At 44.5% G+C, this 72,089-nt stretch overlaps 1 protein-coding gene across 1 annotated transcript; it reads right to left on the bottom strand.

Moving 5' to 3' along the window:
• Window positions 1-21,768: 21,768 nt before the first annotated feature.
• Window positions 21,769-40,469, bottom strand: TNFSF15 (TNF superfamily member 15). Its single transcript, XM_069748547.1, has 4 exons — window positions 40,097-40,469; window positions 33,588-33,609; window positions 32,401-32,445; window positions 21,769-29,804 (listed from the first exon to the last, which is right to left on the bottom strand). Exons 1-4 carry the CDS (start codon window positions 40,286-40,288, stop codon window positions 29,395-29,397), a joined length of 669 nt encoding a protein of 222 aa, XP_069604648.1. The 5' UTR covers window positions 40,289-40,469; the 3' UTR covers window positions 21,769-29,394.
• Window positions 40,470-72,089: the final 31,620 nt, after the last annotated feature.

A 72,089-nucleotide genomic window follows, 5' to 3' on the forward strand; every position in this document is an offset into this window, starting at 1 on the left:
ACTAGAATTAGTATCTGCTGAGTGAAAAATAGTAAAAAGTCAAATAATGTCCATAAATAGTGTTATTACTCAAATAAAATTTACATCTCAGTCTGTCATTGTCTGTAATCTTTTTCTTGCCCATGGATCTTACATTTTTTCAAAACTATGGTTGGCTGGGAATCGTCAATTTGCGGAACACTATAATTCAGTATGAAAAGCTAACCTCATATCCTAATATGTGAATTCTGCAATCCTTTTAAGCAGAAAGTCCAGATCCATATCCAAATGAGCATCCTTTGGGAACCAAAAATCAATATGAAGAACGTGTATAGACACGTTACTCCTTGGTCTGCAGGACGTTTTCCTTTTTGTCTCATGTGCGGTAAGTGTTGTTGGTTTTTATGGTGAGTACATCTTCACTAAAATCCTTCATCTGTAGAACATATATTTGTTTTTCTCCTAGCACCTGTAATTGATACCTTACAGACTAATGTCCAAAACAATTTTCCAAGATATAAGGCCACTTTCACATGTCCAATGTCGAGTTTTCATTGGCGCCAGACAACTCTTTTAAGATAGAATTGTACATTAAGGTGGAACTGTAATTCGAGATGATTGATTCTTGAAATTCAAATTTGCCAGGTTTGTTGATTGTTTCTAAAAAAAGTTGATTTGTAGCAAATCAGTTGCCGCAAATCAAAATACAGAAAAGCCTACAACTGCCTTGAATAGATGTATATAACAGTCCTGGAACTTTATCCAACCCTTTTCAAGCTCTTTAACCCCATCTAAACAAATGATGAATTAGACCCCAACCCCGCATCTTTCCCAGCAGATGATGGCTGACTTAATCAGCCATCATGTGTCCTTACCAGCTGTGGGTGTAGTGGAGCTCTGCTGACGGCTATTGACATAATAAATGCTGCTGTCAATCTCTAACAGTGGCATGTAACATATGTTAGTAGGGGAGTTCATAATTCCACATGCCCTTCGGAGCACCTATGACATGATATCGGGGCGCCGATGGGTTGCCATGACTTCTGAAGACCTCCCCATGCTTGTCATGACGATTCTCTTGTGAAAGACAGCGTGTGGGCTCTCTCCCACTTGCGATTAAGTAGGATGAATGCAATCCAATTAAAAATCGGATTTAATTTAATAAGATGATGCACCATTAGGGTAAGATCACACTAGGCATTTTTATCAGAGGTTTTTTTCTTTTTGCAGCAAAACTTTATCTCTTGGCAGGAAGAAAGCTGCAGGAAAGTTTTCCTTGGTTTTTCCTGCATTTTTGATGGCGTTTTGATGCTCTAGATGATCTAGATTCGTCTCTTGTGCATGCTAATAAAGTTTAATGTTGAAAAGAAGTCCTATTCCATAGAATCATGTTTTGGCACAAAAAATGTTGGAAAACCTGATACCAGCGTTTTTGGTGCATTTTTTCTGTGTTTTTTTACCCACCCTTTTAAGTCAATGGGTGAAAAATGCTGAAAGAACATGCTCTATGTCCAAAAATCCAATGCGCGTGCATGAGATTTTCTGACAATTCATAGGCTTTGCTGGTACTGTAAAAAGCCGCTGAAAATTAGCATAAAAAAGCATAAAAATCAGCAATAATGCTTAGTGTAAACTTAGGCTTAAGGTACCTTCACACTCAGCAACTTTACAACGAGAACGACAACGATCCGTGATGTTGCAGCGTCCTGGATAGCGATCTCGTTGTGTTTGACACGCAGCAGCGATCTGGATCCCGCTGTGACATCGCTGGTCAGAGCTAGAAGTCCAGAACTTTATTTGGTCGTCAGGTCGGCGTGTATCGTCGTGTTTGACATCAAAAGCAACGATGCCAGCAATGTTTTACATGGAGCTAATAACCAGCTACAACGATAAGTGAGTCGCCATTACGTCACAGGATCGCTCCTGCATCATTCTGGAGATGCTGTGTTTGACGTCTCTACAGCGACCTAAACAGCGACGCTCCAGCGATCGGCTCGTTGTCTATATCGCTGCAGCGTCGCTGAGTGTGACGGTACCTTTAGACTTTCATGTTTGTTTCAATGAAAAAAACAGAACAAATGTACCACTTTTAGTCATTTGTAATCAGGTAGACCATTCCTTGCAGAACACTGACTCAGGCTGATGGTGTCACTGTTAGGCCGGCCTCACACTAGCGTGTTTTACAGACGTAAGAGAGGTGCTTAAAATACAGATTGCATACGGTACAATGCTTTTCTATGGCCCAGCTCCTATCAGCCGTATTTTACTGATCCGTGTTATACGGTCTTCTACGGCCATAGAAAAACGCAGCATGCTGCATTTGTCACAGTATTGCGCAAAAAATACGCCAATGAAAGTCTATGGGGGTCAGAAAAATACGGATTACACACGGACCAACAGTGTGACCTGTAGTTACCTTCAGTTGCGGTGATGCGCCCTCTGCTGGATGTCCTCATATGAACTCGAGCGTGGGAAAATATTCTGAAAAGTTCCCAGGCTCGAGTTCATATGAGGACATCCAGCAGAGGGCGCATCACCGCAACTGAAGGTAACTACAGGTCATTGACCTACATTCCATTCATTCCCCGGGGTTTTACAGGCAGGAGCACAGCTGCATTAGCAGGGCTTCTGCTTGTAAAATTAGTTAACCCCTTCAGATGGATTTACATCGTTGGACGAGACCGATCATCGGAAGGTATGGTATATTGTTGTTTTTTTATTTTACCTTTTTTACAGAATGAGGGTCTTCTGGATACTGGATTACCAGTATAATAAAATATTACAAAAACCTGTGTATTTATTTCATTAAAATACTTTTTAATAATGTGTGTGTGTGTTTTTTAACCATTTCATACTATTTGATTAATAATGGATAGGTGTCATAATTGACGCCTCTCCATTATTAATCTGGCTTAATGTCACCTTACAATAGCAAGGTGATATTAACCCTTCATTAACCCATATCCTACCACTACATGGGAATGGGAAGAGAGTGGCCAAGTGCCAGAATAGGCGCATCTTCCAGACTGGCTGGGGGCAGATGTTTTTAGCCGGGGGGGGGAGGGGGCAATAACCATGGACCCTCTCCAGGCTATTAATATCTGCCCTCAGTCACTGGCTTTACCATTCTGGAGGAGAAATTGCGCGGGAGCCCACGTCAATTTTTTCCGCGATTTAACCCTTTAATTTAATAGCTAGTGCACCCAAATTTTGCACATACACACTACTAACATTAGTAGTGTGGAATATGCAAAAAAAAAGGGATATGAGATGGTTTACTGTATGTAAACCATGTCTCATATCATGTCGGGTTTGCGAAGGAGAAAGGAAAAGCCGGCATTTGAATTACCGGCTTTTAAGCTATCTAGTGCTGTATGAAATATTAATATATATACATATGTGTCTCACTGACATATATATATATATATATATATATATATATATATATATATACAGTATATATGCTTTTACGATTTTTTAAGCCCATGGATCCATTGTGTGTCCGTATATCGGTTTTGCAAGCCTGCGAGAAAATCGCGCAGTACGGATTCCATACGGATTACACATGGAGGATGCCATGTGCAAAGTACGCTGACACACCCTGCCTACGGATGACATACGGATCACTATTTTGGAGACTTTTCTGCGTATTACGGCCGTATATAACGGACCGTATTTTTATACGCTGAGTGTGAGGCTGGCCTTAGAGGGAACATCAACCCTCTGTGAGACGATTAATTTCACTGTATTCAATATTGCCAATTTCTCTTTCACCACTAATTCGCTTGCTTGAGACAATGGAGGCCAATTCTGGCCTATATTTGATGGCACTATTGCTCAGACGGCTGTTGCCAGTTGTGGGGGTGGTGTGTTGCTTATGACTAAGGGGCATATTTGGCCCTGATATGTGTAAACCGGTGTATGGGCTATTTGTTCCATTTTTTCTATTGTCGGTTGTCAATGCTTTTATATGAAGATTTTTGAATAAAGCTTATTGGAGTGAAACCTCTTGGTGCTGGATTTTTTACTACTTGTTGGATTTTGCTGGACTGGCAGCCATGCACAGAGAGGACAGGTGAGCTGAAAAAGACTTTTTTATTTACTGCTTATGGCTCTTACTTAACAGTGATATATTTTTCTTTTACATTATCCCTTCAATTGCCATTGCCACTTTTTCTTTACAACACATTTGTACAATGCTATAGTATCTTTGACAATCTATTAAACCCTTGCCAAAAAAGAGGCAGCAAGAAATTCTAAGGGTACCGTTACACTATACGATTTACCAACGATCACGACCAGCGATACGACCTGGCCGTGATCGTTGGTAAATCGTTGTGTGGTCGCTGGAGAGCTGTCACACAGACAGCTCTCCAGCGACCAACGATGCCGAGGTCCCCGGGTAACCAGGGTAAACATCGGGTTACTAAGCGCAGGGCCGCGCTTAGTAACCCGATGTTTACCCTGGTTACCAGCGTAAAAAAAAAACCAAACACTACATACTTACATTCCGGTGTCCGTCAGGTCCCTTGCCGTCTGCTTCCCGCACTGACTGACTGCCGGCCGTAAAGTGAAAGCACAGCACAGCGCGCTGTGCTCTGCTTTCACTTTACGGCCGGCAGTCAGTCAGTGCGGGAAGCAGACGGCAAGGGACCTGACGGATACCGGAATGTACCGTAAGTATGTAGTGTTTGGTTTTTTTTACATTTACGATGGTAACCAGGATAAACATCGGGTTACTAAGCGCGGCCCTGCGCTTAGTAACCCGATGTTTACCCTGGTTACAAGCGAACGCATCGCTGGATCGGTGTCACACACACCGATCCAGCGATGACAGCGGGAGATCCAGAGACGAAAGAATGTTCCAAACGATCTGCTACGACGTACGATTCTCAGCAGGGTCCCTGATCGCTGCTGCGTGTCAGACACAGCGATATCGTATGGATATCGCTGGAACGTCACGAATCGTACCGTTGTAGTGATCAAAATGGCACTGTGTGATGGTACCCTAAGTAGATACGCATACAGAAAGTACAGTGTGGCAGCAGTCCACAGTATAGGTGTGATGTGTACGGTTGTCAAATTGGACTAGGTAAACAGACATGTAAGAACAGACAAGCACAGTTAAGTGTCTAAATGTTTTTTCAAAATTTTTTTTTACAAAATTCAACCCCCTTCCCAAAACTGATGTGATAAGAAATGCTAGGTAGGTACATGTTCAAAAACACAGCACTAGTAAAAGGGCCCTGTATCAGTGTGGTATGTCCAAATTTTAAATTTGACTAGAGACGAGCAATAAACATTTTTGATGCAGACACTTTGTGACGTAGTCAGTTGCAGTTAAATGTCTGGATTTTAGGGAATCTTCTTTTGCATTTAAAAAAAACAAAAAGAACTCTATACAGTCGCTTATGACATGCAAGCACACTGTCTCTGAATTACACTAATTTCAGATAATCTTTCTGTAAAAATATTGTGCTGCCTTGCTTTTGCTACCTATTGCATTATAAATTGAGAAGCAAAAATGTGTAATTGTAATTGAAAAGCAGCAGGAGAGATGCCAGACACAACATCACACTGATCAATCTCACGGAGTCTGGCACTGTGCTGGCACCTTCCCCAGTCCTCTCCCCTTATCAATTGAATCTGTTTTATTCCTAAAGGACTACACTCATCTTCTTTACTGATGCAGTGTGCAACAAAGTACTATTTAGACTATTTGTCAAATGCTTGTCATAGCCTGATCCATCTACTTTCATCCACAGGTACATCTGAACTGTCTCCTAATCTGTAATACCCACTGCGCCCCAAAATCTCATGTACTTCTCTCCCTCTTTTCTGACTGGTAGGCTGCTACTTTCTCCCTGACTTTAATTCCATGTATCATACTGCAAATGTACTGAATGCATATTGACATGTCTGTGCTTCTCACACCTAGACCCTTCTTTCGATCTTATCCTGCCTCTGTTTTCATCTTTGATGCTAGTCAAATGTTCTACTAACTGCAATCTGTTAATTTCTCCCTGCTGTGAACTGTCCTGCTCCCTCCTCCCCTCCCTCTCTCACCTGGCTTCATGTCATGGACACTTGAATGGTATAAGTTGAATGAGCTGGTCAGATATGACTTTAGTCAGATGTGACATCATTTAAAGTGACATCTTTTTAAGTGTAAGACTAATCACTGTCTTAAAATTTTACTTGCCTTTCTTTCTATCCCCTGCTCTTTAACCATGCTCACATTTGCCCTCACTGTTTTTGCTCCACTAATCCTCACTCTCCTTCGCTAATCCCTCACCCCTGCACCCTCAAACCAAATCAATATATCCCCCTCTCTCTTACCCCCTACCTCGCTTCATCTGCAGACCTGCTCTTTAACTTCAGACCTCACCTGCTAAAATATAATATAAGCCGATTGCTCTCCTTCACCCACCTGCTTTCCCTTTCTCTTCCCATTCTCACTGCTGGTGACATATCCCCCAATCCTGCCCCCTCCCGGACTCATCCCACTAATCCTCACGCCTATCCTCATGCCTATCCTCATACTGAGAGAAACTACCGCAACCTCTCACACTTAAAATCTATGCCACTGGCCCCCACCCTCCTGCTTCCTCTCTATGGGGCACTTTGGAATGCCGCTCCGTCTGCAAGATCCACATTATCCACAATCTCTTTACTTCCCTCAATCTTTCCTTCCTGGCTCTCACTGAGACCTGGCTGATGCCCCCTGACACGGCATCCCCTGCTACTGAGTTATGGTGGTCTCCACTTCCCTCGCTCTGGCAACAGACATGGCGGAGGAGTGGGTTTCCTTCTTTCTAAAAACTGGTACTTCAACCCTATCTAACCCCCAACCTCCCTTATCCTCCCTGCTTTTGAGGTTCACTCTGTCCATATCTACTCTCCCTCCAATCTCCGAATGGCTGTCATATACTGATCACCGGGCTCAGCCACTGCCTTCATTGACCAATTTTCCACCTTGCTTCTTCACTTTCTCTCTGCTGACATCTCCACCATCATAATTGGTGACTTTAATATCCCTACTGACACCCGCCAGCCAGCAGCCTCCAAGATCCCAGCCCTTACTTCATCCTTGAACTTACTCAGTGGTCCTCCACAGCCACCCACGCAGACATACACTAGACCTCATCACCTGCCTCTGTTCCTTATCTAATTTCACAACCTCTCCCTTCCCCCTATCTGACCATGATCTACTCACCTTCTCAGCCTTGTCCTCCTCACCCACCCCCCCTGTACAGCCACTACCACATCCTCGCAGAAACCTTGCACACCTAGACTTTCACAGACTCTCTGACTCTCTTCTACCCCTGTCCTCCATATCTTCACTCCACGACACAGACAGCATCACCGTTTTCTATAACTCCACCCTCAGATCAGCCATAGACTCAGTCACCACTCTCATGAATAGCAAAGTGCGACAAATCAATAGGCAAACCCTGGCATGACAATCTCACCAGAAAACTCAGACAAGTATCCAGGGTCACGAAGCAGCGTTAGAAAAAAACACAACTGCCAGATGACTTCACTGCTTTCAAACAAGCTACACTTGCCTTCAAACTAGCCCTCCCTTCTGCTAAACAGACCTATTTCACCAACCTTGTATCTTCACTATCCTACAACCCAAAATAACTGTTCAGCACATTTAACTCTCTCCCCCACCCACCACTGCCACCTCCAACTCCCCTCATCTCTTCGAAGGACTTTGCCACCTACTTCAAAAACAAGATCGACCAAACAAGGCAAACCTTTACTATTCCATCACCCCAACCACTCCATATACCAGACCTCTGCCCTTCCCTAATAACTTCCCTCTCCAACATCACTGAAGGAGAACTTAACTGCCTCCTTTCCAAATCACACCTCACCACCTGTGCACTTGACCCCCTCCCTTCCCACTAGCTCCCCAACCTCTCTAATATGCTCATTCCAGTCCTATCCCATCTCTTCAACCTATCGCTATCTTCTGGTACCTTCCCCTCTGTCTTCAAACATGCCACCATCACACCCATCCTCTAAAAACCTAACCTTGTCCCAACTGCTATGCCCAGCTATCGCCCCATATCACTGCTCCTGTTTGCTTCCAAACTCCTTGAGCAGCATGTCCATGCTCAACTTTCCTCCCACCTCTCATCTAACTCTGTAATTGACAACCTCCAATCTGGCTTCTGCCCTCACCACTCCACTGAAACTGCTCTGACCCCAATTACTAATGACTTACAGCCAAAACTAACAGACAGTTCTCCATCCTCCTCCTTCTCGACCCGTCCTCTGCTTTCGACACAGTCGACCACTGCCTACTGCTACAGATTCTCTCTTCCCTTGGCATTAAAGACCTTGCCCTGTCCTGGATTGCCTCATACCTTTCCGACTGCACATTAAGTGTTTCCCACTCCCACACTACCTCCTCATCCCACCCTCTCTCTGTTGGAATCCCTCAAGGCTCTGTTCTAGGGCCCCTACTTTTTTCCATCTATTTCTTTGGCCTAGGACAACTCATAAAGTCCCATGGCTTCCAGTGCCACCTGTATGCGGACGACACTCAGATCTACCTCTCTGGCCCAGATGTAACCTGTTATGAGAGGCAATTCAGTACCACAATGAACATAGCGGTCAGAGCACATACAGTGATCTGACAATAACCCAAAATCATAGAACGAGCTCTGAGACGTGGGAACTCTGCAGACCGCAATCCCTAATCCTCTCCAAACAACACTAGAGGCAGCCGTGGATTGCGCCTAACTCTGCCTATGCAACTCGGCACAGCCTGAGAAACTAACTAGCCTGAAGATAGAAAATAAGCCTACCTTGCCTCAGAGAAATACCCCAAAGGAAAAGGCAGCCCCCCACATATAATGACTGTGAGTTAAGATGAAAAGACAAACGTAGAGATGAAATAGATTCAGCAAAGTGAGGCCCGACTTTCTTAACAGAGCGAGGATAGGAAAGATAACTTTGCGGTCTACACAAAACCCTAAAGAAAACCACGCAAGGGGGGCAAAAAGACCCTCCGTACCGAACTAACGGCACGGAGGTACACCCTTTGCGTCCCAGAGCTTCCAGCAACAAATTAGACAAGCTGGACAAAAAAAATAGCAAACAAATAGCAAAGAAGAACTTAGCTATGCAGGTCAGCAGGCCACAGGAATGATCCAGGGAAAAACAAGTCCAACACTGGAACATTGACAGGAAGCCAGGATCAAAGCATTAGGTGGAGTTAAGTAGAGAAGCACCTAACGACCTCACCAGATCACCTGAGGGAGGAAACTCAGAAGCCGCAGTACCACTTTCCTCCACAAACGGAAGCTCCCAGAGAGAATCAGCCGAAGTACCACTTGTGACCACAGGAGGGAGCTCTGCCACAGAATTCACAACAGTACCCCCCCCTTGAGGAGGGGTCACCGAACCCTCACCAGAGCCCCCAGGCCGACCAGGATGAGCCACATGAAAGGCACGAACAAGATCGGGAGCATGGACATCAGAGGCAAAAACCCAGGAATTATCTTCCTGAGCATAACCCTTCCATTTAACCAGATACTGGAGTTTCCGTCTTGAAACACGAGAATCCAAAATCTTCTCCATAATATACTCCAATTCCCCCTCCACCAAAACCGGGGCAGGAGGGTCAACAGATGGGACCATAGGTGCCACGTATCTCCGCAACAATGACCTATGGAATACGTTATGTATGGAAAAAGAATCTGGGAGGGTCAGACGAAAAGACACAGGATTAAGAACCTCAGAAATCCTATACGGACCAATGAAACGAGGTTTAAACTTAGGAGAGTAAACCTTCATAGGAATATGATGAGAAGATAACCAAACCAGATCCCCAACACGAAGTCGGGGACCCACACGGCGTCTGCGATTAGCGAAACGTTGAGCCTTCTCCTGGGACAAGGTCAAATTGTCCACTACATGAGTCCAAATCTGCTGCAACCTGTCCACCACAGTATCCACACCAGGACAGTCCGAAGACTCAACCTGTCCTGAAGAGAAACGAGGATGGAACCCAGAATTGCAGAAAAATGGCGAAACCAAGGTAGCCGAGCTGGCCCGATTATTAAGGGCGAACTCAGCCAAAGGCAAAAAGGACACCCAGTCATCCTGATCGGCAGAAACAAAGCATCTCAGATATGTTTCCAAGGTCTGATTGGTTCGTTCGGTCTGGCCATTAGTCTGAGGATGGAAAGCCGAGGAAAAAGACAAGTCAATGCCCATCCTACCACAAAAGGCTCGCCAAAACCTCGAAACAAACTGGGAACCTCTGTCAGAAACGATATTCTCTGGAATGCCATGTAAACGAACCACATGCTGGAAGAACAATGGCACCAAATCAGAGGAGGAAGGCAATTTAGACAAGGGTACCAGATGGACCATCTTAGAAAAGCGATCACAGACCACCCAAATGACTGACATCTTTTGAGAAACGGGAAGATCTGAAATAAAATCCATAGAGATATGTGTCCAAGGCCTCTTCGGGACCGGCAAGGGCAAAAGCAACCCACTGGCACGAGAACAGCAGGGCTTGCCCCTAGCACAAGTCCCACAGGACTGCACAAAAGCACGCACATCCCGCGACAGAGACAGCCACCAAAAGGATCTAGCCACTAACTCTCTGGTACTAAAGATTCCAGGATGACCAGCCAACACCGAACAATGAACCTCAGAGATAACTTTATTGGTCCACCTATCAGGGACAAACAGTCTCTCCGCTGGACAACGATCAGATTTATTAGCCTGAAATTTTTGCAGCACCCGCCGCAAATCAGGGGAGATGGCAGACACAATTACTCCTTCATTGAGGATACCCGCCGGCTCAGACAAACCCGGAGAGTCGGGCACAAAACTCCTAGACAGAGCATCCGCCTTCACATTTTTAGAGCCCGGAAGGTACGAAACCACAAAGTCAAAACGGGCAAAAAACAGCGACCAACGAGCCTGTCTAGGATTCAACCGCTTAGCAGACTCGAGATAAGTCAAGTTCTTATGATCAGTCAATACCACCACGCGATGCTTAGCTCCTTCAAGCCAATGACGCCACTCCTCGAATGCCCACTTCATGGCCAGCAACTCTCAGTTGCCCACATCATAATTTCGCTCAGCAGGCGAAAACTTCCTGGAAAAAAAAGCGCATGGTTTCATCACTGAGCAATCAGAACCTCTCTGCGACAAAACAGCCCCTGCTCCAATCTCAGAAGCATCAACCTCGACCTGGAACGGAAGAGAAACATCTGGTTGACACAACACAGGGGCAGAAGAAAAACAACGCTTCAACTCTTGAAAAGTTTCCACAGCAGCAGAAGACCAATTGACCAAATCCGCACCCTTCTTGGTCAAATCGGTCAATGGTTTGGCAATACTAGAAAAATTGCAGATGAAGCGACGATAAAAATTAGCAAAGCCCAGGAACTTTTGCAGACTTTTCAGAGATGTCAGCTGAGTCCAATCATGGATGGCTTGGACCTTAACAGGATCCATCTCGATAGTAGAAGGGGAAAAGATGAACCCCAAAAATGAAACCTTCTGCACACCAAAGAGACACTTTGATCCCTTCACAAACAAAGAATTAGCACGCAGGACCTGAAAAACCGTTCTGACCTGCTTCACGTGAGACTCCCAATCATCCGAGAAGATCAAAATGTCATCCAAGTACACAATCAGGAATTTATCCAGGTACTCTCGGAAGATGTCATGCATAAAGGACTGAAACACTGATGGAGCATTGGCAAGTCCGAATGGCATCACAAGATATTCAAAATGACCCACGGGCGTATTAAATGCAGTTTTCCATTCATCGCCTCGCCTGATTCACACCAGATTATACGCACCACGAAGATCTATCTTGGTGAACCAACTAGCCCCCTTAATCCAAGCAAACAAATCAGATAACAATGGCAAGGGGTACTGAAATTTAACCGTGATCTTATTTAGAAGGCGGTAATCGATACAAGGTCTCAGCGAACCATCCTTCTTGGCTACAAAAAAGAACCCTGCTCCTAATGGTGACGATGACGGGCGAATATGCCCCTTCTCCAGGGATTCCTTCACATAACTGCGCACCTGGAATTTACTACCAGGAATCAAATTGATAGCACAATCACAATCCCTATGCGGAGGTAGGGTATCGGACTTGGGCTCATCAAATACATCCCGGTAATCAGACAAGAACTCTGGAACCTCAGAAGGGGTGGATGACGAAATTGACAGAAATGGAACATCACCATGTACCCCCTGACAACCCCAGCTGGACACTGACATGGATTTCCAATCTAATACTGGATTATGGGCTTGTAGCCATGGCAACCCCAACACGACCACATCATGCAGATTATGCAACACCAGAAAGCGAATAACCTCCTGATGTGCAGGAGCCATGCACATGGTCAGCTGGGTCCAGTACTGAGGCATATTCTTGGCCAAAGGCGTGGCATCAATTCCTCTCAATGGAATAGGACACTGGAAGGGCTCCAAGAGAAACCCACAATGCTTAGCATACTCCAAGTCCATCAAATTCAGGGCAGCGCCTGAATCCACAAATGCCATGACAGAATACGATGACAAAGAGCAGATCAAGGTAATGGACAGAAGAAATTTTGACTGTGCCGTACCAATGGTGGCAGACCTAGCGAACCGCTTAGTGCGCTTAGGACAATCAGAGATAGCATGAGTGGAATCACCACAGTAGAAACACAGCCCATTCAGACGTCTGTGTTCTTGCCGTTTAACTCTGGTCAAAGTCCTATCGCACTGCATAGGCTCAGGTTTAAGCTCAGGTAATACCGCCAAATGGTGCACAGATTTACGCTCACGCAAGCGTCGACCGATCTGAATGGCCAAAGACATAGACTCATTCAAACCAGCAGGCATAGGAAATCCCAACATGACATCCTTAAAGGGCTTCAGAGAGACCCTTTCTGAACATAGCTGCCAGCGCAGATTCATTCCATTGAGTGAGTACGGACCACTTTCTAAATTTCTGACAATATACCTCTATCTCATCCTGACCCTGACAAAGAGCCAGCAAATTCTTTTCTGCCTGATCCACTAAATTAGGCTCATCGTACAGCAATCCGAGCGCCAGGAAAAACGCATCGATATTACTTAATGCAGGATCTCCTGGCGCAAGAGAAAATGCCCAGTCCTGAGGGTCGCCGCGCAAAAAAGAAATAATAATCAAAACCAGTTGAACTGGATCACTAGAGGAGCGAGGTTTCAAGGCCAGAAATAGCTTACAATTATTTTTGAAACTCAGAAACTTAGTTCTATCTCCAAAAAACAAATCAGGAATAGGAATTCTTGGTTCTAACATAGATTTCTGATCAATAGTGTCTTGAATCTTTTGTACTCTTGCCGAGAGCTGATCCACAAATGAAGACAGACTTCTAATGTCCATCGCTACACCTGTGTACTGAACCACCCTAATGTCTAGGGGAAAAAAAAGGCAAAACACAGTGCAAAGAAAAAAAAATGGTCTCAGAACTTCTTTTTTCCCTCTATTGAGAATCATTAGTACTTTTGGCTTCCTGTACTGTTATGAGAGGCAATTCAGTACCACAATGAACATAGCGGTCAGAGCACATACAGTGATCTGACAATAACCCAAAATCATAGAACGAGCTCTGAGACGTGGGAACTCTGCAGACCGCAATCCCTAATCCTCTCCAAACAACACTAGAGGCAGCCGTGGATTGCGCCTAACTCTGCCTATGCAATTCGGCACAGCCTGAGAAACTAACTAGCCTGAAGATAGAAAATAAGCCTACCTTGCCTCAGAGAAATACCCCAAAGGAAAAGGCAGCCCCCCACATATAATGACTGTGAGTTAAGATGAAAAGACAAACGTAGAGATGAAATAGATTCAGCAAAGTGAGGCCCGACTTTCTTAACAGAGCGAGGATAGGAAAGATAACTTTGCGGTCTACACAAAACCCTAAAGAAAACCACGCAAGGGGGCAAAAAGACCCTCCGTACCGAACTAACGGCACGGAGGTACACCCTTTGCGTCCCAGAGCTTCCAGCAACAAATTAGACAAGCTGGACAGAAAAAATAGCAAACAAATAGCAAAGAAGAACTTAGCTATGCAGAGCAGCAGGCCACAGGAATGATCCAGGGAAAAACAAGTCCAACACTGGAACATTGACAGGAAGCCAGGATCAAAGCATTAGGTGGAGTTAAGTAGAGAAGCACCTAACGACCTCACCAGATCACCTGAGGGAGGAAACTCAGAAGCCGCAGTACCACTTTCCTCCACAAACGGAAGCTCCCAGAGAGAATCAGCCGAAGTACCACTTGTGACCACAGGAGGGAGCTCTGCCACAGAATTCACAACAGTAACCTCTCTGCTGTCCATAATCCCAGAGTGTCTATCAGCCATATCCTCCTTCTTCAACTCTTGCTTCCTAAAACTCAATGTGGACAAAACCAAACTCATCATCTATCCCCAATCTCACATATCCCCCCTACCTGATTTATATATTATGGTAAATGGCATCACGCTTTCTCCCGCAGCTGAAAAGCCTTGGGGTAACTCTCGACTCTGCCCTGTCCTTCAAACCGCACATCCCGACTCTTGCCACCTTCTGTCACCTCCAACTCAAAAATATTTCCAGAATCCGTCCGCTCCTCAGCTCACAAACTACTAAAACTCTTGTGCATGCCCTCATCATCTCCCGCCTCAACTACTGCAACACCCTCCTTTGTGGCCTCCCCGCTAACGCTCTTGTACCCCTACAGTCTGTCCTAAACTCTGCTGCCCGGCAAATCCACCTCTCTCCTAGCTACTCCCCTGTTTCACCCCTCTGCAAATCCCTCCACTGGCTCCCAATTCCCCAACGAATCCATGATGTACAAAGCAATCCACAACCTGTCCCCTCCCTATACTGTATCTCTGAACTAATCTCCCACTATCTCATCTCATGTAATCTTCGATCCTCCCAAGACCTCCTACTCTCCTCTACACTCTTTCCTTCCTCCCACAACCTCCTCCAAGATTTCTCCTGAATATCCCCCATCCTCTGAAATTCCACACCTCAACACGTCTGATTAATCACCACACTTGGATCCTTCAGATGGAACCTGAAAACCCATCTCTTCAGGAAAGCCTAGAGCCTGCAATAACCATTCTGCGCCTCACCACCGCCAGAGCTGCCATCCCACCACTGCCAAAGCGGCCACTCCCCCGACCTTCTGTCTCTTCCCCATTATGCTGTAGAATGTAAGTCCGCAAGGACAGGGTCCTCTCCCCTCTGTACCAGTCTGTCACTGTAAATTTGTTTACTGTAAATAATATCTATAACCCTGTATGTAACCCCTTTTCTCATGTATAGCACCATGGAATTAATGGTGCTATATAAATAAAAAATAATAGTAATAATAATAAATGCTTTAGGTTTCTTTGTCTATGTTGATTGCTGAAGTGTAAGCTCTGATGTCCTTTCACTATTCTAAAGGTACCTTCACACTAAACAACTTCACAACGATATCGCTAGCGATCCGTGACGTTGCAGCGTCCTGGCTAGCGATATCGTTGTGTTTGACACGCAGCATCGATCAGGATCCTGCTGGGAGATCGTTGGTCGCTGCAGAAAGTCCAGAACTTTATTTCGTCGCTGGACTCCCTGCAGACATCGCTGAATCGGCGTGTGTGACGCCGATTCAGTGATGTCTTCACTGGTAACCAGGGTAAACATCGGGTTACTAAGCGCAGGGCCGCGCTTAGTAACCCGATGTTTAGCCTGGTTACCAGCGTAAAAGTAAAAAAAACAAACACTACATACTTACCTTCAGCTGTCTGTCCCCGGCGCTCTGCTTCTCTGCACTCCTCCTGCATCCTGTGTCAGCGTCGGCCAGGCGGAAAGCAGAGCGGTGACGTCACCGCTCTGCTTTCCGGCCGCTGTGCTCACAGTCAGTGCAGGAAAGCAGAGCGCCAGGGACAGACAGCTGAAGGTAAGAATGTAGTGTTTTTTTTTTTTACTTTTACGCTGGTAACCATGGTAAACATCTGGTTACTAAGCGCGACCCTGCGCTTAGTAACCCGATGTTTACCCTGGTTACCGGCATCGTTGGTCGCTGGAGAGCTGTCTGTGTGACAGCTCTCCAGCGACCAAACAGCGACGCTGCAGCGATCGACATCGTTTTCGGTATCGCTGCAGCGTCGCTTAGCGTGAAGGTACCTTAACTCTAAAATGACTGCTGCATTCCCTGACTAAGCTTTTGCATAGTTTCTGGTAATCCCTCCTGATTGGCTTCACTAAACCATATGATGCAAAAGCTGCAAGAAATTATGGGAAAGTCTGTGCCTGTGTCTCTGTACCTGAGGTCATTTGATCCTTCTCTGGCTGATTCAATCTCCTGCTTTGTATAAAATTGTGGCTGCAATGTTTGGAACGTACCAAGCAAGTCAAATCGCAAATTGGTCAATTTTGTCGTTACAAGCAGATTTCATATCCTTCATATTGAACAGAATTGCTCTTCTTTAATCAAATCTGGAGGATAATTGTAAATCCTTCAGTCAATGTTACTTTTACCTTTGCTGGATTACAAAATGAGACTTTGATCCATTAAATGCATTGTGTGTTAGTCTGAAGCTAATGACTTCTGGCAAGAAGAAAAACAGGAAATATCAGTTCCTCATGAGGCCTGTGTTGTAAAGTGCTTTAATAATTCATTATGATGATTATTATTAGGCAGGACTGGTCTAGACATAAGGAAAGGTGTTCTCTCTCCCACCACTTCTAAAGGTACTAACTTAGCGCTACCTTCATCACAATCAGGACCTGTTCTCAAGTACAATAAATGCAGTACTTTGAGAGCCATCACAGCTTGGCCCAAGTTTTACGTGCATTAATTCGTCTGCAACAAGGTTGCAATATGCACAGTCAACTTTGTAAAAACTAAGTCATATTTCTTAACAGTGAATCTTATTCACCAAGAGGTTGTACCCAATCTCCAACTTTTTCAGAACAGATATGTCACGGTTCCACCCCTCAGGGTGTCTGGGATGCAGTTACTGACAGCTCGGCTGTGCAATCTGGCACAGGGGTGTGCTGAATCTGTCAGTACTTTGCTTGAGAGCATAACCACCCAGTCTGGTTCAGGGGCATGCATAGTTGTCAGTGTGTTGATTGACAGCTCGACTATCCAATCTGAGAGGCTCCCTGTGCCTTGAGTTCTATTTATTTGATCTGTTGCCTGACCTTGGACTTCGTTCTGACCATTCGCCTGTTTAACCCCTTCAGTTCTGATCCGTTATCCTCCCGGGACTCTGACCTCAGAACATTACCTGACTACGCTTTTGTCTCTTCCTTCTGTTTATGACGTACCCTCCTGGCATCTGACTTTGGACTCCATGACCACTTTGACTCACGGCCTTGCCGTGAGAAGTGACTAGCATCACAAGATATATGTCTTTCCATAATAGCCACTATTGTGACGTGGGAAATTACTACAATGGCCAAGTGATAGTTAAGACTGTTCTAATGAATGTAGTAAATATTAGCACGGTTTATTAGAGATCAACGAATCAAAGTCGCTATGATTTTTTTTGTAATTTGTTCTATTTGAATAAAGCAAATTGGCAACAACTTTTCACAACTATTTTGGGAAGGGTTGCGACGCAAGTCAAAGACCTTATTAACATGCATGCAGCCTACTCAGTGTGAGAACTGCTGGAGACCTAAGCATTAGTGCCAGAAGACCAGAGGAGGAACTGCTGGCAAGCTGTGGCAGCAGTACAGGCAAGAGATAGGGTGAGTATGATATTTTATGATTATTTTAGTCTCTTCCCTCCAGTACAACCTCAGAGCATAGTAAATGTCTATAAATGGCCATCAGGGCTCTTTTGATTCTCATCAAATAAACTTGCTGCAAATTCAATTTCTTATTTGAATTCAAGCAAATTTTCAGAATTCAAATTTTGTGAGATGTCTGCATGTATACTGTATGCACAGATAGCGAAATCACTTCCCAGAGGTTGCCCACATGCTTTATTAAAGGAAACCACTAATGGTTTTAATGTGCAGGACAATAGCATTGTAGTGATGTATGTTCACCTCACAAAAAGTGAAAAATGACCTTTATTCTTCCCGTGAGCCGCTGGCTTTCAGTTGTAGAGGTGTGCCTGGAGTGGCTACAGCCATCACTAACAGCTGTAATCATGCCCTTACACTTCAGTAAACAGCTCGCTTTACACAGATACGCTGCAGAGCAAGCTGTCAATCAAAGAAATGGGGCGTATTTACGAGCGCAGCTCACTGTGTACTGAGAAATGACTGATCTCTCCAGGCACGCCTCTATGACTAAAAGCGGGCTTCTTGCAGGGAGAAATAAAGTAGTCGCACTCTGGGTAGATTCACCCAATTAATTGACCCACATACATGAAACATGGACCGATAATTCTGACCAGACTTTGATCAGAATTTGATTAGAATTACATCCATTTTTCTCATAAGTGAAAAAAATCTTCTCCAGCTCCTACTTTCTATCAGTCTGTGAAAATTGAACCGCACTTGAATGTCATGCAAGTGCAGTCAGATGTTTTCACGGACCATTAGACTTGTATGGCCAATTTTGATTTGAACCTCCGGTTCAAAATCAAATGTGTATCCAATTTTGAAACACTCGGTATGCAGAAAATATTGGACAGGTGTACTGCCTCATAGAATATCATAGGTACAAGTGCTATCTCTGAAAATCACGGATTGTACTTGTATGAGAAATTCAGTTGTGTGCTCTTTTAGTAAGGCAGCATTGTAACGCTGTTACTCTCCAGTTTAACCCTATATTTGCAGGTTAATAGCATTTGGGAATATAACGGGTTCCCCTTAAGAAGCTGGGAGTCAGAGATATGAAGAATATGAAGATATAAATATAATTACTTTTTTTCTTCTTACGTCCACACCCGTACTTAAAGGGGTTGTCCGGGTCAAATTGATAAGTCTGCAGCCATTCTGTGTCACTGCTGACTTTTGAACCTCCCAGCGCACAGACTGGGATCTGAGAGGATTTGTCAGTTTCTGAGCCAGGACCGGATGGTATTTATATGTTATACATACCTCCGGCCAGAACCCATCCAATGGCCACAGCCTTGCTTCATAGACTTTCATGGAGCAAGGCCATGCCCTCTTGTCAGACACGCCCACTGGATAGCCTCTTTAGTCGGGGTGCGGCCTCGCTCCATACAAGTGTATGGAGAGAGGCCACGTTCACTAGTTGGGTTCTGGCCAGGAGTATGTGGAACTTTTCAACCTCTTCCCATATATCATGCTCCAAACATAAAGATACCAAGTGAAAATTGTTGGTGAAGAATCAACAACAAGTGGAACACAGTTGTGAAGTTGAATTAAATTTATTGGTTATTTTAAATTTTTGTGGAAATTCAAAAACAGAAAAGTGGGGCGTGCAATATTATTCATCCCCTTTAACTTAACACTTTGTTGCACGACCTTTTGCTGCGATTACATCTGCAAGTCGCTTGGGTATCAGTTTTGTACATCGAGAGACTGAAATTCTTGCCCATTCTTCCTTGGCAAACAGCGCGAGCTCAGTGAGGTTTGATGGAGATCGTTTGTGAACAGTAGCTTTCAGCTCTTTCCACAAATTCTCGACTGGATTGAGGCCTGGACTTTGACTTGGCCATTCAAACACCTGGATACGTGTCACGGAGCTTCCACGACAGAGAGGTTCCAGAGAACTGCAGCGCTCTGGGCCTCGTTCACACACGATGAACAGAAGCTCTTCTCCTGAATTCAGACTTGGCTGTCTTGTGCCAGCAGGGCAGGAGTTAAACCTTGTTACTGAAGTTACTGAGAGCTTGGTCTCTCAGCTGATTTGGTTTTTGTAATCTCCACTCCTATATAGACTCAGCTTTGACTACAACTGTTGTCAGTGATCAGTTCTGCTGCCTGGCTTGAAGTGGGAAGGAGCATGGTATTAGGATCTTGGAGGTTTATTTACAGAGATTGATGTCTGCTGTTTTGGTTGCATGTTAAACCTGTTTTCCTTCCTAGTTTTTTAATTCTTTTCCCTTCTCTGTGTTTTTTCTGTGGTTGTGTGAGCATTTGGTGAGTTTGAGATTTTAGTTAGCTTGTCTGCATTCCCTGTTTAATTGTCGTATTCATACACTGGTCTAGTCCACCTCCCTTGGGGGGAGAGGGGGCCACGGATAGGGCCTGCACAGGAGCCAGGGATTTGCTGGCGGCTCAGGCGTCCTAACCATTATAGGTACCCCTGAGATAAGGGAAAGCCAGGGCCCCATTATAGTGGCAGGGACAGGGGCGGGTCCCAGTACGTCGTCCTGTCCCTTTATCACCGTTAACGGCGTGACAATACGTTTATTTGAGAACCATTCCATTATAGATTTTGCTTTATGTTTGGGATCATTGTCTTGTTGGAAGACAAATCTCCGTTACAGTCTCAGGTTTTTTGCAGACTCCAACAAGTTTTCTTCAAGAATGGTCTTGTATTTTGCTCCATCCATCTTTCCATCAATTTTAATCATCTTCCCTGTCCCTGCTGAAAAGCAGGCCCAAACCATGATGCTGCCACCACCATGTTTGACAGTGGGGATGGTGTGTTTGGGGTGATGAGCTGTGTTGCCTTTAAGCCAAACATATCGTTTGGCATTTTTGCCAAAAAGTTAGATTTTGGTTTCATCTGACCAGAACACCTTCTTCCACATTTTTGTTGTGTCTCCCAGGTGGCTTGTTGCAAACTTTAAACAACACTTTTTATGGATATCTTTGAGAAATGGCTTTCTTCTTGCCACTCTTCTATAAAGGCCAGATTTGTGCAGTGTATGGCTGATTGTTGTCCTATGGACAGACTGTCCCACCTCAGCTGTAGATCTCTGCAGTTCATCCAGTGATCATGGTCCTCTTGGCTGCATCTCTGATCAGTCTTCTCCTTGTTTGAGATGAAAGTTTAGAGGGACGGCCGGGTCTTGGTAGATTTGCAGTGGTAGGATACTCCTTCCATTTCAATATGAATGCTTGCACAGTGCTCCTTGGGATGTTTAAAGTTTTGGAAATCATTTTGTATCCAATCCGGCTTTAATCTTCTCCACAACAGTATCACGGACCTGCCTGTTATCTTCCTTGGTTTTCATGATGCTCTCTGTGCTTCAAACAGAACCCTGAGACTATCACAGAGCAGGTGCATTTATATGGAGACTTGATTACACACCGATGGATTATATTTATCATCATCAGGCATTTAGGACAACATTGGATCATTCAGAGACTATTCTGGAGTTAGTTTGCTGCACTGAAAGGAAATGGGCCGAATAATATTGCACGCCCCACTTTTCAGTTTTTGAATTTCCACAAAAATTTTAAATAACCAATAAACTTCGTTCAACTTCATAATTGTGTTCCACTTGTTGCTGATTCTTCACCAAAGATTTATATTTGGTATCTTTATGTTTGAAGCATGATATGTGGGAAAAGGTTGAAAAGTTCCAGGGGGCCGAATACTCTCGCAAGGCACTTTATCAATTTGGGCTGGACAATCCCTTTAAAAGGGTGGCTATTTTTTTTTCTTTATTTTAACAAAATGTTGTTGAAGGCATGATTTTGTAAAAAAGGTGGCACACTAAAACAAAGTGTATCTACACCCGCCGCGTATCTTGAAGTTTATGCTCTGTAATATAAACATACATCATAGTAGGGAACCTGTTTTTCCAGTTCAGTCCTTAGTAAACTTTAGATCAGATTTCACCGCAGTGATGTATTTATGACTTATGGTGTAAAAGAAAAGTACAAACACACAAACAATTGATATATTATTCTTTATTGCTGGGAATAATCCATTCTAAATACATAATTTGCTCTTTTTGGTGATACATCCAATTTAGTGCTTGGAAGTACTGTAAGTACAATAGGTATACACGTTTTAACATAAAACAGATTTACTTTTTTACAGGGAATATCATCATTACATTACTTTTTATAATATACTGTATATATTTTTTCTTTCTTAATCTTTACTGTTTTGTCTGTAAAAAGTGTACGGCAGGTTATGTGCGCTGAAGGCAGCAGCAATTAATGCATATCAGCTGACAGAGAGACGTCATAGATTATTACATTCTCCAAGAAGTAGTAAGGTACAGTCCCAGCTCCTGCGTATATATTCTTATCTGTACATATCCTGAATATTTAGACCTCCTGCATTATTATAAGAGCTGTCATTAATTACCTGCCTTCTAATGTTAATGAGATGACTCTGTTGATTTTGTCTCAGCTTATACAGCAAAGCTGGCAAGTCAACTGGGCAAAACAGGAAATGACTACTCATCTTGACAGCTCCAGTGGCCAGTGTGACAGATGCAGTATTATTACATTATATATTATTTGATATATAATTGCAGATTTTCTATGTACACCAATAATTTTTAAAATAAGATTCTTGAACAAAATTCTCATTTAAATAATATATCCTCCTTACGCAATCAGACTTCACCCTATATAAAGTGATTGATGGGGTGACGTACACAACAATCTATTCACAGAGGTTACCGTAATTAAATGTTATCTTAGCAGGGAAATTCCTTTTAGTTACATAATCATTTAATTATTTTTCTTTAAGCTCACACGTTTGTCAAACCAAACTTGTTAGAGCAGACGATCAAATACTTAAATATTTTCCAGCACCCACATATATGAAGATGTAGATCAGATTAGGCTTAAAAAACCATTCTACCATTTGGGGGCTCATCATGGGGTCTCGGGCATGTTAGGCTTGCTGTAAAAAAAAAATAGCAGATCCCAAATGGACCCATTATAGTTCAACTTTTATGGAATCTATTCGGAAACTTCAGAAAACGACTATGTCACATCAGTCATGGTTTCTTTGTAGACGGGAGCCGTGACACTACTATAGAGAGAGTCCTTCTTGGGTTCTTTGGGAATGAATGAGTAAAAGTTATTTAAAAATGCACAAAAAGTTCTAAAGGTGACCACCAAGGTTTGCTCTTGAGGAACTATAAAAAACATTGGATGTAAATTGTGTTGAAGACAAGAATGTGTGTTAGCAACTAGAGATGGTGAGAATTGATTCGTAAGACCCGGTCTATTGGCCATGAAGGTAGTTTATGGTCATCGGACGATAAGTCTATGAAACCGGCCCCCAAGAGCAAGTATCGGCAGTTCTGTGAATTAACTAGCCACATGTCACATGAGCATCAAGACACAATCAAAAGTGGAGCCGCGATGCTGTCGCGTAAAAACTCCTCCCATCTGATACTGACATAATGGTTGAACCGGGTCCACTTTGCACCATTTCTAGCACCAATTAATATATAGTTGAAGGTTATTTTTTCTACAAATGGTGGTTGATCTATGTGCATGTGAGATCTGTCCATCAGCCTACTCCAGTAGAAAACCACACCACATAATAAAGCTGCCGTCCAATAGGTGGAGGCAGTGAAGAACTAGACACTTGTTGTTTAAAATACATATCAATACAATTTATTGGTAAGTATATTCCCACAGAAATTGCATAACATTTCGTTGATTTTCATCAGATATACAAATGTTTAAGTAGAAAATTGGAATCCTAGATAGACAGGTAAGTGCTATTTGGGTACGCTATCAACTGAGCATTTACCAGTCTGTCTTGGATTTCCAGATAGATGATGAAAGTCAATGTGACCGAAACGTTCTACATTTTCTATAGGAATACGCTTGTCAAGATTCCACTGCTCAGTGTGTCTTGGATGCAATGACTGACAGCTCAGTTGTCCAATCTAATGCAGGGGTGTGTTGAGCTGTTAGCATTTTGAGTGACAGCTCGGTCATCCAATCTTGGACTGCCAGGTCTTGAGCTTCCTTCTGGTGTTCCATGTTCCAAGTAATTACTCAGCTACTTAACTAAGCTATCTCTCCAAGATAACTGCCACTCATAGCTTTCATCTCCCTGTGGCTCGTCCTCTGCTTAGAGCTCTGAATTAAGACATAGGGATCTTCTGTTGCTGGACCATGGATTTGCCTATTGGCTAGCCATTTATATTACCCCTTTTGCCTTGATGTACTCTGACGTTGGAGTTCTGACTCTGGACTGTGACCTGACTACACATTACCCCTTTGAATATGATGAGCCCTCTTGGTTTTTTTTCGCTGGACCTCTTGACTACCCGTCCGTGAGTAGTGGCTAGCATCACAATACTTACAAATAAGTCATTCTGATATGTATTTTTCACTATTCATGCTAAGCTCTTCATTACGTGCTATATAAGGGGTGGGACACTACTTGTGACCCAACAGTATAGGAATGCCTTGTCCTTTTTTTTTCCAATGGGAGGAGGCTGATAGTCAGGCCTTGTCACATGACCTTCCATCTACTGTCATTTTGAGAACAAGATAGCTGTGCCAGGAAAATCATGTCTCCAACAGATGTGTTGAAGTAGGGTGCTTGTACTTTTCAATTTATTTTATTACTTACAGTCCGTGTAAGCTATTTCGATAGCAGCGGGCAGAGTGATGTATCGGCCACTTTAAAACAAGTGTTACATAAATATTTAATACTTTTAAAGTCTTTTTTTGTTTCTGATTATTACTAAATAGTAGTTACTTTGAGATATAGAGCCAAATATGGTTAAATAACGTAGGAAATACTTCGAGAATATGACATATTCCACTTATGGTTATATATAGCTGTATAAAGCAGTATTATAGAGCTCATAGACTCATACCGTAAAGGTATGCCTCAGGTTTAGTAACCTAGAAACATGGCTTCCGAGGATGGCTATCTCCATATTGTTGCACTGTATGGGAGCACCATATAGAGGCACAAAGTAAACAATTACATGAGGCATAAGAAGGATAGAAAATAAGCTTTGGACATAAAGAAAAATAATAATATCCATATAATATGTTTTCACAGCTTTTCCAAAACAGAATGTTTTATAATTGTGTATATCACAAAACTGATACAGTGTAAAAAGTTCTGGATACATAAAATAAATTGAACTTTCACATGTGAAAAAAAAGGTATAAAATGCTTAACATTAATAATGTATACATTCAGGACCCAAAACAAAAAGTTCATGGTCAAAATTGAGATATTTCCAGATAGGTTTCTATGGCGTCTGGTTGAGATATGGCTGGCGTGGCGACTCTTCATGGAAGAGAATTGATCCCTTGTTTTTGGGTCTAGTGGTGATACTATGATCTGGCAATTATATCATGCACTGTGCCAAACGTATCAGTATGTGGGTTAGATATCTGTTGTTCATGGGTTTAGCTATTAAAGACAGACAGGTGAGGAAAATTCGAGAACTACAAATGGTCTCGTTAAAGAGATTCTGAGGGAAACAATTGCCGTACATTTTCTATTCCATTTCTCAGAAAAGAAAGAATATGGGGCCGATTCATCAAAGCTTTTACGCTTCAAAAGTGGTGTAAAAGTTTTGAAAAGTTACAAAATTTTTGTGCAATGTGGAGCTGAACCAAAACTTTGCGATTTTTGGAGTTTTTGCACCTATTTGGATCAGCTTTGAGAGCCAGGGCGGCAATGTGGCTATGCCCGCCATCAAAATAATCAAATCTTATGGCATTTTTTGTGCCAGAAACACTACTCTAGTTTCCCAACTGTAGTAGCTTTTCCGCTACAGCACCACTTACTAGAGGCGCTAAATTCATTAAATAGCATGTGCCAATAAATGAATGAATTCGGGGGCTTGCACTCTGCCAAGACTGGCGCGAAGCGAGCCTGTGCTACTCCCGTCTTGATGAATCAGCCTCAATCTATTGAAGCAGAAATAAAATATTCATTGACCTGTATGGAAACAGCAAATTTCCACCTTTAACACCTCTAGTCTTTACATAATCAGTCTACATAAAGTTCAAAATAACTTTTCAAGTTGTAGTTTGCAGTCCTATCTGTGGGCAGCACGGTATAGATAGGAGGAACCGAGCAGATGGATACAACATGGTATAGATAGGAGGAACCGAGCAGATGGTTACAATATAGTATAGATAAGAGGAACCGAGCAGATGGATACAATATGGTATAGATAAGAGGAACCGAGCAGATGGATACAACATGGTATAGATAGGAGGAACCGAGCAGATGGATACAACACAGTATAGATAGGAGGAACCAAGCAGATGGATACAACATGGTATAGATAGGAAGAACAGAGCAGATGGATACAACATGATATAGATAGGAGGAACCGAGCAGATGGATACAACATGGTATAGATAGGAGGAACAGAGCAGATGGATACAACACGGTATAGATAGGAGGAACCGAGCAGATGGATACAACAAGTTGTACATAGAAGGAACCGAGCAGATGGATACAACATGGTATAGATAGGAGGAACCGAGCAGATGGATACAACACGTTATAGATAGGAGGAACCGAGCAGACGGATACAACAAGTTATAGATAGGAGGAACCGAGCAGATGGATACAACACGGTATAGATAGGAGGAACCGAGCAGATGGATACAATATGGTATAGATAGGAGGAACCGAGCACATGGATACAACATGGTATAAATAGGAGGAACCGAGCAGATGGATACAACATGGTATAGATAGGAGGAACCGAGCAGATGGATACAACACGTTATCGATAAGAGGAACCGAGCAGATGGATACAACAATGTATAGATAGGAGGAACTGAGCAGATGGATACAACACGGTATAGATAGGAGGAACCGAGCAGATGGATACAACAAGTTATAGATAGGAGGAACTGAGCAGATGGATACAATATGGTATAGATAGGAGGAACCGAGCAGATGGATACAATATGGTATAGATAGGAGGAACCGAGCAGATGGATACAACACGGTATAGATAGGAGGAACCGAGCACATGGATAAAACACGTTATAGATAAGAGGAACCGAGCAGATGGATACAACATGGTATAGATAGGAGGAACCGAGCAGATGGATACAACATGGTATAGATAGGAGGAACCGAGCAGATGGATACAACACGTTATAGATAAGAGGAACCGAGCAGATGGATACAACATGGTATAGATAGGAGGAACCGAGCAGATGGATACAACATGGTATAGATAGGAGGAACCGAGCAGATGGATACAACACGTTATAGATAAGAGGAACCGAGCAGATGGATACAACATGGTATAGATAGGAGGAACCGAGCAGATGGATACAACATGGTATAGATAGGAGGAACCGAGCAGATGGATACAACACGTTATAGATAAGAGGAACCGAGCAGATGGATACAACATGGTATAGATAGGAGGAACCGAGCAGATGGATACAACATGGTATAGATAGGAGGAACCGAGCAGATGGATACAACACGTTATAGATAGGAGGAACCGAGCAGATGGATACAACACGGTATAGATAGGAGGAACTGAGCAGATGGATACAACATGGTATAGATAGGAGGAACAGGGCAGATGGATACAAGTCGGTATAGATAGGAGGAACCGAGCAGATGGATACAAAGGTTTGCAGGAAATAATTCTTTATAAAGCCTCATTCAGGTGCTAATTTTTTCACATATTTTATCGGTGGCCACGTGCGTCAGAACGATGTTAATCTATAAGTTAGCCCCATATCTGCAAGTTAATGGCATTATTTTACATTTCAGGTTCCCTTTAATAAATTGGCCCCTTGGTCTGTAAAAAAAAGGAACATGTCCATAGAACATAATGGGGATGTGTACATGAATCACGGACATCTGAGGGAGACCTTACTTGAATTTAAGTCCATTTTATCTCTGTCCTTTGCTAATCCAGTGGGCAGTTTTACTTAGTGATTGACATCTATCTCTGCATTTATGTAGAAAATGTCAATCACTTATTAGGACAGCCCACTGGACTTTTAAATAGTATATTGAGTATTTTCTATAAAAATATATTCATGAATTTGCTTAGATCCTTCTATGCCTCCTATAGATCAAACACCATGTTCATTGTCACAGGTTCCCATTAAATAGCTCTTAATGTGCAATGAATTGTTTGTACTAATCTCTTGTTACAACCTGAATCTGTCCAGAGCTGCAATCACTAATCCACAGGCTGAAATCTGCCAACATTCCCTTCTGGCTCAGTGACTACACAGAGCTTGTTTTCGGTGTATTGAATTCTAGGAAGAGACACCTTCATATCGGGGACTGTGCAATAGTCTCGTGCCAGGGACTGTGCAATATTCTCCTATCTGGGACTGTGCAATAATCTCCTACTGGGGACTGTGTAATAATTTCATACCGGGAACTGTGCATTAATCTCATACCGGGGACTGTGCAATATTCTCCTATCTGGGACTGTGCAATAATCTCCTACTGGGGACTGTGCAATAATCTCCTACTGGGGACTGTGTAATAATCTCATACCGGGAACTGTGCATTAATCTCATACCAGGGACTGTGCAGTAGTCTCATGCCAGGGACTGTGAACTAATCTCATACCGGGGACTGTGCAATAATCTCATGCCGGGGACTGGGAAATAATCTCCTACCCAGGATTGTGCAATAATCTCATACTGGGGACTGTGCAATAATCTCATACTGGGGATTGTGCAATAATCTCCTACTGGGGACTGTGCAATAATCAACTACTGGGGACTGTGCAATAATCTCATACTGGGGACTGTGCAATAATCTCCTACTGGGGACTGTGCAATAATCTCCTACTGGGGACTGTGCAATAATCTCCTACTGGGGACTGTGCAATAATCTCCTACTGGGAACTGTGCAATAATCTCATACTGGGGACTGTGGACAAATCTCCTACTGGGGACTGTGCAATAATCTCCTACCGGGACTGTGGACTAATCTCATACCGGGGAATGTGTAATAATCTCAAACCGGGGACTGTGAACTAATCTCATACCAGGGACTGTGCAATAATCTCATACAGGAAGAAATAAGTATCCTAGTTCGCGAGATCAGCTGACATGGAGGAGTTAGCTAAAGGGTTGACTTTTACACCATCCTATAATTAGCAGAGATGAAGAAATTATAAACTGAAATGTTTAACATTAGCACATCCTGAAAAATGTTCACTTGGTCATAGTCATAGCTAACATGAAAGGATCATGTTCAATTAATTTGGTCATATATAAATAACTCTATGCAAAACAAGCTATTAATAAAAAATATATATGTGTGTGGGGTAAAATAACTTACAAGAACATTTTAAGTTAAACTTTGAAAGGTTCGAGGTGCTCACTTCCGGAGGTGAGCGGTGACGATGATGATGTGACACCGCGCTTTTGCCGATAACTCTTCAACGATAGGCAAGTATCGTGCCCGTATCTCAGCAATTGTGTATGGTCATGCCATCATCAGTTCCCCTTACCTGTGAAAGTGAGCAGCACCAAATAATCCCTTTAAAGATAAGGCTCAATAACAGTGTCGATCAGCAGCTACTCACAACAGTAATCCAACATCCTCCATTACACCAGGAAAGCACCAAAGAAGGTTTTGTGTTCAACAGAGATGTCAAGTGGAGTGCTGGGATTTATATGCACCTTCAGCTGATCATTCTTGTACAGATGAAGAAGACCACCCAAGTAAATGGGTTGGTATTTTTTATTGCTCTGTGTACAAATTGAAATTCCACTGAGAATAATTTCCGGCTCTGGATAGTTGGGGTTGTACTTCATGATGCTCTGTGAAATAGTCTTGTCATCAAAGCACGTATTACTTGGAGGGCGGAAAGACAATTGAGAATACACAAAATAAAATCCTTCTTCGGGAATGATGATGGATTTGTTGGAATATATCATTCCATTTCTGAGAAATGCCAGGCCAAGGGCGGGTTCCCATTGCAGATCTTCAGCCTTTGGATCAGTTTGCTTTGTGCCTGGGAAGATATTAGCAGTTTATGCATTAGTTAGATGTTGAGTTAGATCGAACAACTTAGTTGTCTGACATAAAACGTGCACAACAAGAACGTTCCCAACATTAATGCTAAGAGAGTCCATATTGCCAAGTGTCTGTTTGGCCTGTGCTTGATTGGTATCGGTCAGCATACTGCATACTCTACGCTATTCTATACTTTTGCATCCAGTTAAAAAATGGAGGGCGTTGTTCACACGTTGCGTTTTTGCCGCGTCTTCTAACGCATTTCAACCTCAGAAAAAATGCAGCATTTTTCAATACAAACAAAGTGAATGTGATTTCAGAAATCTCATTCATAAACTGCTTACCGTACTTTTTCCTTGAGAATTTGAACCATCTTTTCTCAAATCTGCAGTATGTCTATTATGTCAATGTTTTCGCAGCATTTTTCATTCATTCAAATACATGGGAAAAATGGAAGTAAAAAATGCATCTAAAATGCACGTATTTTAAGCAACACAGAAAAGAATATACTGCAAATACTCTAGGTGTGCACATTGCCTAAAAAATAGCATAACAGAACATGGCATTGAGTAAAGACAGTCATCGGCCTTCATTGCACGTATATAACTGATAGCTCCAGTTTTGGCATTGAAATATATTTAATTATACAAGAGGGGACTCCAGCAGCTAAGAAGAGACATCTCAGCAACCCCATTATTTAGTGTGCATACTGATGAGAGACAGGCAGATAATAGGGTGTCTCTGGTGAACGCTTTGCCTAGTGCTTTCTTGCTTCTCCTAAGGTTGGAGAATAAGAATCCATAACATGTATACACTGGGTCAGAAGGAACTTTCCAGCCCCTGATCTACCACTGCTCAGAGCAGAAGGAAGCTGGAGAATCACTGGGATGGCTGAACATCTGACACAAACAGAGCTGCCATTTCATTTCCCATGAGGCCTGGCTCAACATTGGCACCTTCAAAGTATCAGTGGAGCATTTCTGAAGTTCTCAGAACTCTCTAAGTTCTGATTGTCTCTCAGATGCTCCAGTTGTGTAAATGCCCATACTTACACAGTGATAATATGCAGAGAGCTTACTGGAACCACAGGGGAGGCTCCAAGTAACATAACCGCCCTTAAATATCTATATATCGACAGTTACATCACTGGAGCTTCCCCACGCAGACTCAGTGTTTAGGGTCATTTCTGTGCAAAATCTCCCGGGCTATCCTACTAGTTGTAATTTGGGCATGCCATGATAGCTCCTCTAAGATGATATTTTAGGTAAGGTCTCATTCATACTTTAGTTTTACCAGTAGGTGCATTTCAGTGGGATATTAACCTGTGCAAACCCAGCCTAGACTGTAACCCAGTACCGTCGCATACATTGAAGCCGTCTGCAACTGTCACATTGATCTGCAGAAATTGTCCCATTCATCTGAGTGAGGCTTACAGGTAGCTATGCACTTGTTTCGGAAACAACCAAATGCAGACAGAACAAATTCATCAATCGTGGGAATTTCTGTCAGATGTGGATGTAAATTTACAGGTCTCTGCACCAACAACGAATTGGACGTCTACAATGCAGGAGAAAAGTTTTAGAAGAAAATTCATGAAGACTGACGTAGTGTACAATTGCACTATGCCAGTCTTGGCACCATGCTAGTCTTGCTGAAAAAAAGGCGCTAAATTAATTACGAGATGCACACCACTTAATGAGTTAGGTGACTTTTCTAAGTGGCATTCAATGCACCAGAAAAGCTATTCCACTTTTTAGGATTCCTACTTCCAATAGTTGGCACTAGAGTTCTCTGAAGAGACTATTTGCAAATTTAAGTCCAATAGGACCATTGAAAGACTTAATATTCTCCTCTCCTTGGCATGTCAGGCTTGGCATGTCACTCTCCACAAGGAAAAATGTTACCCCATTGGATTCCATATTTCATTAATTTGATGGGTGGTCGTGGCCACATATCTCCATCCCACCCCAGCTCTGCCCATTTCAGTGGAGCTGAGTCAAACAGGCAGAAGATGCAAAAAGTGGCAAAATGTTTGTGTAATTCCCCAATTTTCAAATCTATTAAAGCTTTGATGAATCGGCTCCTCAGATCCCAGATGTTGGTCTCCTTATAGGATGGAACTATCCCTTTTTCCTACCTTTTACGTTTGTGTACAACGCATTTGCAACCTTTAGAGTTAATCATTGACCGCAGAGGTTATTCCCGCCATCATACCTCACCAATGGGATCCATGATGCACGTAGTATGGCGATTGACCTCTAAACCCCTGAAAATAAAGGCTGGGAATAAAATCAGTATTGAATTGTTGGGGAAAGAAGTGATTTGTGCTGTTTCTTTTGTGTTTATTAATTATTTTTCTTACTACATCTCTACATCAGGAGCTTTGTTTTTTAATTTGTCCTTTTTAATTTCTTGATAAGTTGAGTAGTCCCTTTAAATGTAAATAAAAGGAAACTGCTAGTTAGAGTGACAGTACTGTGTTAATAGGTAACAAGACATAAAGATAACATGAAATAATGGTTAAAAAACTCTAAAAACTTTTCAAGGGTCTTTGTTTTTTAAAGATAGAAATTTAGAATCAGTAGAATCAGTACCTGTTAGGTGAGCCTTGGGTCTTTTATCGGAGGCCGGATTGGTCCCTTAATTAAAATAATAATGATTATTGCACAGTCATGTGAAATAAAAATAATTAAAAAAAATGCAATTTAGGAAAAAAAATTACATTTATGGCCTATCCATGTCCTTTACTGGAGCACTGTAGGTCTTTCACTGCCATAACTGAGGCAGGAGCGTTCATGTATGTCTGGTGGTTGGTAGTTTTTCTTGAACTGTAGTGACGAGACCACATTACCATAGTGGGCATTGCGGACCCTTCGTACTTATGGCCAATGGGCATAATGGGTTTGTGAACCCCGAAATCATACATTAGTAATCAAATTATGATCATAGAAAGCTCATTTAAATCTACTAATTGCAATGTGGGTGTATCAAAATAGTTATTAATAACTAAGACATTAATAATATTATTTAAAGGAATTGGTCAACAAGATTTCACCCCCCCCCCCCAAACTGTTTATATGAGCATGTCGCTCTTTGAAAAGAAACTTCAGCGATACCTTTACATGGCCAGTCCGATCCTCCGTTCCTGGTAAATCAGCTTTTAAATTAATATGCAAATGAAGCTGAATGACCATGATAGATCTGAAACCTTTGTCACTCCAGCTCTATTCCCAGCCCACCATGACCACCTCCTGCTGCTTGTCTGATGGCTTCTTTGTTTAAAGTCCCACAGCATAGAGGCTGTCAGTCAGGCAGGAAGATGTGGCGCTGAGTGGGGAATAGAGCTGGAGTGACAGAGGCTTCGGATCTACTATAATCCTTCAGCCTCATTTGCAAATAAATTTAAACCCTGATGTCTCCGTAATGGAGGATCAATTGGCCATATAAAGGTATTGCTCAACTTCTCTTTATATGGAGGCAGTGCTAGACTGAGAATAGAGCTGGAGTGACGGAGGCTTCAGATCTACCGTAGCCATTTACATATCAATTCAAATGCTGATTGCTCAGTAATAGAGAACGGACTGGCCGTGTAAAAGTATTGCTGGACTTGTCTTTGAAAGTGCTACATGTGCTTAGAAGTAGTTTGGAGAGTTAAATCTTGATGACAGATTCTTTAAAAAAAAAAAAATCTAATATAGAGGTATAATTTTTACTTTTCAGCCAGTCTCTTATCGATTAAGTACATTTTGAACTAATAGAAATTAAAGTTTATATAACCTACCTTGCTGTTTGTCCATGTGTCCCTGTAAGTAAAGATAAAAATAATGAGTGAAAATGATAGTAGTAATAAAAAATTCTCGATTTTTCACTGATAATACATGAAAGATGCAAGCAGTAATAATAAAGTTTTAGCATGAAAAATTGCAATGTATCCTCTCAATATCATAACGATATATGTCATACTGCCGCCAATTATTATCATTGTATTTTGTGTTTTCTTATTTACCGTGTTCACTAAACAGTAAAACCGACCTGTTAATATGATTGTTCAGGTCAGCATGAACGCTCACATACAAAGCATGCATATTTTTTATTTTAAAAAAAATTTTTTGCTTTTATCGCCATTTTCCGAGAAATTTTATATTTTCAATTTTCTGGATTTTCTGATGGGTGATGGCTTATTTTTTTGCGCCCTGAACTGACATTTTTTATTATATAATTTTGGGGTAGATATGATGTTTTGATTACCTCTTATTGCATTTTATTGCAATGTTGCGGCATCTAAGAAACCGTAATTCTGTCTTTTCGATCTTTTTCTTTGTTAAGCCATTTACTGGTCAGATTAATTTATTTTATATTTTGATAGACCGGACTATAGCAAACGCATAAACACAAAATATGTGTATTTTTTATTTTTTTTAATTGTTTTATTTTTAACGGGGCAAAAGGGGGTGATTGGAACTTTTGTATTTTAATTATTTTTTCATATTTTTAAAAACATTTTGTTTTAACTTTTTATTTTCTTTAATAGTCCCCTTAGGGAACTTGAAGCTGTGAGATCGCTTCTGCTATTCGTGGCACTGCATCAGCACTGCTATGTATAGAGAAAATCACAATCTCCTATGAACGACAGCTAAAAGCCGGCTTTCTCAGGAGGATTGTAGTGACAGGGAAGGGGGTCATCAGCAGACTCCCCCTTGTCCGTAGGTAAAATGAAATCTTTATATGTTGAAAATCTGGTGGCAGTTTCCCTTTAAGCCCAACGTGCCTATAGTTGGGACACGTGGCTCTTCTGAAGCCAATGAAGAAGGTAGGTCCAGCCTTGGTGGACCCAATTCCATTTCCTATTGGATGATGAAAACAGTTGAGCTACCCCTTTCTTCTATCCCTCTATCCTCTCCTAAATGTATGGTTAGCAAGCAAGTGCTCGGATATGGAAACAAGCACCAGAGTCGAATTTTGATCTTTTGGTATTCAGCAATCGCTTTGCTATTGGCACCATTGGGTGAAGGCTAATAGGTCACCCAATAAATGAAATTAGATCCCCAAATAGGATACCAACTCTTTATTAATACTAAGTGATCATCATCATTATGTAGGAATCTTCTTTTTGAATATATTAACATTAATGACAATGAAATGGTCTTGTAATTATGAGAACATAGGCACGCACTGGGATTAGACAGTTGGTTGGAAATTTTCATTAGCTTACGTTACACATATGGGATTTTCCCATAATTCAGTTTTATGACACGTGAATTACACATGTCAAAAAAAGCCAGAGTTGTGGGACACCACTTCCTTATCGGCTTTTCTCACTCCTATTTTGTTAAAGGGACTATACACATTATCATCAATCTTCCTTAACTGAGGATCAGATTGACTTTTTTTTACTAGATATTTGTGTCTTAGAGATGAGACCGCGATTGCTCTAAATTAATAGCAAACTCAATTAGGGTGGAATGGCACATGAAGTGTCTGATACAATTGCGTAAGCCTCGAGTGGATTTGATAGAAATATTTTTTTTCCTTTATTCCAAAGATGAACTACCTTTTCTGGTCCAAGACCAATCCCAAAAGTCATAGCGAAATGTAAAAGGGTAATACTATCGGAGACATTTAGGACATATTGAACGTTTATGCCACCAATCTCTGCTAGATGCCAACTCAACTTTCTTGACTCCCGTCTTGACGATGGAAGAAGATCACCCTTCTCCTCCATTCACACTCCCGAGTGTGCAATTCTCTCCATTATAACTTACGTCAGTATTTCACTACAGGCTACCTATATAACTATTGGAGAAAAACTCACAAATGGCCACATTTACTTTTTGGAGTGCCACAAAATGGTTGGGAGACTCCAATTCTTCAGATACAATGTGATTAAAGAACTGGATGCACAACGCCGTATAATTATTTGCCAATCTCAATGCCTTTGTACTCTTGCATAAAAAAATAAGTATCAGCCACTAGACAAAGATTAGGACGTCTCTATCCAGATAGATCGTTATTACACAGAACAGATTGACATGATGCATTTTACTAACTCATGCTTCTAAACCCGTTCTTTGCTTTGCCTCAACAATTGTGCGTGATTCCAGTTTTATACTATTATTTTTATTTTTCTCAATTGCTAAAAAATCCTTATACATAGCTAAGGATTCATAAATGTTACCTTATTTTTTTGTTGCAGGCCTTCAGTAATCCTATATATATGCAGCGTCATAACTTGAAGCTTGTGGTTCCCATTGCAAAATATCTGGATTCATGAGTCCCGGGCACCTTGCTGCCATTTTCTCTACATCCCAGTTCCTATGTTTTTGTGTAAAGTTAAACTGGTTGTCCAGGCTTGGGGTTCAAGGTTTGGGAATCCTCACAGCTTGCACACTACACGCTGTCAGAATTGTCGCTGTCAGCGCCAGAAGGAGGTGGGTGCGTAACTACATGTATGGGATTTGCATTAATTCGATCACTTGCCAACTAGTTGTGCGCGGCTTCATTCAATACAAGTGAATTGAGTTACTAGCAATCAGGCAACCCCCACAAGTACTTATGCTGGCTAACAGATGTAAATCATTCAGCTGCGGCAAGAAAAACTAAATTTCTGAGCACTAAAAAATACTCAGAGGACCCCCGAGCGTGCTTGGGAAATCTCGAGTAACGAGTATATTCGCTCATCACTAACGATCACACTAAATATTAATGTGATTTAGTTTACTCTTTTCTTCTCTTTACATGATAATTTATAATAATAAAGTTTTAATTATTAATTTTGGAATGTATTCTTACTTTGCAGCATTTTTCCACAGCTGCCTGACACTGATGCACAATGCTGTACATGTACTTTACACTTGTCGTGAATGTCATAGAAGTCGTTCACCTGGTACTTTAGACCATTGATCATGAGATCCATCTTCCATGACACTACATACCATACATTCGCAAACGAAAGTTACCGCCGTCTGTGTTATAACATTAAATCATAACTTTTTCAATGATTGACGAAAGACAGGAAGTAAATATTCACGTGAAAAGCTCTAGGCATCTTATCCTTCTAGTGATGTAACAACATGGACCTTGTCCAAACCACACAAAGAACAGATTAAAGAGTTCTGCCTTTTTTGTGGTAGTTCAAAGTACACCACCAGACAATTGCTTAAATTGCAAATTCCGTAGTATTTCTGAAAATACAGCAGGGGAGCAAAGAGGGATTTCACAAGTCGGCAGTTTTCTTCATGCCTTGGTATTGAGAGACAGACATTTTTAGGGTTTTTTTTTCCTGTATTTGAGAGGTTCGTAACTTGGGACAGAGTTATATCATTTAGGACCACATTACTGCTTTTTTGCTTGTCCTCTCAGTAATAAAGTTCTACTGAGAAAACGCATTAAAACTACGGCAATCAGCCCAGTAAAGACCACCATAAGCATTAGACTAACATTGTCTGACCCCCCCATATCGTCAGGAATGGCCATCAGTCTGATCAATATGGCGTCTTCCGGAATCTACCCTAACAAATTATATTGGGGGACAGAAGCATCCAGCCGGTTGGATCTCTGACAGCCGATCCTTTTGTTTTCTGGGAAATAACCCACTGTCAGGGGAGTATGGCAGCTGCTGTCTCTTAGAGGACACAAGTGCTTGGCAGAGCCGAGCGTTGCTGTTTGCGGGTCTCCAAAATTTAGCTGTCTTCTGAATGATTTTTTGGCCAAAAGCTGTCTGTTATCTATTATGCGTGGGAGGGCTTGAAGAGAACCTGTCACCAGGTTTTTCCCATATAAAGTACGGCCAGCAACATTATGGCCTTTCCTACAACATACTGGAAAGCTGTAATAAAGTCCTCAATCCAGACAGCCGATCCCAAGGAAGAGCTTTTATCATACTCATGGAGGGCATTCAGGGCCGATGGGCATCTCTGGTCTTGATCCGGTCCTCCTCTCTTCTTACGATCATCGTCCTCCTTCCCTACTTCGTATCCTACGTCATCCACACTGTGTCCTCCTTCATGCTCCTATGCAACCGCACTTTTATATGCCCTGTTGAGAGCAGAGCTAAGTACTATAGTGCGCATGCTCCGGAGAACGGCCAAAGACTCAGAAGCAAAGTCGGCACGTGCACACTACAGTACTCGGCAGGTGAGAGAGAAGTGCGCCTGTGCAGGACGGCGATGGAGGACACTGTGTAGTTGATATGGGTCACGTCATTCACACAAAGCAAGGAGGACAGCAATTGGAAGAGCAGAGGAGGTGCAAGATCAAGACAAGAGATGCCCACCGGACCGGAGCACATTGTATGTGAGGATATTAAAAGCTATTTTTTGGGATCTGTAAACTGTATTCGGGACTTTTTTATGACGCTCCACTATGATGTAAAAAAAAGCCTTAGTGGTGATAGCCAAACTTTACATGGGGAAAACCTGGTGACAGGTTCTCTTTAGGCGACACAACTGGAATTAGGGTCTCTGACTACACATTATGCTGCTTCAAGCAACCACCCGGAGGCTGAGTCTCTTTAAGGATTATTGCCGTCTACACCAGCCCTATGCAATGACAAACATATGCTTCTATGCAGGCAACACTTTCAGGAGACAATACCCCCATACCATATATGAATTAGTAAGAAACTAAACCCTCTATGTGATTTTATGTAACTCAAGTCCTGTATTGACCATGGAAAAACGTTATTTGTATTTTTGTACTGAGCTGCAGCATCAGACAAATTAATGTACACAACAAACAATTGGAGACCGGGATGCCCTTCATTCTGACAATTCACGTGATTCATAGAGGATGGACCCTCACCGGTCAAAGATTGATGACCAAGACAAAAGCCATTGCTGGTTTAGAGAAGAAAAAAAAAATTGTAAAAGGCTAATACCTCTGCTTTTTCCCCAAAAAGTACAGAAATTCAATTGACTTTTTTTACAATGTCGATAATTAGAACTTCCTGTCATATCAATTATTATAGAACCAGCATAGTCATATACAGTGTATACTACGTAATGGCAGCCTAAATGTTGACCCTTTATACTATTTTATTTGTTATTTAATATTATTTAGATTGATATCATTATATATATATAATATAATTATTAGCATTATTATAGGATATATGATAAAGCTTAAGGAAAGCTCACCGTACTCCCAACTTCCAAATTGTCTAGTTTTTTTTCCTGCAATATATAAAACTCTAAAAACTTTTGACTATATATTGCGAATGGAACAATCTTTTCCATGCAGTTTTTCCGATATCTAAAAAAAAAAACTTTCCAAAATCTGTATAAGCATATTATTATTATTATTATTATTATTAATAAAATTATTAATACAAATAATTACTTAATAATTATTAAATAATGAACAAATAATGCAATCTTTCTGAATAGTCATGTATTTATTTGACCTACTTCCCATGCATTTCATAACTCACATTGATTGCAAGTTTTCTCATTATGACACTTCATGCTTGTCGTACTCAATAAAATGTTTAGCATGTATTATGAGCCTTCATTATTATCATCTAAGCTGTTTGCACATCTCCCTACTCAAAATGCCAATTAAAATTTTGGGACCGGAATGGGGTGCGGTTAGCAAGTTACATACACATCGACAGGTACAACAACCATAAGGAAGGATTAGATCCTCACCTGAGGCGGCAACCTTCCCTGGCAGCTTGGGTTACAACATTTTGGCAAAAACAGTATAGTCAGCCTCGGTAATCTCCTATTTCCTATTTGTAAGGGCATATTAAACAATAATGAGGTTTTTGGTGTCAGGGTATGGCAGACTGACCTTACATAATCCTTCCATGTGAAAGCATGGAGTACGCAGACAGTGAAGGGCCCCTTGGAAGAACAATATATGGACCCTTTGCAACCCAAGACCTCATCATAATATAAAATTTCACCTGCTTTGGAGGCGACAGTGGCCCCCTTACCTCTTGGGCCCTTGATGCACCAATGATATAAAGAGTTGAGAAATACAACAACCAGGTCAACGATATAAAAACCACAGTCGGAAGTTTATGGAAGTTTAAAGGGGGTTGTCCAGGCTTGGGGATTCTGGATTCTCTGATGCGGGGAGCCATTGGGCATGTGACCGCAAGTATGGGATTTGCATATATGCAGCCACGTGCCAACTAGACTTGTGCAAGTTAATTGAGTGAGTCTGGGAACGTCTAGTCGGAATGTGACCCCAAGTACACAATTCGCACAGGAGGATTCACAAGTCTACAGTCACATAAAGCGCCCCAAGCCTGGACAACCAAGTTTAAGTATTACAATTAGGAATTACCTTGTCTCTCTTGTCAGGAAAGCCACCTCGGAGTAGGAAAACTGCGAACACTGCCAAGGCGATGAGGAGAATGAAACAAAAAGCGACGGCCCATTTCAGCCTCCTAATACTCCTATCTTGAATACGCAGAGACTCTGAGCTGGAAGTAATATGATTCCTATCTTCTTGCAGCATTTCCTCTCTTGCTGGCATAGCTTTACTGAGTTCTGAGCTCTCGGCTTCGGTTCAGGATTGAGAAAGGCCCCGATGATCATGTTCTTATACAGGGGTCAGGCCCTAAATAAAGATCCAGCGCCCCCACCTCCTCTCCAAGTGTCCAGAGATCCACTCCCATCCTACAAGGGAGTGTTCCGCCTACAGTCGATACTCCTCACTTGTGCACTGGTGTAACTTCTGCTCAGCAATGTCTTAGGAAAGTCCCAGTAAGAGTAGGTGGTGATAGGATAATGAACTTGTGAGTGGGTTGTCACAATGCAAGTACACAAGGGATTTAGCACAGAGAGTGAAACAACAGCCAGAGGGAAATAGCACAATGATCATTGCTCAATTTAACTGTAGGGATTTTCTCCGTCACATTTGGAGCCTACACATTTATGGAACATTACTAGAAGTGACATTTATGTGCTGCCACAAATACTTGGATGTGGAAAAGAACATATTTACAGTGTATCATTCATTATCTCAAATTTTACATCATTGTGTTCTATTATTTGCAGTTTTTATAATTTGACACTTTAACCCCGGATAATGGAATTTTTCTTTTTCTCCTTCATTTGGTCTCACTTTCATTCAAAAGCCATAACTTTTTTATTTTTCTGTGAAACAAATATGTAATTCCCTTATTGTTTTTTATGTGTTTTGTTTTCAAGTTGCTCATTGTGAAATAAAAATGACCTGCAAACATGATTGCCCACATGCCTCAATTTTTTTCAATTTTGATAATAAAAAAAATTAGAATATTGCACAAAATATTTTTTTTTTTGCCTTGTATTGCTACATTCCGAGACCCGAAACATTTTTATTTTTTGTTGATGGGACTAAGTGAGAGCTTTTTTTTCGTGCAGGGATCTGTCGTTTTTATTGATCTCAGTTTTGTGTAATTACAATGTTTTGATTGCTTATTGTTACATTTATTTAGTGAAGTAAAGTAAACCAAAAAAATGCAATTCTGGAGATTTGATTTTTCTTTCTGTTTTCGGAGATTATTGATTGGGTTAATCGATTCCGTATTTTAATAGAATAGACTTTTATGAAGGTGACGATATCAAATATATTTATGAATTAAATTTTTTCCTTTTTTTATTGGGTGGAAAAGGAGTTGATGATCTTGTGTCTATTTTTTCATAATTTGAAAAACTTTTTTGTTTACTTTTTACAATTTTTTTTAGTCCCCTTACAGGACTTGAACCTGCATTTATTTATGGTTCATACTAAATACTGCAATGTCATAGAGCTCAGCCTACACTTCAGCAGTCCCATGGCTGTCAAAGTGACTCACCAGTCTCCCGCGATCACATTGCAGGGGGCCAATGGGAGATGGTGTGTGCAGGCAATGGTGTACGTTTCATTTAAATACCACTGTCAGAGATTGACAGCAGCATTTAAATGGTTAACGGCCAGAACACAGCACCAGCCTCAGCTGGAAGGGTATGTTTCCACGGTCAGTACTGGCAGTGCTTTGGACGCAGCACATGTCCGCTACGTCCCAAGCACTGCCGGCTTTTGTATGCACCGTGATTCCGCATGTGTTCATTGAACCGTGCGGAATCACTGCATCCTATACATTGTATAAGTCTTGCGGAGACTGAAAAACAGACATGCTGCAGTCTGGAAATACGCGTCACATGTCCAGTTACGAAGGGGAAGCCAGAGGCGTCCCTGCACGCATAGCAGAGATGGGATTTCATAAAATTCCCTCCACTGTGCTGTAACATCTGGCAGCAGCGTTTACTGACAGTGGGAACATACCCTTAGAGACAGATGCCAGGTATATAATATAGAAATACATGGTAGGGGAGTTCAGCTCCTGAGCCTCCTCCACACTTAAGGACCCCTTCCCAGGTCATAAATTACACATCCATTTGCAGGAAGGGATTAACCAATTTTCAGAGCAGAGACACATTTATTAAATATAACTGTAGAAAACAAAAGACATGGACCACACATCCAAATATTGTATATTGAACTATTGCGGCTAAGTAAACATTCACAAAACTGATCACGAGAGATGAGCGAGCCTGTCAAGGTTCAGTTCAGTTTGGACCGCCATTCGCCGAACAGTTGGTCGAACGTATGCACACCCCATTAGACTCAATGGGAGGCAAAACCAAACACATAGACAACACCTTAAGGGCTAACAGAAAGGTTCCCAAACAGCTAAAATTAGGGGCAGACACCAGGAAAAGTGGTATCAATTGACCCACAGTAGAAATTTGCAAATGGCACAGCAGCAGTCATCAATAGGCTACGCATAAGGTATCAGGGCCTTCTTACCTGGGAGACCTCACACCTCATGCAACATTTTTTTTTATTCCCGACACACCACACACAAATGGCACAAGCATCAGTTTCATAGACTACTATTAATAGAAAAATGTAAGAATAATAACACAGGCAGTTGACTGAAAGTTCAGGCCTGCCTACCTGGGAGCGCTACTGCTATAGGTAACACACCAGATGGAGACCCAACTTTGAGTCTCCACATTTCAAAAAATAATTGTCACCCAGCACTAAAGTGGCATCAATTTCCACAGAGTAGAAACAGTATAATAGGCCTCTGACACATCTTCCACTACAGGCAAGCTACCTGATGGAGATCCATTTTAGAGTATCCACATTTCAAAAAATAGTTTTTAACATCAGCAGCAGTAGTAGTAGCAGGCACAGAATACACCACAAAGATGGCACAGACTGCAATAACACAAGATCAATACATGACATGTCAATACATGACACTAAAACTACACCATTGCCTAGTCTGCCCAATCTGGGGTGCAAAAGTCATCGGAGATCCATGACTTATTCATTTTGATGAAAATTAGGCAGTCTACACTTTGAGGGGACAGACGGATGCGCTTACAGGACACCACCAGCAGCGCTGAAGACAAGTTCTGAGAGAATGCTGGCTGCCAGGCATAACAAAACCTCCAAGGCGTGACAGGCGAGCTCCGGACATTCTTCTATTTTTGAAGACCAAAATTGAAAAGGGTCCATCCCCTCAATGGCATTGATATTGAGCTCCAGATACTCCTGCACCATCCTCTGCCGTGTCAGACTTTTACTGAGTTCTGTTGGTGCACAGGCTGGTCTAAAAAAATGCGTTAAACGACTCAGAGAAATTACTTATGCCTCTTGCACTGCTGCTGCTAATGCTCCAATGTTTTGGCAATAACGCCTTGACGTTCCCAGGGTTGGATGTCTACAACTGGGATGCACCCTTTGTACCTCACAGTTGTCTTGGGGAAAACCACTCTTAAGATTGTATACAAGTGTATTTTGATACTCCAGCATGCGCGCATCCTTTCCGGGAGGGGGGGGGGGAGGGGGGGAGCATCTGGCTAAATTTAGTCCTGTACCATGGATCTAATGGAATCGCAACCCAGTTGTCAGCACTATCTCTAACCCTAAGAATACGGGCATCATGTGTTGTGAATTCCGTTCTTGGTTGTAAGTAGTATTTTTGTTAGTTCTGCTCTTGGGCTCCTCCTGTGGTCTTTAGTGGTATTGCTGCTTTTTGGATTTAGCTTCTCAGCTGTTTCCTTTGATTGTCTTTTGGGCTCGGCTATATTAGTCTGGCCTTAGTCCTCATTCAATGCCAGTTGTCAATTGTCTCTGCCTGGAGTCATTGCTCTTTGGATTGTCCTGACACTCTGACCAAGTTCTGCTAAGCTAATTCCTTTCATGTCCTTTGCAGTTCACATATTGTGGACTTGTTGTTTTGTACTGTCTTGTTTTGCTCATTTCTTCAGTTTATCAGTATGGATCTATTTAGCTAAACTAGAAGCTCTGGGCAGCAGAGTTTGCCCTCTACACCTTTAGTTAGGTGTGGAGATTTTTGCATTTCTCTGGTGGACTTTTTCTAGTTGTTTTCTACTGACCGCACAGATCTCTTTCCTGTACTTTCCTTTTTAGCTAGAAGTGGCCTCCTGTGCTCAATCTTGTTTCATACTACGTATGTCATTTCCTTCTCCTCTCACAGTCATTACATGTGGGGGGCTGTCTTTCCTTTGGGGATTTTCTCTGAGGCAAGATAGTTTTCCTGCTTCTATCTTTAGGGGTAGCTAGCTCTTAGGCTGTGACGAGTTGCATAGGGAGCGTTAGGAGCAATCCACGGCTGCTTCTAGTTGTGTGTTGAGCTTAGGGTCTGCGATCAGTATAGATACCACCTGCTCAGAGCTAGTCTCATGTCGCTCCATAATCACCAGACCATAACAATCATGTTGAAGATAGTGCAGTAAGAAGTTGCTCATGTTTCAGGCACTTCCATGAGGTTGAAGTCCAAGTCCATGCTGTTTTGTTGCGGGGTACCACTCAAGAATGCTTCATCCATCCAACAGAGCTTATCATTATCCTCTTCAACTCCTGACTGTTGTACGTCCATCACCTCGTCTTCAATTTGTTCCTTGGCTCTTGAATCTTTACTAACAGTTTGTCTAGTACCATGAGCCCCCTTGATCGCTGTAATCCACTCTCCCATGGCACCCACATGTGCAACAACAGTCCGGATATTTGAGATATTGTTATCCATTCCGCATCCTCCTCTGCTTCCAACTCTTCTTCTGGGACCATCACCTCCTCACGCAGACTATTCAAAGTTTGCTCCAGCATATAGATAACAGCATCATCAGCGACAACTATCGTAGCAGCCATTTTAAAACTGGGGGAAAGGGTGCAGAGGTCCTTCGCCTATGCTCACTCCACAAGCGTGATTTGCACCACATCTGGACTGCGTTGGCCCAGGCTATGCAAAAGGACACATTGCACCAGGGCTTGTCGCTGCTGCCACATATGCAGAGTGGAATTCCAACATGTTGGAACATCACTAATCAAACGGTTAACCAGTAGGCCAGAAGACATCTTTAGCGATGCAAGACCAAAAGTGAGCACACAGTGACCATGCTTTTTGCAGCAGTGCATCCAGGCCAAGATAGTGGTGGAGAAATTGCTGTACCACCAGCTTGAGGACATGAGCCATGCAAGGCACTTGTGTGAGGTTGCCATGGCGTAGGGATGCCACCAGGTTTGCACCATTATCGAACATGGCTTTCCCTGGCTCCAGGTTTAGCGGAAACAGCCCTTGGCTCTAACTCAGTCTGGATACCGGTCCACAACTCTTGAGCTGTGAAACTGCGATCTCTAAGGCATATTAATTTAAATATATATATATATATATATATATATATATATATATATATATATATATTAAAATTGCTGTGAGCGGTGGCTGTGCAGTATGGAGGTGGGGGCGATTCTATCTACACTGTTGTAACGTGTGTCTCATTAAGAAAGAGGGTGAGGGCACAGGTGGAGGCTCTAGACGATGTGAAGGAGGCAGAAACAGTCTTGGGGGATTCAAAGACTTGGGGAGCAGCCCCTTGACCACCTGTTCCCACAGCACAGCCACCAGAGTCACCCAATGCCCAGTTAATGAGAAGTAACGCCCCTGCCCATGTTTGCTCATCAAGGTGTCAGTGGTGAAATGCACCCTGGAAGACATAGATTTTTTTCAGGGAACTGGTGATGCTGTCTGTGAAATGCTGGTCTAGTGCAGGCACAGCTTTGTTAGAGAGGTAATGGCGACTGGGCAACTAGTACTGGGGGACTGCTACGGCCATCAACTTTCAGAAACTATGTATTCACCAGGCGGAAAGGTAGCATTTCCTTGGCCAACAGATTGGAGATGGTGGAGTTCAAGCTCTTAGCTTTGCCATGTGTAGGAGGAAGCATTCTTTTATGTGACCACAACTGTGGGACTGAGGGCTGGCTGGTGTGCTGAGGGAGGAGATAACTGCTGGACTGTGAGTGGGGTGGAGAGGGAGATGCTATGGTGGATTGAGAAAGATGTGTTGTTCTAGGTGACACAAAAGCAGCAGTAATGTCTACTTCAGTAACATCTGACTGGCTCTCAATCACCCCGACTGTGGTGGGTAAACAATTGTAGTTTCTGAGACCTGTGTGAGAAGTCTTGGAATAGTGATGGAAGAGGAAGAAGCAACAAATGGGGTTGATGGCCGATCATTGGCGAGGCTCGCTAGTCCGCATTTTAGCGCAGAAAGATTCCCACACTAAGGCATGTTGATCGCGCATGTGCCGGTTCACTCCACAATCGTGAGCAGTAGGGTTGAGCGAAACGGATCGGACAAATTCCGCAAAGTTGGGTTTCGTGAAACCCGACCCAATCCTAGTGTGGGATCGGCCATGAGGTTGGCGATCTTCACGCCAAAGTCGCGTTTTGTATGACGCTTTCAGCGCCATTTCGCATCCAATGAAGGAGGACGCAGAGTGTGTGCAGCATGATGACATAGGTCTCGGTCTCCACCATCTTAGAGAAGGGCATTACAATGATTGGCTTGCTTTCTGCGGCGTCACAGGGGCTATAAAGGGGCGTGCACTGTTGTGAATTCTGTGGCAGAGTTCACTCCTGTGGTCACAAGTGGTACTTCGGCTGATTCTCTCTGGGAGCTTCCGTTTGTGGAGGAAAGTGGTACTGCAGCTTCTGAGTTTCCTCCCTCAGGTGATCTGGTGAGCTCGTTAGCTGCTTCTCTATTTAACTCCACCTAATGCTTTGATCCATGCTTCCTGTAAATGTTCCAGTGTTGGACTTGTGTTTTTCTGGATCATTCCTGTGGCCTGCTGCTCTGCATAGCTAAGTGCTTCTTTGCTATTTGTTGCTATTTTTTCTGTCCAGCTTGTCTATTTGTTTTGCTGGAAGCTCTGGGACGCAAGGGGTGTACCTCTGTGCCGTTAGTTCGGTACGGAGGGTCTTTTTGCCCCCTTTGCGTGGTTTTCTTTAGGGTTTTGTGTAGACCGCAAAGTTATCTTTCCTATCCTCGTTCTGTCTAGAATATCGGGCCTCACTTTGCTGAATCTATTTCATCCCTATGTTTGTCTTTTCATCTTACTCACAGTCATTATATGTGGGGGGCTGCCTTTTCCTTTGGGGTATTTCTCTGAGGCAAGGTAGGCTTATTTTTCTATCTTCAGGCTAGTTAGTTTCTCAGGCTGTGTCGAGTTGCATAGGTAGCGTTAGGCGCAATCCACGGCTGCCTCTAGTTGTGTTTGGAGAGGATCAGGTATTGCGGTCTACAGAGTTCCCACGTCTCAGAGCTCGTTCTATTATTTTGGGTTATTGTCAGATCACTGTATGTGCTCTGATCGCTATGTACATTGTGTTACTGAATTGCCTATCATAACAGTACAGGAAGCCAAAAGTACTAATGATTCTCAATAGAGGGAAAAAAGAAGTTCTGAGACCATTTTTTTTCCTTTGCACTGTGATTTGTCTTTTTTTTCCCCTAGAAATTTGGGTGGTTCAGGACACAGGTGTTACAATGGACATTAAAGGTCTGTCTTCATGTGTAGATCAGCTCACGGCAAGAGTTGAAGATATTCAAAATTTTGTGGTTCAGAATTCTTTGTTAGAACCGAGAATTCCTATTCCAGATTTGTTTTTTGGAGATAGAACTAAATTTCTGAGTTTCAAGAATAATTGTAAACTGTTTCTGGCTTTGAAACCTCGCTCTTCTGGTGACCCAGCGCAACAGGTTAGGATCGTCATTTCTTTTTTGCGTGGCGACCCTCAGGACTGGGCATTTTCTCTTGCGTCAGGAGATCCTGCATTAAGTAATATCGATGCGTTTTTCCTGGCGCTTGGATTGCTGTACGATGAGCCTAATTCAGTAGATCAGGCAGAAAAAAATTTGCTGGCTCTTTGTCAGGCTCAGGTTGAGATAGAGCTATATTGCCAGAAATTTAGAAAATGGTCCGTGCTCACTCAATGGAATGAATCTGCGCTTGCAGCCATTTTCAGAAAGGGTCTCTCTGAAGCCATTAAGGATGTCATGGTGGGATTTCCTATGCCCGCTGGTTTGAATGAGTCTATGTCTTTGGCCATTCAGATCGGTCGACGCTTGCGTGAGCGTAAATCTGTGCACCATTTGGCGGTATTACCTGAGATTAAACCTGAGCCTATGCAGTGCGATAGGACTATGACCAGAGTTGAACAGCAAGAACACAGACGTCTGAATGGGCTGTGTTTCTACTGTGGTGATTCCACTCATGCTATCTCTGATTGTCCTAAGCGCACTAAGCGGTTCGCTAGGTCTGCCGCCATTGGTACTGTACAGTCAAAATTTCTTCTGTCCGTTACCTTGATATGCTCCTTGTCGTCATATTCTGTCATGGCGTTTGTGGATTCAGGCGCTGCCCTGAATTTGATGGACTTGGATTATGCTAAACTTTGTGGGTTTTTCTTGGAGCCCTTGCAGTGTCCTATTCCATTGAGCGGAATTGATGCTACACCTTTGGCCAAGAATAAGCCTCAATACTGGACCCAGCTGACCATGTGCATGGCTCCTGCACATCAGGAGGTTATTCGCTTTCTGGTGTTGCATAATCTGCATGATGTGGTCGTGTTGGGGTTGCCATGGCTACAAGCCCATAATCCAGTATTGGATTGGAATTCCATGTTGGTGTCCAGCTGGGGTTGTCAGGGGGTACATGGTGATGTTCCATTTCTGTCAGTTTCGTCATCCACCACTTCTGAGGTTCCAGAGTTCTTGTCTGATTACCGGGATGTATTTGATGAGCCCAAGTCCGATGCCCTACCTCCGCATAGGGATTGTGATTGTGCTATCAATTTGATTCCTGGTAGTAAATTCCCAAAAGGTCGACTGTTTAATTTATCCGTGCCTGAGCACACCGCTATGCGCAGTTATGTGAAGGAATCCCTGGAGAAGGGGCATATTCGCCTGTCATCGTCGCCATTAGGAGCAGGGTTCTTTTTTGTAGCCAAGAAGGAAGGTTCGCTGAGACCGTGTATAGATTACCGCCTTCTTAATAAGATCACTGTTAAATTTCAGTACCCCTTGCCATTGTTATCTGATTTGTTTGCTCGGATTAAGGGGGCTAGTTGGTTCACTAAGATAGATCTTCGTGGTGCATATAATCTGGTAGAATTAGGCAAGGCGATGAATGGAAAACTGCATTTAATACGCCCGAGGGTCATTTTGAGTATCTAGTGATGCCGTTCGGACTTGCCAATGCTCCATCAGTGTTTCAATCCTTTATGCATGACATCTTCCGTGAGTACCTGGATAAATTCCTGATTGTGTACTTGGATGACATTTTGATCTTCTCGGATGATTGGGAGTCTCATGTGAAGCAGGTCAGAACGGTTTTTCAGGTCCTGCGTGCTAATTCTTTGTTTGTGAAGGGATCAAAGTGTCTCTTTGGTGTGCAGAAGGTTTCATTTTTGGGGTTCATCTTTTCCCCTTCTACTATCGAGATGGATCCGGTTAAGGTCCAAGCCATCCATGATTGGACTCAGCCGACATCTCTGAAAAGTCTGCAAAAGTTCCTGGGCTTTGCTAATTTTTATCGTCGCTTCATCTGCAATTTTTCTACTATTGCCAAACCATTGACCGATTTGACCAAGAAGGTTGCTGATTTGGTCAATTGGTCTTCTGCTGCTGTGGAAGCTTTTCAAGAGTTGAAGCGTCGTTTTTCTTCTGCCCCTGTGTTGTGTCAACCAGATGTTTCTCTTCCGTTCCAGGTCGAGGTTGATGCTTCTGAGATTGGAGCAGGGGCGGTTTTGTCACAGAGAGGTTCTGGTTGCTCAGTGATGAAACCATGCGCTTTCTTTTCCAGGAAGTTTTCGCCTGCTGAGCGAAATTATGATGTGGGCAACCGAGAGTTGCTGGCCATGAAGTGGGCATTCGAGGAGTGGCGTCATTGGCTTGAAGGAGCTAAGCATCGCGTGGTGGTATTGACTGATCATAAGAACTTGACTTATCTCGAGTCTGCCAAGCGCTTGAATCCTAGACAAGCTCGTTGGTCGTTGTTTTTTGCCCGTTTTGACTTTGTGATTTCGTACCTTCCGGGCTCTAAAAATGTGAAGGCGGATGCTCTGTCTAGGAGTTTTGTGCCCGACTCTCCGGGTTTATCTGAGCCGGCGGGTATCCTCAAGGAAGGAGTAATTGTGTCTGCCATCTCCCCTGATTTGCGGCGGGTGCTGCAAAAATTTCAGGCTAATAAACCTGATCGTTGCCCAGTGGAGAGACTGTTTGTCCCTGATAGGTGGACGAATAGAGTTATCTCTGAACTTCATTGTTCGGTGTTGGCTGGTCATCCTGGAATCTTTGGTACCAGAGAGTTAGTGGCTAGATCCTTTTGGTGGCCGTCTCTGTCGCGGGATATGCGTACTTTTGTGCAGTCCTGTGGGATTTGTGCTCGGGCTAAGCCCTGCTGTTCTCGTGCCAGTGGGTTGCTTTTGCCCTTGCCGGTCCCGAAGAGGCCTTGGACACATATCTCTATGGATTTTATTTCTGACCTTCCCGTTTCTCAAAAGATGTCAGTCATTTGGGTGGTCTGTGATCGCTTTTCTAAGATGGTCCATCTGGTACCCTTGTCTAAATTGCCTTCCTCCTCTGATTTGGTGCCTTTGTTCTTCCAGCATGTGGTTCGTTTGCATGGCATTCCAGAGAATATTGTTTCTGACAGAGGTTCCCAGTTTGTTTCGAGGTTTTGGCGAGCCTTTTGTGGTAGGATGGGCATTGACTTGTCTTTTTCCTCGGCTTTCCATCCTCAGACTAATGGCCAGACCGAACGAACCAATCAGACCTTGGAAACATATCTGAGATGCTTTGTTTCTGCTGATCAGGATGACTGGGTGTCCTTTTTGCCTTTGGCTGAGTTCGCCCTTAATAATCGGGCCAGCTCGGCTACCTTGGTTTCGCCGTTTTTCTGCAATTCTGGGTTCCATCCTCGTTTCTCTTCAGGACAGGTTGAGTCTTCGGACTGTCCTGGTGTGGATACTGTGGTGGACAGGTTGCAGCGGATTTGGACTCAGGTGGTGGACAATTTGACCTTGTCCCAGGAGAAAGCTCAACTTTTCGCTAATCGCAGACGCCGTGTGGGTCCCCGACTTCGTGTTGGGGATCTGGTTTGTTTATCTTCTCGTCATATTCCTATGAAGGTTTCCTCTCCTAAGTTTAAGCCTCGTTTTATTGGTCTGTATAGGATTTCTGAGGTTCTTAATCCTGTGTCTTTTCGTCTGACCCTCCCAGATTCTTTTTCCATACATAACGTATTCCATAGGTCATTGTTGCGGAGATACGTGGCACCTATGGTTCCATCTGTTGAGCCTCCTGCCCCGGTTTTGGTGGAGGGGGAATTGGAGTATATTGTGGAGAAGATTTTGGATTCTCGTGTTTCAAGATGGAAACTCCAGTATCTGGTTAAATGGAAGGGTTATGCTCAGGAAGATAATTCCTGGGTTTTTGCCTCTGATGTCCATGCTCCCGATCTTGTTCGTGCCTTTCATGTGGCTCATCCTGGTCGGCCTGGGGGCTCTGGTGAGGGTTCGGTGACCCCTCCTCAAGGGGGGGGGGGTACTGTTGTGAATTCTGTGGCAGAGTTCACTCCTGTGGTCACAAGTGGTACTTCGGCTGATTCTCCCTGGGAGCTTCAGTTTGTGGAGGAAAGTGGTACTGCAGCTTCTGAGTTTCCTCCCTCAGGTGATCTGGTGAGCTCGTTAGCTGCTTCTCTACTTAACTCCACCTAATGCTTTGATCCATGCTTCCTGTCAATGTTCCAGTGTTGGACTTGTGTTTCTCTGGATCATTCCTGTGGCCTGCTGCTCTGCATAGCTAAGTGCTTCTTTGCTATTTGTTGCTATTTTTTCTGTCCAGCTTGTCTATTTGTTTTGCTGGAAGCTCTGGGACGTAAGGGGTGTACCTCCGTGCCGTTAGTTCGGTACGGAGGGTCTTTTTGCCCCCTTTGCGTGGTTTTCTTTAGGGTTTTGTGTAGACCGCAAAGTTATCTTTCCTATCCTCGTTCTGTCTAGAATATCGGGCCTCACTTTGCTGAATCTATTTCATCCCTACGTTTGTCTTTTCATCTTACTCACAGTCATATGTGGGGGGCTGCCTTTTCCTTTGGGGTATTTCTCTGAGGCAAGGTAGGCTTATTTTTCTATCTTCAGGCTAGTTAGTTTCTCAGGCTGTGTCGAGTTGCATAGGTAGCGTTAGGCGCAATCCACGGCTGCCTCTAGTTGTGTTTGGAGAGGATCAGGTATTGCGGTCTACAGAGTTCCCACGTCTCATAGCTCGTTCTATTATTTTGGGTTATTGTCAGATCACTGTATGTGCTCTGATCGCTATGTACATTGTGTTACTGAATTGCCTATCATAACAGTGCACGTCGACCGCCATCTTACTTCTGCCGATCTTAGCATAGGGAGAGGTTGCTGCAGCTTCATCAGAAGAAGGGATATAGTTAGGGAGGAAAGATTAACCCCAAAACTGCTTGTGCTGCAGCGATTTCCACTGTCCAGCACCACCTTTTCTTTGCAGGGACAGTGGAGTTTATTTTTTTGTGCATCAGCTCTGTAGCTTGTTAGGCTGCCTTATAAGGCTCCCTGATAGCTGCATTGCTGTTTGTACGCCGCTGTGCAAGCCAACTGCTTTTTTTAAACAAAAATCCTGTTGCTCCTTTCTGCACAGTTCTCTTGTTTCTTTGTCCACACTTTTGTGTGCAGCAGTCCTTTTTATTGCTGCCATACTTGTCCTGAGATCATTGTAGGGAGATTGAAATTGTACTACAGCCCTTGTATTTTTTCATATATCTTCCAGCCACATTCTGCCACTTACATTGTGTATAGTGTTGAGCGATACCGTCCGATACTTGAAAGTATCGGTATCGGATAGTATCGGCCGATACCCGAAAAATATCGGATATCGCCGATACCGATATCCGATACCAATACAAGTCAATGGGACATCAAGTATCGGAAGGTATCCTCATGGATCCCAGGGTCTGAAGGAGAGGAAACTCTCCTTCAGGCCCTGGGATCCATATTAAAGTGTAAAATAAAGAATTAAAATAAAAAATATTGTTATATTCACCTCTCCGGCGGCCCCTGGACATCAGCGGGAGGATCCGGCGTCCGGCACGGCTTCTTTCTTCAAAATGCGCGCCTTTAGGACCTGTGGAATGACGTCCCGGCTTCTGATTGGTCGCGTGCCGCCCATGTGACCGCCACGCGACCAATCAGAAGCCGCGACGTCATTCCTCAGGTCCTAGAAGGCGCTCATTCTAGGACTTTAGCTGAGGAATGACGTCGCGGCTTCTGATTGGTCGCGTGGCGGTCACATGGGCGGCACGCGACCAATCAGAAGCCGGGACGTCATTCCACAGGTCCTAAAGGCGCGCATTTTGAAGAAAGAAACCGTGCCGGACGCCGGATCCTCCCGCTGATGTCCAGGGGCCGCCGGAGAGGTGAATATAACAATATTTTTTATTTTAATTCTTTATTTTACACTTCCGATACCGATACCCGATATCACAAAAATATCGGATCTCGGTATCGGAATTCCGATACCGCAAGTATCGGCCGATACCCGATACTTGCGGTATCGGAATGCTCAACACTAATTGTGTAGTGTAATACACTGGGCCTGATTTTTGTTGCAGTCTCCCCCAAATAAAAGGGACATTTAAATTGGCACTAAGTGGATCTATGTCACAATTCTGTTAGTTTGTCGTATATCTTCCAGCCATGTTCTGTCACTTACATTGTGTAGTGTAATACACTACGCCTGAGTTTTGTTGCAGTCTTACCCCCCAAAAAAAGGGAGATTAAAATTCTCCACAAGTTTATATACACCTTCTAACTTGTTTCACAGTACCATATAACGGTTGTTGTTTTGGTTAGAGTTTTCCAAAAATGAGGAAGTCTGGTGGAAGAAGCCGTGGGCGGGCATTGCCAGCTGGTACTGATGGTGGTGTTGGTGGTGGTGGAGCATTTGGTGGCAGTGGGAAAAGCAAAATAGCACCAAAGGCTCGAGGTGTTGAGTCAGTGTCATCGTCTGGCTACACAAGGCCTCAAAGGCTCCCTTATCTGGGAGTAGGAAAACAGCTTTTAAAGCCGGAGCAGCAGGAACAAGTTTTGGCTTTCCTTGCTGACTCAACCTCTCGCTCTTTCGCCTCCTCTTCAGAAGGTTCTAAATCTAAAAGCAGCGAGTCGTCAGTGGCTGCTCCTAGTCCGGAAAAACTAGCTTCCTTGTGTCCTTCACCCAAAACAAAAGTGAAGGATGCGGCAGGCAACACTACACTTTACTCCATGGAGCTCTTTACACATACCATGCCTGGGTTAGAAAGGGAAATTGTTAAAAGCCTATTACAAGATGAATCGGACATGGAGTGAACAGATGCACAGCCACAGCTAGATTATTATGCTGTTCCATTGACTCAGATCACTACATTGCCCTCGCAGTGTACTGAGCCAGAATCTGACCCTGATGAGACTATGGTGCCCTGTACCGAACGCTATAGCACCTTACACGGTGACACAGAGGACGGTGCACATGACATTGAAGATCAGGTGATAGATGACCCAGTTGTTGACCCAGATTGACAGCCATTGGGGGAAGAGGGTGTGGCTGCCAGTAGCTCAGAAGCGGAGGAGGATGATCTGCAGCAGCCATCTACATCGCAAAAGCTGTCATCTGGCAGGCCCGTATCAGGCCAAAAACGTGTGTCAAAAACCACAACAGGTGTAGGACAGCATGGCCATCTGGTGACAGTAGCACAGCGTGCAAAGCCTGAAAAGGTATAACATAGTAGGACGAGTGCAGTGTGGCAATTTTTTAACCAAGATCCGAATGATCAGTCAAAAGTTATATGTAAGAATTGCTCCAAAACTTTTAACAGAGGGAAGAATGTTCAAAATTTAAATACAACGTGCATGCATAGACATTTAACCAGCAGGCACTTGGAAGCATGGACTAACTACCAAATGTCCCGTACCGTTGGTGCACCTGTTCATATTGAAGCTAGTCAGCAACGCAACATTGCTTCCCTCACTGGAAGCCCACGGGTTATGACACAACCAGTAGCAAATGTGGAGGTATTGTCGCAAGGCAAAAACCGTCAGGGAATCAAAAGGTTCTTGGCTGGAAACACTGTAGGTAGGCCCACATCAAGAATACCATCACCAAGCCTCTCTCAATCTGCCATGTCCACCACCACCCCCGCTAGTTCCACCATATGCAGCTCTCCAGTCCAGCTCAGCCTACAAGAGACTCTCGATAGGAAAAGAAAGTACTCTTCCTCTCATCCACGTACACAGGGTTTGAACGGCTACATTGCTCGACTAATCTCGTTAGAGATGATGCCCTACCGGTTGGTTGAAAGCGAAGCTTTCAAAGCACCGATGGCCTACGCAGTACCACGCTATGACCTACCCAGTGGACACTTCTTTTCGAGAAAAGCCATCCCAGCACTCCACCAACATGTCAAAGAACGCATTGTCCATGCACTGAGGCAATCGGTCAGTAGAAAGGCGCACCTCACAACAGATGCATGGACCAGTAGGCATGGCCCGGGACGTTACATGTCCATCATGGCACACTGGGTTAATGTGGTGGATGCAAGGTCCACAGGGGTCAGCCATAGTGGCACAGTTCTGCCTAGCCCACGGTCTAGGAAACAGTTGGCTGTAGGCGTTCACCCCCCCTCTCCTCCTCCAGAAGCAAAATCTCATCCACAGAGCGCAGTCGCATGACCACTCCATCCGCTGCTGCCAGTGTTGCACCTGAGGTGCCCCATTATCGAACAGCTTGTGGTAAGCGTCAGCAGGCTGTGCTGCAAATGAAGTGTTTGGGCGACTACAGACACACCGCGGAAGTACTGGCCGAGTACTTGCAGCAAGAAACTGAGTCATGGCTGGGCAGTGTACATCTTGAGGCAGAGAATCTGGAAAGCTAGCACTCAATCAATATAGTTCACGGTGCCAGTGAACGGGACACTAAATCCCACAAGTCATAGAGTCAAAGTAATCACTGCACTCGTATAGTTTCAAGTTGCATATATCAAAAGTTTATTTGGCTTGGGTCAGTAGATAAATGCTTGGCGAATTTAACGTTTCGGCCAGCCCGTGGCCTTGCTCACAAAATCGCCTAATGGAAATCTGTTGTTTAAAGTAAGGATACCGTATGGCTGATGAGTCAGATAGGAGGACCCAAATGTGTAACCAAACTGATGTGGTATAAACGCTTGCCCGTGCACTACAGCTGTAATTCCAGGGTAAACAATTGCTGTCGTATATATACACTCAGGAGTACAGATCAGGCTGTGTAGATCATGTGCCTTCTGGACTATCCCAGGAAAAGCCGGGGAAGATAGTGCTGTCTCACATATGGAATCAGGGGCACAGATCAGGTGGTATAATCCCTGTATGGTTTGGTATGTCCCAGATGAAGTCAATGGTAATATCAATCTGTTCTCCTCGTTCCTGTGTGCAGAGCAAGCGTTGGTGGCCAGGTGGAGGGTGCCGACACAGACCTGTGTCAAGGCAGTGGGTAGGCTACCCACTGATCTGTGCCCCTGATTCCATATGTGAGACAGCACTATCTTCCCCGGCTTTTCCTGGGATAGTCCAGAAGGCACATGATCTACACAGCCTGATCTGTACTCCTGAGTGTATATATACGACAGCAATTGTTTACCCTGGAATTACAGCTGTAGTGCACGGGCAAGCGTTTATACCACATCAGTTTGGTTACACATTTGGGTCCTCCTATCTGACTCATCAGCCATACGGTATCCTTACTTTAAACAACAGATTTCCATTAGGCGATTTTGTGAGCAAGGCCACGGGCTGGCCGAAACGTTAAATTCGCCAAGCATTTATCTACTAACCCAAGCCCAATAAACTTTTGATATATGCAACTTGAAACTATACGAGTGCAGTGATTACTTTGACTCTACATCTTGAGGCAGGCAAGGTAGTCAGTGATAGTGGAAAGAATTTTATGGCTGCCATAGCCCTTTCAGAACTGAAACACATACCTTGTCTGGCTCACCCCTTGAACCTGGTGGTGCAGTGCTTCCTCAAAAATTACCCTGATTTACTAGCCATGCTCCTGACTGTGCGCAGACTTTGCTCGCACATCCGCCGGTCGCCCGTACACTCCAGCCGTATGCTGAACCATCAGCGATCGCTGAATCTTCCCCAGCACTGCCTAATAATCGACGTTGCAACAAGGTGGAACTCCACACTGCACATGCTTCAGAGGCTGTGCGAACAGAGGCGTGCTGTCATGTATTTGTGGGAGGATGCACATACACTGGCAGGCAGTTGGATGGCAGACATGGAGTTGTCTGGTGTGCAGTGGTCGAAGCTCCAAGACCTCTATCAAGTCCTTCAGTGTTTTGAGGAATGCACACGGCTGCTCAGTGCAGACGATGCCATCATAAGCATGAGCATCCCACTAATGCGTCTGCTGATGCAAAGTTTGACGCACATCAAGGAGCAGGTGTCTGCTGCCGAGGAGGAGGGAAGACTTGATGACAGTCAGCCATTGTCTGCTCAGGGAAGTCTCCGGGACGAGGTGGCGGATGAAGAGGAGGAGGAGGAGGAGGATGATGGGGATGAATATTTATGGGAGGAGGATGCTTCTCAGGGGGCAAGAGAAACTGGTGGCATTGCAAGGTCAGATACAGGGTTTTTGCGGGCCACAAGTGATGTAGATTTTCAAGAAAGTGCTCCTCAACCCAGCACAAGCAGTGAATTGACACCTGGAACATTGGCCCACATGGCAGAGTATGCCTTGCATATCCTAAAACGGGACCCCCGCATTATCAAAATGAAGACCGATGACGATTACTGGTTGGCCTGCCTCCTGGATCCATGATACAAAGGAAAATTACAAAATATCATGCCACATGAGAACCTTGAGCAAATATAGGCTACCAAACAAGCAACTCTTGTAGACCGTTTGGTTCAGGCATTCCCAGCACACAGCGGCGGTGATGGTTCTCACACGAGCTGTAGGGGGCAACATGGCAGAGGTGTTAGAGGTGCACAAAGCCGAAGTGGCATTGGACAGGGGATTTATGACCAGGTTGTGGAGTGATTTCGCAATGACCGCAGACACGACAGGTACTGCTGCATCGATTCAATGTGACAGGAGACAGCATTTGTCCAGTATGATTACCAACTATTTTTCCACCATTATCGATGTTCTCCCTCACAGGTCATTCCCCTTTGATTACTGGGCATCTAAACTAGACACCTGGCCCGAATTGGCAGAATATGCATTACAGGAGCTCGCTTGCCCAGCTGTTAGTGTGCTATCAGAAAGAGTCTTCAGTGCTGCTGGTTCAATACTGACTGAAAAAAGGATACGTCTGGCTCCCCGAAATGTTGATGATCTAACCTTCATTAACATGAACCAATCATGGATTTTGAATTATTTTGCCCCACCTTCCCCTGCTGACACATAGCTTGCCAGAAAAAGTTCTTATTTTTAGCCTCCTCTTACTGACTGCTCCAATTCCGCCATTTGCAGCTGCTGAATGTCCACCATAGGCGATTTTTATACCAGACAGACAGACAGAGAGACAGACAGAGGCCTAAAATAAAAAAGGTGGCTAAATGCAGTTCAAAACTACAGCAGGACTAACCAGGCGGCCTAGCTTGTTTCTGCGGGGGACAGTTGTAATGAGTGGCGCAGACAGACAGGCAGACAGAGGCCTAAAATACAAAAAGGTGGCTAAATGCAGTTCAAAACTGCTAGCAGGACTAACCAGGCGGCCTAGCTTTTTTCAGCGGGGTATAGTTTTAATGTGTGGCGCAGACAGACAGAGGCCTAAAATAAAAAAAGGTGGCTTCATGCAGTGCAAATCTGCTAGCAAGAATAACCAGGCGGCCTAGCTTGTTTCAGCGGGGTACAGTTGTAATGTGTGGCGCAGACAGACAGACAGAGGCCTAAAATAAAAAAAGGTGGCTAAATGCAGTTCAAAACTGCTAGCAGGACTAACCAGGCGGCCTACCTTGATTCAGCGTGGGAGGACAACTGTTATGAGAGGCTGACACAGTTACTAGGCACAAATAAGTAAGTAGGCTACATGCAGTTCGCAATTTGTTAACAGGAGTTCACAGGTGGCATAGCTTTGTTCAGCGGAGGACAACTGTTAGAAGTGGCTGACACAGTTAGTAGGCCAAAATACTAAAGTGGGCTAAATGTCTGCCAAGGAATTGTTCATAAATAAACTGGTGGCAAAGCGAGGTACAGGGTTGGGCTCCTCTGCAGAGTTGCAGACAGTGGTAGTTGGCGCAAAGTATTAAGGGGTCTAAATGGAGGCCAGGGCCCCTGTATATTTTTACTATCATCTATCATTGCAACAAATTTGTAATGGCAGTGCCATTTAAGGATTTAACAGCACAGACTACACAGTGGTGGAGCAGGGAGAGGTAAGTTTTGCAAGTGGTAGAGCACAGTTTGAGCTGGGGGGGAACACTCTCTCGTGGGTGGCGGTACTAGCACAGGGCCCCTCATATTACGATGGTGTGTCTGACATTGGTTGTGCACCACCACCGTCAGAGACACTTCATTGTACTATGAGGGACCCTGTGCCAGTGGCGTCGCCCCAGAGTGGGCACACCCACCTGTCCAGGCAAACGGCACTTGCATGGGTGATTGCGCCAAGTTGTGACCACGGCCCTGTGGGGGGAGACAACTGTCCCCCGCTGAATCAAGCTAGGCCACCTGGTTATTTCTGCTAGCAGTTTTGAACTTCATTTAGCCACCTTTTTTATTTTAGGCCTCCGTCTGTCTGTCTGTCTGTGCCACACATTACAATTGTCCTCCGCTGAACAAAGCTATGCCGCCTGTGTACTCCTGTTACCAATTTGGAACTGCATTCAGCCAACTGTTTTATTTTAGGACTACTCAGTCTGTCTGAGCCACATATTACAGTTGTCCTCGTCTGCTGAACCAAGCTATGCCGCCTGTGTACTCCTCTTACCAATTTAGAACAGCATTTAGCCTACTTACTTATTTGGGCCTAGTAACTGTGTCAGACTCTCACAACAGTTGTCCTCCACCGCTGAACCCAGCTATGCCGCCTGCGTACTCCTCTTACAAATTGTGAACTGAATATAGCCTTCTTTTTTACTTTAGGCCTATTCTGTGTGTCAGAGCCACTAATTACACTTGTCCTCCTCCACTGAACCACGCTATACCGCCTGTGTACTCCTCTTACAAATTTTGAACTGCAATTAGCCACCTTTTTTATTTTAGGCCTACTCTGTCTGTCTGAGCCACTTATTACAGTTGTCCTCCGCTGAACAAAGCTATGCCACCTGTGTACTCCACTTACCAATTTTGAACTGCATTTTGCCTACTTACTTATTTAGGCCTACTAACTGTGTCTGCCTCCCATTACAGTTGTCCTCCACTGAGCAAAGCTGAGCCTCCATTTTCATCCGGTGTCAGATATTAAACTGCATTTGGCCTACTTCTTTGGTGGGGCCAACAAATGGTGTGTGCCGCTGTTTGGTGTTCTCCACTGAACAAAGCTAAGCTTCAATTTTCATCCTGGTTAGGATATTACACTGCATTTGGCCTACTGGTTTGGTTACGCCTACTAATGGTGTCTGCCACTCCTTGGATTTCTCCTCCACTGAACAAAGCTGAGCTTCAATTTTCATCCTGTTTAGGATATTACACTGCATTTGACCTACTGGTTTGGTTACGCCTACTAACGTTGTCTGCCACTCCTTGCATTTCTCCTCCACTGAACAAAGCTGAGCCTCAATTTTCATCCTGTTTCGGATGTTAAACTGCATTTGGCCTATTTGTTTGGCTGGGCCTACTAACGGTGTCTGCTGCTGCTTCTTGTTCTCCTCCACTGAACAAAGAAGTGCCGCCTGTTTACTCCTGTTACCAATTTTGAACTGCATTTAGCCTACTTTTTTATTTTAGGCCTACTAACTGTCTGCCACTCATTACAGTTGTCCTCCACTGAACAAAGCAATTCCGCCTGTTTAGTCCTGTTACCAATTTTGAACTGCATTTAGCCCACTTTATTATTTGCGCCTATATCGGTGTTTCCTCCTCATCCTGCCCATTGCCCAGCCACTGCTAGATGAGTCTGCTGGTACATTGGCCCAGACCACTACATTCCCCTTGCACTCTACACAGCCAGAATCTGACCCTGTTGAAAGTCAGGTTCCGCTTCCCACATACTTTACCACCTTTCACGGGGACAAAGAGGAAGGTGCAGATGAAAGTGCAGGTTCCTTCATCAGGTGGGGGGGCATAATCATTGGCGACGTCACTGGCACAGGGCCCCTCATAGTACGCAAAAGTGTCTGCCAGTGGGAAGCACCCCTGCTGTCAAACACACCGCCGTACTTTTAGGGGCCCTGTGCCAGTGCCAGTGTGAACAAGTGGGCCCCCCTGCTTGCTCAGGATCACAGCACTTGCAAAGTTGAAATACTTACCTCTCCCTGCTCCACTGCCGTGACGTAGTCCGCGTTTCCTGGGCCCACGAAAAACTTGAACCAGCCCTACCCCCCACAACTTTAGCCAAATGACCCCCAATTTTCATTGACTAACTATTATTATAAGGTAAATTAAGATTGACAAGCTTAAGTAACAAGAATTGATGTTTTTCACATTAAAATGGGCACTGTAGGGTTTCTTGTTTGTCGGCCCCCGACTTTTTGCAATAATCGGCCGATTTTACTGGACCCGACTTTTGAGAAAGTCGGGTTCCACGAAACCCGACTCGATCCTAAAAAAGTAAAAGTCGCTCAACTCTAGTGAGCAGTGCTGGTCACAGTCAGAGATGGGGCTGAGGATGCAGTGCATGTAATGGTCGTATTACTTTGTGTCTGTGTGGGAAGCCGCAACATAAACTCCTCATCTTCCTCCTCCACCTCCTCTGCTGAGCTACTCAGCTGCGTACCACTGGGTTCAAACCAAGTGGAATCTATAACCTCATCATCATCCTCTCAGTTATCACACTCCTCACCCTGAGAGTTACCCTCCTCCTCTTACTGCCCTGACACCACAATGTGCCTCTGGTATTTGAGTCTCATCAGTATCACCTCCACCCTTGATGGCTAGCATTTGATAATGTGGGTCTGGATTCTACTTGGACCCTACTGCATCCAGCCCCGGTTCCAACATGAAAAAATGTTGGGCATCAGTGCAGATGCTTTCCTCTTCTCTATTCTGTGATTCTTCGGAGCAGACCTCTGATGCCCAAGGAATACAATATATGAACAGCTCTTCAAATTGTCTTATCTGAGGTTTCCCACAGTCAGGTGGGCATTTGGAAAGTTTTGACAATGGGGTAAACCAGGGTGATTCGGGTGCCACCTCTGAGGATTGTACTGTGGGCTATGTTAAGGTGGAGGAAGGAGGAGTGGCCACTTGATGCAGCACTTGAGAGTTGCCATCCACTGTGGCACATGCTCTTTCTGAGCCTCACCTACAAGACATACTGCTGTGCTAATGCTAAAGAAAGGGAGTCAAGTGAGCCAGCCAGTAACAGATGTCAGTGGTCTTTGGATGGCATGAAACGGTGTTTGTTTAGTTGAGCTTTAATTCACATTAACACCTAACCCACATATACGTTGAACACCAAGCCTATTTCTCCTTCCACCAAAACCTCGCTTTTTCCGACTCGTGTTGTAAGTAGCCTTCCCCTCTTGTACCCTGCTGTTTCACACCCTAAGGCATACAGTTGTCTGTCACCTGTCACTAAATGAACAATCACTATTTATTTTCTTAGATAGAGTGCCTGAACAACACAGTTATGCCTAACAATTTTTAAGTGGAAATCTGGCCTTCTGATATGCCACTGAAACACAGTTTTATCACAAACTATCTGGAGTAGTTAATTGCGCCTCGTGGCTGCAACATTATATTAGGCCTAACAATTTTTACGTGGAAATCAGGCCTTCTGATTTGCCACTGAAACATAGTCTTAGCACTAGTGTTGAGCGATACCTTCCGATATCCATAAGTAATGTATCGTTATCGGATTGTATCGGCCGATATTCAAAAAATATCGGATATCGCCGATACCAATATTCGATACCAATGCAAGTCAATGGGACAAAAATATTGCAATTAAAATAAACCCTTTCCTTCCTTGTAGGTTAATTCTACATGAAGGAAAACAACTAAGAATAATGTAGGATGTATTGGGGGAGGTGGAGGAGACATTAAAGGCATAGAGGTTTAGCCCAATGAAATGGAATAGCAGGAATTATTGTTTTTTTTTAAGACGTTCGGAGTTACAAAGATATTGACTATGTTAAGGTTTTTTATATTTTGTCAGATATTTATGTTTCACTACTTCCATGCTGTTCACCTTCGTTTTAACTTCTCCCAAACTTTCTTCTTCATCATCCTCAGCAGCAGCATCGTTTCCATCAACTTCTCCTTCACCTTATTCATCTTCTTCTTTTTCACCTTCTTCGTATTATTTTTTGTTTTTTACATTCTTCATATTCTTTTTATTCAACTATTATTCTTCTTCATAATCAACTTCTTCATCTTCTTCATATTCTTCTTCTTCTTCTTTATCATATTCTTATTTGTGACAGCCAGGCCTTCCTGTAGTTGTTATCTATAAAAGTTTGAAGATTACACCTTCTGTTCAGCCTGTCACAAAAGATTTACAACAGGATTTGTCCGCGTTCAGTTTGGCCTGCAGCAGCAGGTTTTTTCCAGGGGCACGAGGAGGAACGGACTCACCTCCATACACTGCTTAGTCTTCTTCTGCTTATAATTTAGATAATATCTTTTGCTCTGATTTTTAGTCTTATGCTTAACGTTCTTCTGCTTTTTGTTCTGCAGCTTCTTGTTCTTCTGCTTCTCGGTCTTCAGGGTCGTCATCTTTAGGGTCTTGAACTTGGAAATGTAGCAGAAGGTACAAGAGCAAAAGACCCTGCCGTGAACCAGCTGACGATACTGGAACACGGATGGCTAGCCGAAGGTACAAGAGCCAATGGAACTACCGAGGACCAGCTGACGTTACTGGAACCCGGTTACTAAGAAGGAGGCACCCATGCCAGAAAGCACTACCAAGGACCACCTGACGTTGGTGGAACTCGGATACCCAGAAGGAGGCACCTAAGCCAAAGGCTCTGCCTGGAACCAGCTGACTGTACTGGAACTAGGATGGGGAGCAGAAGGTACAAGAGCAAAAGACCCTGCCGAAAACCAGCTGATGGTACTGGAACCCGGATGGCTAGCCGAAGGTAAAAGAACCAATGGAACAACCGAGGACCAGCTGACATTACTGGAACCCAGTTACTAAGCAGGGGGTACCCGTGCCAGAAAGCAAAACCAAGGACCACTTGACGTTGGTGGAACTCGGATACCCAGAAGGAGGCACCTAAGCCAAAGGTTCTGCCCGGAACCAGCTGACAGTACTGGAACCAGGATGGGGAGCAGAAGGTACCAGAGCAAAAGACCCTGCCAAGAACCAGCTGACGGTACTGGAACCAGGGGGACCTATTCAAGCTTGTGTTCCTAAGAACCAGCTAATGGTGCTGGAACTCAGATAAGCAGCAGAAGGTCCACAGGAAAAACAAATTGCTAGGCTGCGAGCCGCCGAAGGTTCTGAAAACCCACAGTCCTACAGGGGGAGCTTGTCCTATTGGCACAACATAACCAGCCTTCATTGCCAGTTCCCGCAGCCCACAAAGAAAGCACCTAAAATGCAGGCACCATAGAGTCGGCTAACCAGACCGCAACATGACAGGACAACGTATTGGAGGCAGTGACCTTGACACTACCCGGAAACAGCTGGCGTGCGGGAATCGGGCTGAGCAGGAGGGAGTACCCATGCCAAAGACACTTCTGAGCAGCAACTGGCGGTGTTGGAGCCCAGGGACAGCAGGAGGAGCAGAGTGTAGGCCGAAGCCTGCACTCGAGGCAGTTTAATATCTGTTGTTGTGTCAGCGTGGTGGTCGCAGGACACATTGCCGGATACACAGCTGGGGATCAGCTGATGTTACTGAAACCCAATAACACGGCAGCTAGTGTTGACTGTGCAGACGGCACTTCTGAGCAGCAACTGGCAGTGTTGGAGCCCAGGGACAGCAGGAGGAGCAGAGTGTAGTCCGATGCCTGCACTCGAGGCAGTTTAATATCTGTTGTTGTGTCAGCGTGGTGGTCGCAGGACACATTGCCGGATACACAGCTGGGGATCAGCTGATGTTACTGAAACCCAATAACATGGCAGCTAGTGTTGACTGTGGAGACGACACCTCTGAGCAGCAACTGGCGGTGTTGGAGCCCAGGGATTACAGTTCAGGTGGTGGAAACATGAACACAACAGGAGACCTGGATACTGTTGCCAACCAATTATTTAATCTGGAAGAGGAGGGGCAAATTCCTGCGAGATCCAGGCCTTGTTCATTTTCAGAAAAGTAAGCTGGTCAATGATATCGGAAGATAGTCGCATGCAAAGGTCTGTTAGTACACCACCTGCGACACTAAAGATGCGTTCTGATAATACACTAGCAGCAGGGCAAGCCAGCACCTCCAATGCATACTGGCTAAGCTCTGGCCATGTATCCAGCTTAGAGACCCAAAACTTGAAAGGGGAAGAGCCGTCTGGGAGTACAGTAAGATGGCAAGCCATGTAGTCTGTCACCATCTGACAGAAACGCTGCCTCCTGCTGACTGCAGCCATCTATGATGGTGTAGACATTTGTGGGGGGCACACAAAACTTTGCCATTGTTGGGCCATACTGGTCTTGCCTTGTGCTTATGCACTGCTTCTGCTCCCTGTTTGTGCAGAGCTTTCTCCACTGCCTGGACACACAGAGGTGCTTTGTAAAGCACTAGCAGAAATCCTCTCGATTGAACTGGAGAAGATGATGGACTGCACCAGTGTGTCTTGGTACTCCCGCATTTTACGCTCCCGGTTCAACGGTGTTATGAGTAGTGTTGAGCATTCCGATACCGCAAGTATCGTATCGGCCGATATTTGCGGTATCGGAATTCCGATACCGAATTCCGATACTTCCCGCGTATCGGATACCGGAATTGGAAGTTCCCAGAATTCAAACTGAACGCAGCAGCCAATGAGGAATGATTGGAAGTGTGGGCACATCCTGTTTAGCATGGTGGGCATGTAAGTACTGGCAAGGCTGTGATTGGCTGCTGAAATGATGTCACTCTGCACTATAAAAAACGCTGCCGCCATTTTGCGCTCACTCTGCTGTGATTTCAGTTAGGGACAGGACGCCGTGTTCTAACTGAGGGCCAGTTGAGATAGCTAATTGCTTTATTTTCCGTTCCAAAGGCTAATTTAGCAAAACGCTGTGTGTTCTTCACTGTTCACCTTGCTCTTGCCTTGCAGCGCTGTTTTAACAGCGTTCTGCAAGGTCTCTGTGTGTGTGTGTGTGTGTGTGTGTGCAGCTCACTCTGTAGTCTGTGTGCAGCCATATACCTGGTTGTATTCAGCTCAGGGGGGGGGTTCACACTGCCTCACACAGTTGTCCTTTTTTGCTCATAGTGCAGCCTGCTGCACATTTTTTCTCAAATTTCCTATTAGTGTTTTTCCACCCGTCTCCAGCTAAATTGTGGAAAAACACTACATAGGATAACCTAGAGGGGGTTTATTGGGCCTTGCAGCGCCGTTTACGGCTGTCTGCACGGTCTCTGTGTGAGCGCAGCTCGCCCTGTAGCCTGTGTGCAGCCATAGCCGGTTGGATTCAGCTCAGGGTGCGTTACTGCCTCATACCTTGAAAAAATATTTCCTTTTTTTCAAATAGTGCAGCCTGTTTAAAATTTTTTAAAAAAAATTCCTATTAGTGTCTTTCCACCCGTATCCAGCTAAATAGTGGAAAAACACTACATAGGATAACCTAGAGGAGGGTTTTTGGGCCTTGCAGCGCCGTTTACGGCTGTCTGCACGGTCTCCGTGTGATTTAAACTAGCTCTGTAGCCCCATCTGCACAAAAAAAAAAAAGTAAAGTTCACCAAACACAACTTAACACTTGTGTAGGCCACATTTGAAAAATAATAAAGTTTAGTCCACACTTTACAACATTAGTGTTTCTTACACCTGTTAGGAGGAGCATTTCAGGAATAAGCACACTAAGGCCTTAGTACTTTTCTGCTTATCTTTATCTGTCAACCAAGATGAAGAGGGCAGGGAGTAAGGCACGTGGGCGTGGGCGCGGAGCAGGGAGAGGAGCAGGGAGAGGACGTGGTGATTCTGTGCCTGCTGCGGGCGCCGGTGACTCGTCGTCACTCAGTTTCAGCAGCGAACAGTCCTTCATGCGCAGCTTTGTCGGAGAGCACCGTGCACCGCTGCTGCGTGAAGACCAAATTGAAGCCGTTGTCGGGTGGATGGCAGCTAACGCCTTGGCATCGACTTCAGTTAGTGCCACATCCTCTCAGGCACAGAGCACTGGAGAGCAGCCATCTGTCTCTTCACCACCTGCCAAATTGGCCAGGCAGTCAGAGAGCCCAGGACAGGAGCCGTCTGTACTTCTGTTCTCTGAATCTCTTGGCTTGGAAACAGGGGGCCAGCCAAGCAGCATTGGAGAAATGGAAGAAGAGGCAGTGTGCAGTGATGCCCAACAGCTTTGTCTCTCTGACTCTGAAGAGGCGGGTGGGCCAGTGCCTCCGGTGACCACAGCGCAGTACGCATCTGATGATGAAACTCAGGTGCTGCTTTCTGGTGCGTACTGTGCTGCCGAGACTACCCAGGAGGAGCAGTTGGTGGCAGAGGGTAGTGGAGATGATGAGGTCGTTGACCCATCGTGGCGTGAGGAACAGGAAGGTGGTGGGAGCAGCTCTGAGGAAGAGATTCCCCTTACGGGCCAAAGAGGGAGAGGGAGGGGGAAGACTGCGGAGCCTGTAGCCTCCACTTTGGCACCCGTTAGGAGCCTGTCTCTTTCCAAAGCTAAAAAGGGCGCTCCCAAGACTTGAAGTGCCTGGTCCTTTTTTGACACAGTTGCAGATGACATTTGTTTTGTCAAATGCAAGCTGTGTCATCAGAAAGTAAAAAGAGGGAAAAATGTCAGCAACCTCAATACCACAAATATGTGGAAACATGTGCAGACCAGGCACGCGGTGGAGTTACAGAAACAGAGTGAAGATGTAGGCCAACCAACAGCGGCAGCTACCACCTCTTCAGCTCGTGTTGCCTCTTCCTCCAGCTCACGCACAGCTGGTTTGGCTTCCTCCCAGGATCGCCATGGAAGAACCTCTGGCACTGTTGTCCAGAGACCTTGTGTAATTCCACCCACAGCACCACCTTCCCAGTCATCCTCACACTCCCAGTCTACTCTACAGCCATCGGTAGTACAGGCATGGGAGAAAAGGCGGGCATTCTCGGCCAACCACCCCCGAGCACAGGCTCTGAATGCAGGCATTGCCAAACTGTTGTCCCTGGAAATGCTCTCGTTCAGGCTGGTGGAGACTGACAGCTTCCGTGACTTGATGGCATTGGCAGTCCCACAGTACAAGGTGCCCAGCCGCTTTTACTTCAGCAGGCAAGCTGTCCCTGCCCTGCACAGGCATGTTGAGGGAAACATAAAACATGCGCTACTGAACGCCGTCAGTAGCAAGGTCCACCTCACCACCGATGCGTGGACCAGTCAGCATGGACAGGGGCGATACGTTTCCCTCACTGCCCATTGGGTTAATGTTGTTGAGCCAGGTACAGATCGTGCGAGTGGCGCAGGACGTGTCCTGCCCACTCCAAGGATTGCAGGAATCCAGTCTGTACGCATTGACTCCTCCTCTTACACAAGTTCCTCAGAATCAACTCTGCAGGAGCCGTCACAGTCCACCTCCACATGGACCCGTGAACGTTTACCTATGACCGACATGAGCACAGCCGTGGCCAAACGTCAGCAGGCCGTCTTGAAACTAGTTTCATTGGGGAATCGAAGCCACACAGCGCAGGAGCTCTGGAATGCCATCAAGCAGGAGAGCAATGTGTGGTTACTGCCAGCGAATCTCCAGCCAGGCATGGTAGTGTGTGACAATGGCAGCTTTGGCCCTTGGCAACCTCACTCACATCCCATGTCTGGCACATGTGCTCAATTTGGTTGTGCAGAGTTTTCTGAGGGACTATCCGGATCTTGATGCCCTGCTGCACAAGGTCCGCCTAGAGTGTGCTCACTTGCGGCGTTCCAGCTTGGCCAGATCCCGCATTGCTGCTCTGCAGCGCCGATTCCGCCTTCCGGAACACCGCATCATATGTGACCTACCTACCCGGTGGAATTCCACGTTACATATGTTGGAGCGGTTGTGTGAGCAGCAGCAAGCACTTATGGAGTACCAGCTGCATCAGGCGCAAAGAAGTCGCAGTCAGCGCCGATCAGACTTCACAACCACAGAGTGGGCCACTATGAAGGACGTCTGCCAGGTTTTGCGTCCTTTTGATGATTCAACGCGGATGGCAAGTGCAGATGATGCACTAGTCAGCATGACTGTCCCCCTTATCTGCCTGCTTCAGCAAACTTTGCAAGGGTTAAGGGATGATGTTGTGGAAGAGGTGGAGGATGAGGAGTCACCTTTTCCATCAGCTTCTGGAGAGTCAGCGCCACGTGGTTCCTCACAAAGGGGTACGCAGGGGCCAATTTGTGAGGAGGATGAGGAGGAGTCAATGGAGGAGGAAGAGCTCCGTCCAGAGGAGGGAGCGACACAATTGTCCAGTGGTCAGTGTGTACAGCGAGGGTGGGGTGATGACGAGCGGGCAGAGATCATGTCTCAAGCAGGGGACAGCGTTTCTGGGCCGGTTGGCACTCTGCAGCACATGGTGGATTTCATGCTGCAGTGCCTGAGAAACGACCGCCGCATCGACCACATTCTCAACATGCCTGATTATTGGGTGTTCACCCTCCTCGATCCTCGCTACCGGGACAACGTCCAAAACCTCATCCCAGCATTGACCCGGGAGCGTAAATTGCGGGAGTACCACGACACACTGGTGAATTCCATCATCTTCTCCTGTCCAACTGAGAGGAGTGCTGCTAGTACTTTACAAAGCAGCTCAGTGCGTCGAGGCAGTGGGGGAGGCTCTGCCCAAAGAGGGAGCAAAAGCAGTGCCTCTGCCCAAGGCAAGCCCAGTATGGCACAACTCTGGCACACTTTTGTGTGTCCGCCCCAAATGTCTACACCATCACCGGCGGCTCCAGTCAGCATGAGGCAACGGTTCCGTCAGATGGTGACAGACTACATGGCTTGCCCTCTTACTGTACTCCCAGACGGCTCTTCCCCGTTCAAGTTTTGGGTCTCTAAGCTGGATACATGGCCAGAGCTAAGCCAGTATGCATTGGAGGTGCTGGCTTGCCCTGCGGCTAGTGACTTATCGGAACGTGTCTTTAGTGCCGCAGGTGGTGTACTAACAGACCGTCGCATGCGACTATCCTCCGATAACGTTGACCGGCTTACTTTCCTGAAAATGAACCAGGCCTGGATCTCGCAGGAATTTGCCACTCCTCTGCCTGATTAAGTAATTGCGTGTCATCCAGGTCTCCTGCTGTGTTCATCTTTCTACCACCTGAACTGCTATTCCTGGGCTCCAACACCGCCAGTTGCGGCTCAGAAGTGCAGGCTGCACAGTAAAAACATACGACCCAGTGTTATTGGGTTTCAGTAACGTCAGCTGATCCCCAGCTGTGTAGCCGGCAATGTGTCCTGCGACCGCCATGCTGGCACAACAACCTAAATGTAAGGGAACCTGTCTCCCCCCCCTGTCATTTGTTACTGAAAAAGCCATCTTGTGCAGCAGTAATGCTGCACAAGGAAAAGGTAGCTCTTTTAGTTTAGCTCTTTGCACACGCAGAACTTAACACTTATAAAATGTGTTCACTGATACCGTTATACCGTCCCGGAGCTGGGACTTTCCTTCGTAATGTGACGCAGCACAGCCGTCATTCCTACCCCCTTGGTGCCATGCGCTGCCTCCTCAGCGTTGTTTTAAGCTGTCACAGAGCCAGCGCTGTTCTGTTATCCCTTGGGCATGCCCTATTTGCGCTGCCTGTCTTCTGACATAATTTGGTGTCAGGCTGGCTGCGCCTGTGCGGCCGTGCTGCCCGAGATCCCGCCTCGCAGTGTCTTCTGATTGAGTCACACTGCGGGCCTGGGATCCATGGGCATGCGCAGTGCATATCTTCTCCTCGGGCTCTCGCTCATTTCCCTCCGCCTTCTTTAGACTGTGCGCCGTCAGCTGATCCATAATAGCATGCCACGGCCGTGACACCGCACAGTCTGAAGAAGAGGGAAGGAGGGTAGTGAGAGTCTAGGATATGCACTGTGCATGCCCATGGATCCAAGGCCCGCAGTGGGATTACGTTAGACGAGACTGCGAGGTGGGATCTGGAGCAGCGTGGACGCACAGGCACTGACAGCCTGACACCAAATTATGTCAGAAGACAGGCAGCGCTAATTGGGCATGGCCAAGGGCTAACAGAACAGCGCAGGCTCCGTGACAGCTTAAAACAACGCTGAGGAGGCAGCGCACGGCACCAAGAGGATAGGAATGACAGCTGTGCTGTGTCCCATTACGAAGGAAATTCGCACCTCCGGGACGGTTTAACGGTATAAGGGGACACATTTTTAGTGTTTACTTCTGTGTTTGCAAGGAGCATAATTAAAAGAGCAACCTTTTCCTTTTGCATCCTTAGTGCTGCACAAGATGGCTCTTTCAGCTACAAACATCTTGGGGGGGGGGGGTTAAAGGTTCCCTTTCAACTTGCTCCAATCAGGCTTCGGCCTACACTTTGTTCCTCTGCTCCTCCTGCTGTCCCTGGGCTCTAACACCACCAGTTGATGCCTGGAAGTGCTGTGTGCACAGTCAACAGTCGCTCCTCTGTTATTGGGGTTCAGTAACGTCAGCTGATCCCCAGCTGTGTGTGCGGCAATACCTCCAATCTGCTCCTCCTGCTGTCCCTGGGCTCTAACACCGCCAGTTGGTGCCTGGAAGTGCT

Source organism: Ranitomeya imitator, chromosome 2, assembly GCF_032444005.1.
Source record: "Ranitomeya imitator isolate aRanImi1 chromosome 2, aRanImi1.pri, whole genome shotgun sequence".
NCBI classification, from domain to species: Eukaryota; Metazoa; Chordata; class Amphibia; order Anura; family Dendrobatidae; genus Ranitomeya; species Ranitomeya imitator.

What these genes read in the sequence shown, in the direction of transcription:
- TNFSF15 (XM_069748547.1), bottom strand. Translation starts at nt 40,288, where the DNA reads ATGCCAGCAAGAGAGGAAATGCTGCAAGAAGATAGGAATCATATTACT. An exon ending in TTCCTGACAAGAGAGACAAG is followed by an intron (nt 33,610 to 40,096) that starts GTAATTCCTAAT and finishes CTTTACTTACAG; the next exon opens with GGACACATGGACAAACAGCA. An exon ending in ACACATGGACAAACAGCAAG is followed by an intron (nt 32,446 to 33,587) that starts GTAGGTTATATA and finishes ATTTTAATTAAG; the next exon opens with GGACCAATCCGGCCTCCGAT.